The 72,089-nt window shown below is 42.4% G+C and overlaps 3 protein-coding genes across 7 annotated transcripts in view; 2 read left to right on the top strand and 1 right to left on the bottom strand.

The window, feature by feature from the left end:
- Positions 1-14,374: 14,374 nt before the first annotated feature.
- LOC139423141 (zinc finger protein 346-like) lies at positions 14,375-21,039 on the bottom strand. 4 transcript variants are annotated; one of them, XR_011635801.1, is made up of 8 exons: positions 20,943-21,039; positions 19,976-20,079; positions 19,771-19,866; positions 19,497-19,644; positions 19,047-19,280; positions 18,124-18,223; positions 17,200-17,896; positions 14,375-15,761 (listed from the first exon to the last, which is right to left on the bottom strand). XR_011635801.1 is itself a non-coding variant. In XM_071174831.1 (7 exons), the coding sequence occupies exons 1-7, from the start codon at positions 21,025-21,027 to the stop codon at positions 17,764-17,766; spliced, it is 903 nt and encodes a 300-aa protein (XP_071030932.1). In that variant the 5' UTR covers positions 21,028-21,030; the 3' UTR covers positions 14,375-17,763. The 4 variants fall into 4 exon arrangements, 2 of the variants coding, with proteins under 2 accessions (XP_071030932.1, XP_071030933.1); XR_011635800.1 differs by having other exon boundaries at positions 19,047-19,283; positions 20,943-21,034; XM_071174831.1 differs by having other exon boundaries at positions 14,375-17,896; positions 19,047-19,283; positions 20,943-21,030.
- A 5,456-nt stretch (positions 21,040-26,495) lies between these two features.
- Positions 26,496-47,478, top strand: LOC139423140 (BRCA1-A complex subunit RAP80-like). 2 transcript variants are annotated; one of them, XM_071174829.1, is made up of 17 exons: positions 26,496-26,919; positions 27,201-27,270; positions 28,117-28,241; positions 28,394-28,705; positions 29,189-29,969; positions 30,143-30,270; positions 30,382-30,816; positions 31,898-32,257; positions 32,363-32,421; positions 32,544-32,710; positions 44,999-45,054; positions 45,242-45,581; positions 45,758-45,839; positions 46,005-46,140; positions 46,324-46,372; positions 46,494-46,542; positions 47,126-47,478. In XM_071174829.1, exons 1-17 carry the CDS (start codon positions 26,809-26,811, stop codon positions 47,352-47,354), a joined length of 3,489 nt encoding a protein of 1,162 aa, XP_071030930.1. In that variant the 5' UTR covers positions 26,496-26,808; the 3' UTR covers positions 47,355-47,478. The 2 variants fall into 2 exon arrangements, with proteins under 2 accessions (XP_071030930.1, XP_071030931.1); XM_071174830.1 differs by having other exon boundaries at positions 32,544-32,698; positions 47,126-47,476.
- A 21,226-nt stretch (positions 47,479-68,704) lies between these two features.
- LOC139422018 (hexokinase-2-like) overlaps positions 68,705-72,089 on the top strand; it is an 8,550-nt gene continuing 5,165 nt past the window's right edge. Inside the window, exons 1-2 of the mRNA XM_071173160.1 lie at positions 68,705-68,861; positions 69,157-69,305. Of these exons, the coding sequence (XP_071029261.1) occupies positions 68,822-68,861; positions 69,157-69,305 (189 nt within the window). The 5' untranslated portion in view covers positions 68,705-68,821. The remainder of the gene's footprint in view (positions 68,862-69,156; positions 69,306-72,089) is intronic.

Raw genomic sequence — 72,089 nt, 5'->3', positions numbered from 1 at the left:
GATAGTGTGGCCATGCCATGTGTATCATGTGACAGGGGGTCCTAACAAGTGGCTGGCCGAGCTGCCTGTTCACATGTTGTACCACTTATTCGCATGGTGTTCTGTCACATTCAAGTACTGCTGTGCACCACAAAATGTAGGATGCTTAAATCAAGGTAGAAATCCTTCACTGACCCTCAGAGAGAGACCCACGGAGAAACCTGCTCTTCCATGTAGAGGAAGAAGCCCTTCAGACCCAGGCATGGATATAGGGACTATCCCATAGATCAGACGTCCACTGACTGACCTGCTCTGGTTCAGGGCATAAGGCAGTGACCCGTGCCTCCTAAACGCCCTCGGGACTGCCAAACAGAGGTGTTGGATTCGGAAAGCGTCTCATTTCACTGCTGCTCTGTACAAGCCTCTATACTAAGCCCGATCAACAGGCCCTGAAAGAGGTCATTGTGTTGGGCCTGAGCCCCACTCTCTCCTCTCTCCTCACGGCTATGCTGGTTACATTAGATTCCGTTTAGCCCTCCGCGGCTGCGATCTGCTTTGCTTTCAACCGATCAAAGTCAGGGGGGAGAGGCCCTGTAATGCAATAATGTGTGTCTACAGGGGGAGCAGTGCTCTGGGAAAGTGCAACAGGTTAGAATATCAATGAGATGTGCTTGTGACCATAACCGCTCACCTGTTGTCTGGTCAGGGTCCTGGGCTCAGGACAGAACTGTATCTCTGGTTCCCTGGACACGTAAAACACTCACAGTTAAACAACGACAGCCATCTGGAAGCGGGCCACGCATACTTTGGGTGGAAAACCTTTTGAAAATCATATTGTAGCTTGAATACAGATCTGTGTTTTACAGTCTTGATTGTGTTTGAGTTAACTCTACAGGATTGGATTGTTTTATTTCATTGTGTACCACCTCCCCTCTCATTGCAGAGACCTCTTGCAATGTAGCCTACGTAGTGCAGCCAAAATGAGGTGAGCACTTGCAAAAGTGCCAAATGAATCCAATTCATTATGTTTACCCAAGACATTTTCCCCTTGTAACCTTTCTAAACCATTTCTTCCTCTGAGAATAGACCTATTCTAACTCAACACCCTCAGCAATCTGTCCGAAAGGCAGGGAGGAAACAGAAAGCGGAAACATTTGGATGAGCCAGTTTTCTCTCTCCAGTCTTAAGCCAGATAGTGTGGCCATGCCATGTACATCATGTGACAGGGGGTCCTAACAGGTGGCTGTCCAAGCTGCCTGTTCACAGGTTGTACCACTTATTCACAGCCTGCCCAAGGTAGATTAAGTGTGCCCATCTGTCAGAAGAATTAGGGGTAATCCGCAGGAATTTGCAGATTGTGAAGGGATGGCAAGGGTGGAAGAGGGGAGGGAGGAACGGGAAGGGGGGTTGTCAGAGGGATAGGAGAGCTGGGGAGGAACTTTCACTGGGGTGTGTAACCTGAGCTCCCTAGACAGTTACACTGGTCTGAGAGCCCAGGAAATGGAGTCCATTGGTCCATTCCCTCAGCAACGCTCTGAGCTAGGAGGAGTGACATGCAGAATATGTGCAGCCAGCCCCCATTATGTGACGAGTGTCAAGGGAAAGTTTGACAGGGATTAGTGTGAAATCAAATGGAGCGTCTAATCACAAGCGACTTGCTCAACCCTCTGCTCACTTCTTCACCTGTGGATCAATCAATCCCTTGGCTTATAACACAACAGTGGGCCTAACTAGCCTCATAGCATACTATAAGGTTGACCAAACACTCTGGGGCAAATCAAATCCAAATATACTGCATACATGTGTACATGGGAAATATTCACAACAGAAAATAAATGTAACGCATCCAAATTTCACACAGCCTAGACCACACAATACTGACAAAAGACACAGGTGTTGGACTGGCAGGCTGACCAGTATTGCCCCTAGCTGAGTGACTGACTGACTGGACACGAGATAGGAGACAGGGGTGGCAGAGGAAAGAGGTGATGACAACTTGTCCCACCCTCCCTCTGTGATCCCTCTGGTTGGCTGAAAGCTCAGAGGACCGGTAACAAGGGAATGTGCCAACGCAGCAGTGGAATGCCAAGCTGTACAGGTGTTAACATTAGTCTCAGTCAGGATGTAAACACGATCCCAACAACTCTATCACTCCACAACAGCCTCTCCACCATCCCTACATCCGCCGGCCCATGCTACCTTGTCCAAACAACAGTGGTGTTGAAAATCATTCACAAGTGTGCTCTTGTTATTTTCTCCTCCCTTCTCATCAGTCATTCAGCTTTCTCAGGCCACAGACATTTCACGGTAAGGTAAGGTAAGCATTTCCCGGTAAAGTCTACACCGGTTGTATTCGGTGCATGTGACAAATAAAATGTTATTTGATTACCATTCAGCATTCCCAGTCCCATTCTCAGTGTTCAATCACAGGAAAGAGAGAGAAGGTAAACGGTCATTCAAGCTACAGTGAGCAGAGGATTCATAAATTAAGTTGTACTAAATTGAAATTTAATTTGATTAACCATAGCCCAAACAATACCTTCAGCTTCTAGGGCAAAACCTGCAGTGTTCTTATCAGTGCACCCAAAGGAATATTACCCCAGATTGCATATTAGTGACACACACTAAAGCCCATAGTAATGTTCAATTTTTTGTTTAGACAACACTGTCGAAAGAAAAACAACAGAGTGTTTTCAAAGAATATGCTGATGAGGAAATCCAAAATGTTTCTCATATTTTGTTTTCATTGGAAGACAAGACATAAAACAGACCGAAATTGCAAAATCCCCCAAGCTCTGGTTGCAAGACCCAAATCTGACTCACGTGGGGTGAAAAACATACGGGCAACAAAACAACTCACTTTCCCTTATCCTCCTAAGCATGGTTTCATTACCTAGTCTAAACTCTCCCTCAGTCATGTCCTTCTGTGAGCTCCAAGTTCAGCCCTCAATGCCAAACAAGGGGAGCTCATCCGTGAAATACAACCAAATTGTGTTGCACCCCCCAAGCCCAGAGCTAATTTCCATAGAGATTGCCTCCCTGACACCTGTATCTCCCACTCCAACAGCCAACTCCTGGGAGAAGAAAGACCCTTGGTTTTGTTCCTTGCTCAAACACTGCAAATAAAATAAAATAAAATAATGTAGAAGCTGTTAAGGAGCCTTTTGTTGCCAGACTTGGCGCTCTGGTACCGTTTGCCATGCGGTAGTAGAGAAAACAGTCTATGATTTGGGTGGCTGGATTCTTTGACCATTTTTAGGGCCTTCCTCTGACTCCACCTGGTATAGAGGTCCTGGATGGCAGGAAGCTTGGCCCCAGTAATGTACTGGACTGTACACACTGCCCTCTGTAGCGCCTTGCGGTTGGATGCCGAGCAGTTGCCACACCAAGCGGTGACGCAACCATTCAGGATGCTCTCGATGGTGCAGCTGTAGATCTTTTCGAGGATCTGAGGACCCATGCCAAATCATTTCAGCCTCCTGAGGGGGAATCTGTGTTGTCGTGCCCTCTTCACAACACAATGCACAGGGCCTCCAGATGTCTCCATTTTCAGAAAACGACCCCCCACAGACAAAACAGTGTGAATGAGGTCCTCACCAACACCCTCCCTCAGCCAGCCTCAACAAACACATACATGCACGCATGAGAGCATGCACACACACACGCAAACTTTCTCACTCAGGTCATGTGCATTCAAGGGAGGTTTAAGGTTAAATAAGATTTAAAAGCTCCCCCAACCCATATCCTGGACATGGACACTGCACGCACACCCACTTCTGACAGCAGTACTGGAGTGGTTCTGAGTGTTTTGACCTCCTCTTTCCTGTTTTTATTTACTGTCCTGTATGCTATATACTGAATTCCAATAGACCAGGGTGTGCCAGTTTTTGATGGAAATGTATCCAGTTCATTTTAAGTCCCTAAGCAGAGCCTAACTGAAAATAATTTACCCATTATTGGCTAATGAGTGTCATTTGAACCACAAGTCTATAAGGGTAAAATCGGATTTAATGTTATAATAGTTGAGCAACATGTGGTTTTAGTTCTACAATGAAATGACAAGAGCCTTCTTGATAGTATTCATGTTAAAATAGTAAAGGGAGCAAATTGAAAGTAAATCTGTCTCAATTCCCTTCATTGGGTATCAAATATACAGACATTCACAAACAAACTCTTGTTTAGGCTAAGTAGGCCAAGGAATTTTGTCACACCCTGATCTGCTTCACCTGTTTTTTTGCGTGTCTCCACCCCCCTCCAGGTGTCGTTCATCTTCCCCATTATCCCCTGTGTATTTATACTTGTGTTCTCTGTTTGTCTGTTGCCAGTTCGTCTTGTCTTGTCAGGTCTTACCAGCGTTCTTTCCCGCCTTCCTGTTTCACTAGTTCTGTTTCCTAGTTTTTCCTGGTTCTGACCATTCTGTCTACCCTGACCCTGTACCTGCCTGACTGACCTGATTACGAACCTCTGCCTGCCCTGTGTTTATAATAAATCATCTGAGAACTGTACTATCCTCCTCCCGTGTCTGCATCTGGGTCATATCCTGAGTCGTGATAGTACGAACTGGCCATGACTGACCCAGCAGACTCGGACCAGTTACGCAACGTCGTCTCCTCCCAGGGAGCCACCATTGGAAGACACAAGGAGTTACTTCAAGGTCTTATGGTAGGATTCAAAACCTTGGCTAAACGCCAGGACCATGCCTTCAACACATTGCTGTAGCAATTCTGCAGATGCCCGGCAGGTTTCAGGACCTCCAGCGTAGCACCCCGGAGAAGGTAAGTGGGGTTCTTGGGAAGCTGGCGTGGATTGGGGAGAAATGCTGCTGGTAGCGGGGTAATTGACAGTCTGGGAGGGTTACTGTAGTGGAGGGCTGCCTCCCAGACTGTCAATTACCCCGCTACCAGCAGCATTTCTCCCCAATCCACCCCAGCTTCCCAAGAACCTGGGCCAAAATTCACCCAACTTATTCTGGGAAGTTTGTGGAAAGCTACCCAAAACGTTTGACCCAAATAAGCAATTTAAAGGCAATGCTACCAAATACTAATTGAGTGTATGTAAACTTCTGAACCACTGGGAATGTGATGAAATAAATGAAAGCTGAAATAAATCATTCTCTCTACTATTATTCTGACATTTCACATTCTTAAAATAAAGTGGTGATCCTCACTGACCTAAGACAGGGAATTTTTACTAGGATTAAATGTCAGGAATTGTGAAGAACTGAGTTTAAATATATTTGGCTGAGGTGTATGTAAACTTCTGACTTCAACTGTATCTCTGAAATCATAGCAGAGTCAAAAGCTAATGAGAGAAAATACTAATGGTGGTTATGTTTAGGGTAGTAGCTACCTATTCTGTAACTCGTCACACCCCACCACCATCAGCCCCAGGCCATGACATCCCAGACCGCCTGGCTCCCAGTCCACAGTCCAAGAGACCCAGCCCAGGTAATGGCCTGGTTTCACAAAGTCACCTGCCTGGAAGTTGTCTGAGGTTTTAGTAGCCTAATTGCACAATTTCATCAGAGCTTCTGTATATCTGATCTGTAATTATATGGTCTCCATGCAATGAGGGTAATACAGGACAGGCTGAGAGTATGTAGGCATATGCGTCCTCTCCTTCCCCACACCCCAATCCCGACCCCCAAACAGGTGTACCGGGCCGAGTAAGGCAATCCTCTCCTTACTCAATAAACCTGGACATTTTGGGTCTCTTTTTCATTTACAAACCTTATTATCTCACTAATCTTATTATGGAGAACATTTTAAGGATCTCAAGTTGCTTCTATTAGGATTTTGAGGTTCATCCTGTTCTTTTGAGTGTTATTGCTGCATGAGTGAGTGCAAGCCATGTTAAGCAGAAACTCTCCCAATGGCCGAAAGGACTAGATTTCAAATCAGAGTCCAGATATCCTTTCTTGCACAACAAAAGCTTGTTGATCAGAAACCAGCAAATCTCTAAATGTTCTCTCTTGAATGATTAAAATGTGATAAGACTAACTTTATTCATCCTAGTGTTATGTTCACTATATAGCCTACCCTGTGAGTTTGTGTGTTCCTTTTGACTCACCGTATATCCTGAAGGGACACTGTACTTTCTCTAAACAGAGTTGTTATGCTAGCTCACGAGCATGAGGACGTAAGAGTTGTAGTTAATAAACCTGCACAGTTTTAAAGAACAAAGTTTGTATTTTCTACACAACATTGGCGACTATAATGGCTGATCCTGCACCTGTCATCCCCACCATCTTTCTGATTCCTCCAGACCATTTTTCTGCCTCACCCTCAGAATGATCCAGATTCTATAATCGTCTTTTTTGCAATCAAGGATCAGATCAGATTTATTTGGCTGTTTTTTTTTTTAAAATCAAAAAATAAACAGATAGGATCCTTTTGATCCAGATACCACACTATCAAGATCACAGAATCCAGATTTTCAGAGTTTTGGGAACAGGCCTCAGGAAAATAGAGAAGAGTAAACTACATTAATAAAAGTACTTAGATTAAAAAATGATAGAGCCTGCACATCACTTTCGAAATCCATCCTGAATCCACCCTTCCAGTGGGATTACGATAATGCTGATTTTCAGCATCAAAACTATTCTTATCACCTTTGAAAAAAAACACTAAAACAACATTTGACTGATTAAAGGTAAAATTGGATTACCAGATCCGAATCCCTATCCGGAGGATCAGAATATTTTTGTTTTGTTTTGAAAAACCCAATTCTAACATTTAATCCTATCCAATTGCCAAAATCCAATCCGATAACTTTAGAAAAACTGGGCCCTGGGAGCAATGGAAAGGCTCGTTTGAAATGTACTGGATACTGTTGTTGGCTCCAGGAAATGTGCTATCCTCCTACACTGCCTCGGAGAGGAGGGACGCCGCATTTTCAAGAAATCTCAAAATGTTCAACAGAGACAGATAGCTGCTGTTCAAACAACGACGCCAGTGAGCTGGTGAGTCAGCTAAAAAGTTTGTAGCTGATTTGAAAGCTCTAGCATAGTCACGTAATTTTGGAGCAATACAAGACAAACTAATAAGAGAACAGCTGATTGAAAAAACATCTAACCGCCGGGTACAAGAAAGACTTACTTGAAGATGCAAATTTAACCCTGGCTAATTCAATCATTTGCTTTACAAATTGAGTCAGCCACTGAATGTGCAGCTAAAATAGCCAAAACACAAGCTTACCCCACAAACAGCGAAGCTATGACATGTGTGACACCGACTCAACAAATGCAATACAGCTAGCACGGCTCCACCAAGGGTGCCAGCAGAGGATCTACCCATCTCGCTACAAGGGCTCCAGATTGCCCTGCTAAGGGCCAGACATTCAGACACTGTAAAAAGTTGAACCATTTTGTGAAGAGGTGCCGCTCCACACCCGCTGACACATCAGCCCAACCAGGTGGCTATGACAGCCGCAACACACAGGCAGTGATCCATACAGTAGGGCCCCACTCAGTGAACTTTACTATGTATCCTCTCTACTTGGAAGAGAGCTGCGTCTCCACTCTCCTTGGCACCGGTGACAAGGTGTCTTTTCTAAATGCAGCAACATGCAACCAGTTCTTCCAGAACTTACCGCTGTAACCTCTTTCCACCACGCTCTGTGGCTACGGCCAAAGCAAGACAGGCGTCGTTGGCCTCCTCCGCCTCCCAATACATTATGGTTCCAAGCCCTTGCACCTGGACCTTTTTGTCAGTTATGGATTCTCTCTACAGGACAAATGTAGGGCCAAGATACTTCATGTGTCCTCCCCTTTGCACCAACAGTATCCAGCGATGTTCAGTGTATTGGGATGCCTGACTGCATTCACACACAAACCGCTCTTGGACCCCAAAGTTCCTCCTGCAATTCAACTGCTGCATTGGATCCTCCTTGCCCTTCGCAAAGACGTCGAGGAGGATCTCAAACGCCTTGTGACCGAGGATCCAATCGAACCGTTCAGCAGAAATCAGGGGTATCAGAACCTGCATTGACATGCGAGCAGCCAATAAAGCAGTGGTTCCTGTCACAGCACGTAGCTCATCTTGCAGCCGGACACCCTGAAAAATGTACTGTCATGTTGGGGCATTGTCTGCATTGCACTGTGCCGTGATCCCTTTGACCCTCAGGGTTCGTGTGAGGGTGAAGGCGCATGAAGGTCACCTCGGCATTGTCAAATTGAAACGATGAGTGTCGTGACATGGTGTGGTGACCTTGAAGAGCTTGTCAAGTCCTGCACGCCATGCCTCATCAGTGGGAAGACTGGCCAACCTGCCCCTCCCTGTCTACAGCCCCTGGACTGGCCATTTGGGCCTTGATAGTACCACAGCTCGACACCTGTGGGGAGCTACACAACGTCACAAATCATCAAAGGTTCTTCGTTGTTCTTTATGATCTTCACTCTAAATGGCCCGAAGTTACTCCAATGAGCATAGTCATAGTGGAGGCCATAGTCAACTTTTTGGACCAGCTCTTTGCCCGTGACCTTTGCCCGTGACTACAAACAACGGACCCCAGTTCCTGTCGAACCACTTCACCTCTTACCTCGTAGCTAAAGATGTCACACACATCCATCTCGCTGTCTATCACCAGCAGGTGAATCAGTCTCTCAAAATGTTGCTCTCTGGTGACTGCACTATCAAAGACCCTTCTCTTCTACCGCGCAGCTTGTCACTCCACTACAGGAGTCTCGCCCACCTTACTTATGTTGGAACGTGAGCTTGTGCTGCCCTAGGCCAGACTCCATACACCAAGGGCACTTCCACCTCTCCCACCAGTGGGACCTTTGCACAGAAACACCAACGTGATATGAAGCAGAGATTCGACAAGAAGCACAAAGCTCAGACGCCAATCATCAAGGTGTGTGACTGGGTCAGAGCCCATCGACCCAATAACTCAGCACGTTCTGGTCCTCTCCAAATCAGTTCAGTCATTAACTGGACCGTGATATTTTAGCTGGATCTCGTTGGCACGCCAGTTGTCAACACAGGATTCCTGCTCCCGTGAACACACCGAATGTGGCCACTGCTCCAGTGGTCAGGCAGGACATTCCTGTTGCCATTCCATTTGCTTAGCCTCATCAAATCAAATCAAATTTTATTGGTCACATACACATGCTTAGCAGATGTTAATGTGAGTGTAGCGAAATGCTTGTGCTTCTAGTTCTGACAGTTCACTAATATCTAACAAGTAATCTAACAGTTCCAAAAACGACCTAATACACACAAATCTAAAGGGGTGAATGAGAATATTTACATATACATTTGTGGATGAGTGACGGCCGAGTGCCATAGTCAAGGTGCAATAGATGGTATAAAATATAGTATATATATATATGATATGAGTAATGTAAGATATGTAAACATTATCAAAGTGCCATTGTTTAAAGTGACTAGTGATCAATTTATTAAAGTGGCCAGTGACTGGGTCTCAATGTAGGCAGCAGCCTCTCCGAGTTAATAATTGCTGTTTGCAGTCTGATGGCCTTGAGATAGAAGCTGTTTTTCAGTCTTTCGGCCCAAGCTTTGATGCACCTGTACTGACCTCACCTTCTGGATGGTAGCAGTGTGAACAGGCAGTGGCTCGGGTGGTTGTTGTCCTTGATGATCTTTTTGGCCTTCCTGTGACATCGGGTGCTGTTGGTGTCATGGAGGACAGGTAATTTGCCCCCCGGTGATGTGTTGTGCAGAACGCACCACCCTCTGGAAAGCCTTGCGGTTCAGGGCGGTGCAGTTGCCGTACCAGGCTGTGATACAGCCCGACAGAATGCTCTCGATTGTGCATCTGTAAAAGTTTGTCAGGGTTTTGGGTGACAAGCCAAATTTCTTCAGCCTCCTGAGGTTGAAGAGGCGCTGTTGTGCCTTCTTCACCACACTGTCTGTGTGGGTGGACCGTTTCAGTTGTCTGTGATGTGTACGCCGAGGAACTTAAAACTTTCCACCTTCTCCACTGCTGTCCCTTCCATGTGGATAGGGGGGTGCTCCCTCTGCTGTTTCCTGAAGTCCACGATCATCTCCTTTGGTTTGTTGATTTTGAGTAAGAGGTTGCTTTCCTGACACCACAATCCAAGTGCCCTCCCCTCCTCCCTGTAGGCTGTCTCGTCGTTGTTGGTAATCAAGCACAGTACTGTTGTGTCGTCTGCAAACTTGATGATTGAGTTGGAGGCGTGCATGGCCACGCAGTCGTGGGTGAACATGGAGTACAGGAGGGGGCTGAGCAAGCACCCTTGTGGGTCCCCATTGTTGAGGGTCAGCGAAGTGGAGATGTTGTTTCCTACCTTCACCACCTGGGGGTGGCCCATCAGAAAGTCTATTACGTCGTCTGTGGACCTGTTGGGGCAGTATGCAAACTGAAGTGGGTCTAGGGTGGTCGGTAAGGTGGAGCTGATATGATCCTTGATTAGTCTTTTAAAGCACTTCATGATGACAGAAGTGAGTGCTACAGGGCTGTAGTCATTTAGTTCAGTTATCTTTGCCTTCTTGGGTACAGGAACAATGATGGCCATCTTGAAGCTTTGGGGACAGCAGACTGAGATAGGGAGCGATAGAATATATCCTTAAACACACCAGCCAGCTGGTCTGCGCATGCTCTGAGGATGAGGCTAGGGATGCCATCTGTGCCAGCAGCCTTGTGAGGGTTAACCTGTCCCAGTCCGCATGATCAAAACCATCTTGACCCAGCGTTGAATGGTTCTAGTCACTGGTACATCCTGTTTTAGTTTCTGCCTATAAGACAGTAGGAGCAAGATAGTTGGATTTGCCGAAGGGAGGGCTTTACATGCATCGAGGAAGTTAGAGTAGCAGTGATCAAGTGTATTACCCCCGCTCGTAGTGCAATCAATATGCTGATAGAATTTAGGTAGTGTCACGTTCGTTGAAATGAGCGGACCAAGGCACAGCATGCATAGAGTTCCACATGTTTATTAAAATGAAACTCACCAACAAAAACAATAAACAGCAAACGAGACATAATGACTGGAGTGCTCACAGGCACTACACAAAAACAAGATCCCACAAACTAAAGGTGGAAAAAGGCTACCTAAGTATGATCCCCAATCAGAGACAACGATAGACAGCTGCCTCTGATTGGGAACCATACCCGGCCAACAAAGAAATAGAAAAATTAGAATGCCCACCCAAATCACACTCTGACTTAACCAAATAGAGGAATAAAAAGGCTCTCTAAGGTCAGGGCGTGACAGGTAGCCTTGTTCTCAAATTTGCTTTGTTAAAATTATAGCCTTAGGATATATGGTTTCCAGTTTACATAGAGTAAAGTTCCTTGAGGGCCGTCTTGGTGTCTGCTTGAGGGGAAATGTACACAGCTGTGACGATAACTGACGAGAATTCTCTTGGGAGGTAATGTGGACGGAATTTGATTGTAATGAATTCTTGGTCGGGTGAGCAGAAGGACTTGAGTTCCTGTATGTTGTTATGATTACACCATAAGTCATTAATCATGAAGCATACACCCCCGCCCTTCTTTTTCCCAGAGAGGTGTTTATCTTTGTCGGCACGATGCATGGAGAAGCCCGGTGGCTGAACTGACTCCGACAACATATCCCGAGAGTCACGTTTCCGTGAAACAGAGAATGTTACCGTCTCTGATGTCTCTCTGGAAGGCAACCCTTGCACGAATTTCCTCTACCTTGTTGTCAAGAGACTGGACATTGGCGAGTAGTATACTTGGGAGTAGTGGGTGATGTGCACGTCTACGGAGCCTGACCAGGAAGCAGCTCCGTCTGTCCCTTCTGCGGCGCGTTGTTTTGGGTCGGCTTCTGGGATTAGATCCATTGTCCTGGGTGGTCATCCAAACAGAGGATCCGCTTCGGGAAAGTTGTATTCCTGTTCATTTTCAGGACACTATCTTTCATGCATAGACTTTGGGAGGATGGGGGTAAATGTTATGTCCGCTGTGTAGCCTACCCCATGAGTTTGTTGTGTGCTCCTTTTGACTCACTGTATTGTTATCCTGAAGGGCCACCGTACTTTGGCTAAACCTTGTTATGCAAGCTCACGAATGTGAAGATGTTAGAGTTGTGGCTAATAAACCCAAACAGTTTATAAAGAACAAAGTATTTTTCTTTCAACACAACACCTAGATCAGCAGTCCTACTCTTATGAATATTGGCCCAGAACGATATAAGGATAGCGGCACAGTTGCTCAGACTACAATATATAGTATGTGACACTGAAAAATACATTTTGGCAACCTCCAAACTTCACAATTCAGTATCTCTAAAGTATATGACAAGGTACCATGGTTTATTTGGATTATTGTTCATTTCAACGGTATATTTTGGGATGCTATTGTGTTAGTGCTGGCTTGAATCTCTCGTTCCAAACAAAGAGCAGCCCATTCATCCTAACCAAGATGAATCCTCCTGTCTGGTTGTGTTATGGCCGGTTCCCCTCCTGACAACATCAGGCAGCCTGCACAGTTACACACAATGACAGCACGAGGGTAAACACACTAGGCAGCCTGTGAATGTTTATGGAAAAAGTTTCACGATACAGCATTGCTATCCTATCTTCTGCTCCACAACAGGGTGCTGTGTGCTTGGCCTGCTCCAGACGTGAGCTGGCCTACGTGTGGCTGCAGTGTTTATAAACCTTGGCGCCTCCAACGGATGCCTAGTAGGGCCTGGCTCTATGAATGGAGGACCCAGACACCTCCCCATTCGAGTAAATAGATGCTATCAATGAAAAGACTGAACCCTCTACCTCCTACGCTCACACACACACACACACTTTATGAATGGAACTTGTACCTTTGCCAAATCAAGCTCATTGACCTCTATGGTGCAGTGGTGCAGGAGCAATGTCCTGAATAGACACAGGGAGAGAAACGTGTCAAAAGCAGCCTTTGTGTGTCAGCTAATAACTTTCCTCCCCGTTTGATCAATGTGTACTTCACTCAAATAAAATGACCCATTTTAGAATAAGCTCTACACACACACCTCAACAGTCAATCATAAGAAAACACAGATGTTCTCAAATTAAATGTGAACTAAAAAACGAAAACATCATCCAAATACAGACGTTTGTGGTTCAATCTTAGTTGAGAACCACATAAAATGAACAAACAGATGTGTATAATTATAGTGATTACAAATAAAATAGTGATAACAATACAGAACATGTTGAAAAGCTTAACTGTTCTTGAGAAATAATTTGAGTCTGTGTTCGATGGATGTTTGCTTGTCTGTATGGTGCACAACCCTGGCAAGAGGCTTCCGAGGCCGAGCAAGCCTCGGCCCACCATTGTACCTGTATCCAAGTAAGCGAAGGTAACAGAACTAAATGACTATCGCCCTGTAGCACTCACTTCATGAAGTACAACAGCGATGAGACAGCCTACAGGGAGGTGAGCCCTGGCGAAGTGGTGACAGGAAAATAACCTCACCATCAACGTCAACTAAAAACGAAGGAGTTGATCGTGGACTATAGGGGAGAGCACGCCCCCATCCACATCGACGGGGCTGAAGTGGAGTGGGTCTAAAGCTTCAAGTCCCTCTGCGTACATATCACTGACAACCTGAAAGGGTCCCTTCACACAGACAGCGTGGTGAAAGCGCAACAGCACCTTGTCAACCTCAGGAGGCTGAAGAAATGTGTCTTGGCCCTCGAGACCCTTACAAACTTATACAGATGCCCCATTTTGAGCATCCTTTCGGGCTGCATCATTGTCTGGTATGGCAATTGCACTGTCTACAACCACACGGCTCTCCAGAGGGTCAGCCCAACGCATCACCGGGGGCACACTGCCTGCTCCCCAGGACATCTACAGCACCCAATGTCACAGGAAGGCCAAGATCATCAACGGACCTCAGCCACCCGATCCACAGTCTGTTCACCCCACTACCATCTAGAAGGTGGAGACCGTACAGGTGCATCAAAGCTGGGACCGAGAGACAGCTTCTATCTCCAGGCCATCAGACTGTTAGTCACCACTAGGCGACCTCTGCCCAGAACCCTGCCCTGAACATTAATCACTGTTCTAGCCGGCTACCACCCTGTACTCTACCCTGGACCTTAGACTGTTGGCCTATGTACAGTCATTAAACTGGTCACTTTAATGTTTACATACTGTTTCACTCACTTTGTGTGTATATACTGTATTCTAGTCATGACTAGAAGGGGGGATGTATTTACTATTCCTAGGTATTACTGTGCTTTTTGAGCTAGAAACAAGCATTTCGCTGCACCTGGGAAAACCTCTGAAAATGTGTGTATGCTACCAATAAACGTTGATTTTGAGCCAGAGTATCTATTGCTCAGGCTAGAAAAGAGTAAGTGCGCCATCCAGTGACAATGTACAGTAATGGGCTTGAAGAGCGGACAAAATGTTTGGGTGTGAGGAATACATTTAGTAAAATGAATAAAAATACAGGAAATCTGACTTTAGTTAAAACATTGTTTTACTACATACACATTTCCCTAGCACTTCTTTAGGCATACATAGTTTGTATTGAAAATAAATCTGATAATTTACAACACAATAAGAATGAGGTCTGAAATAAAAGGCCATATTTTTGCTTGTTTTACAATGTATTTAGAAGCCCTCTTCTAATGAATTACATCCAAAATGAATGTAACGTTTCTTCAGCCAAAAGGCAGGGCGACACATTCAGTAATAGATATTCAACTTGTCATGTCTGATGAAAAAAAACAATCTTAGGAAATGACAAACTTTCACATAGACAAACAACTCGTCACAAAATGAAATAATGGGAATGGGATCTTAAGACCAATCAAAATCTATTTATGCTTTTAAAGATCAACATAGTATTTCACTTGAAACAATAAAAAGTACAAATCTAGGATCCTTTACTGTCGGTCAGTAACGCACCCGGGACTGCTACGACGATTCTGCACATCCAATCCCTAACTAATACAACCGATATCCAAGTAGATATTTTTTGTCCATTCAATAAATGCAGCAAAAACATAAAAAGTTTTAGCACTTACTACACCAAACATTGAGCTTTTAAAATAGCTTATTTTAGTCTCACCATCACCACTGAAACACTCTCAGATTATCTTTACATTCACAGTCAAATCCCATTCCAAAAACCACTCCCTCAGACAGAATGTTGACCAATATTCAGACAATCTTTCATGACCCTACCAGCACAGATGGACAACTATGGAGTAAAACATGATGATTTCTACAACTACGACATACCACAGCAGATGTCTAGTAAAGGCATATTTCACATTGTTAGTTGCTTCATATCATTTTTCATGTGACTAAAAACAGATATAAACTGGAATAAAAACAAAATGACATTGCTTTTTAAGCCCTGGTACTGACAGCGCATTCCTAATACAGAGTAAGGTTAGAGTATGACATTGCTTATCTGCTGCAACGTATGGTTAGTTTGTGACAGCCCCGTTTTAAATTGATACGAACGCATGTACATATAATAAAACGATTATAGGACGTACTTATCATCTGGCAGTCTTTTATTTACAATAGACATCAAACTAGAAGGTTCTCACAAACACTGAAGTTGGAGGGTGCAGAAAATTACATGTATATAATATTTTCTTTAGAAAGTCCAAGTTACTCTCCATGTTGCTATCCGCAAGCTGAAAAACCTAGAACGAGTAAAAGTTCAAGAAAAATAACTTTCCTTACAGGATATGTTATTGAGAGTTTTTCCTCTCAGCCAGTTACAGAAAAACATTATGTAAAGAGATGGATCAAAAGATTTACAGTAGGGCAAAAAAGTATTTAGTCAGCCACCAATTGTGCAAGTTCTCCCACTTAAAAAGATGAGAGGCCTGTAATTTTTATCATAGGTACACTTCAACTAGGAGAGACAAAATTAAGAAAAAAAATCCTGAAAATCACATTGTAGGATTTTTAATGAATTTATTTGCAAATTATGGTGGAAAATAAGTATTTGGTCACCTACAAACAAGCAAGATTTCTGGCTCTCACAGACCTGTAACAACTTCTTTAAGAGGCTCCTCTGTCCTCTACTCGTTACCTGTATTAATGGCACCTGTTTGAACTTGTTATCAGTATAAAAGACACCTGTCCACAACCTCAAACAGTCACACTCCAAACTCCACTATGGCCAAGATCAAAGAGCTGTCAAAGGACACCAGAAACAAAATTGTAGACCTGCACCAGGCTGGGAAGACTGAATCTGCAATAGGTAAGCAGCTTGGTTTGAAGAAATCAACTGTGGGAGCAATTATTAGGAAATGGAAGACATACAAGACCACTGATAATCTCTCTCGATCTGGGGCTCCACGTAAGATCTCACCCCACACGGGGGGACCTAGTGAATGACATGCAGAGATCTGGGACCAAAGTAACAAAGTCTACCATCAGTAACACACTATGCCGCCAGGGACTCAAATTCTGCAGTGCCAGACGTGTCCCCCTGCTTAAGCCAGTACATGTCCAGGCCCGTCTGAAGTTTGCTAGAGACCATTTGGATTATCCAGAAGAAGATTGGGAGAATGTCATATGGTCAGATGAAACCAAAATAGAAATGTTTGGTAAAAACTCAACTCGTCGTGTTTGGAGGACAAAGAATGCCGAGTTGCATCCAAAGAACACCATACCTACTGTGAAGCATGGGGGTGGAAACATCATGCTTTGGGGCTGTTTTTCTGCAAAGGGACCAGGACGACTGATCCGTGTAAAGGAAAGAATGAATGGGGCCATGTATCGTGAGATTTTGAGTGAAAACCTCCTTCCATCAGCAAGGGCATTGAAGATGAAACGTGGCTGGGTCTTTCAGCATGACAATGATCCCAAACACACCGTCCGAGCAACGAAGGAGTGGCTTCATAAGAAGCATTTCAAGGTCCTGGAGTGGCCTAGCCAGTCTCCAGATCTCAACCCCATAGAAAATCTTTGGAGGAAGTTGAAAGTCCGTGTTGCCCAGCAACAGCCCCAAAACATCACTGCTCTAGAGGAGATCTGCATGGAGGAATGGGCCAAAATACCAGCAACAGTGTGTGAAAACCTTGTGAAGACTTACAGAAAACGTTTGACCTCTGTCATTGCCAACAAAGGGTATATAACAAAGTATTGAGAAACTTTTGTTTTTGACCAAATACTTATTTTCCACCATAATCTGCAAATAAATTCATTAAAAATCCTACAATGTGATTTTCTGGATTTTTTTTCTCATTTTGTCTGTCATAGTTGAAGTGTACCTATGATAAATTACAGGCCTCTCATCTTTTTAAGTGGGAGAACTTGCACAATTGGTGGCTGACTAAATACTTTTTTGCCCCACTGTAGGTGTTGGACAAAACTCTAGAAGGGAGGGGGGGGGGGGTTCTATAAAAATAGAACCAGAACACTACTGCAAGTCCATCACACCAACGTCATATCATTGTACTGTATTATGTCAGAATTTGAAATTTGACATTTTGAACAGGAATAATAGACAACATGTCCAAGTGTCTTTATACCTCTCTGGTCTGACCGACTGAGAACACAACCAACACATGTACTGGGAGACTGACCGTCTCTGAGTACAGATAGAATGAAGTAGAACTGGAGTAGATAGATAGGATTCACCTATGAGGCAGATACGACACCACAGAGAGAAGAAGGGAGGACACACTCTCTTTCCAGGGATTTTACATGACCATGTGACATGAACAGGGAAAACTCTGGGGCCTAGTTGTAGCCTATAACAAAGAATTTTTCCTGGTCAGGTGGTGTGGTCAGGAAATCCTCCTGGCCCTAACTGAGGGACACCAGTAGCTGGTGAACTGTGGTAGTTGGAGAGAGGTGGGGGTACTGGGAGTCTCTTCACTCGTAGTCCTGGTTGAAAGCGCCCCAGTCCTCCTGGACAGGTTCGGCTTCAGGCGTATAATGGTACTCAGACTGCTGGTTTTCAGAGGGGCTGACAAATGTTGGGTTGCTCCCTTTCTTCCCTCTGACACTGGAAATATATAAAACGTGTTACAACAAAGCCATGTTATAGACTAAAATATGAAGGGAAAAAAACAGGTATTTTCTGAATACGATAACTTCTGTTTGGACTCCAAACAGAAGTTATCTGGGCGTGCGGTGTGGTATACTCCAGTTGGTGTGGGTGCATGCAGTGGTTGTTGTTTCTACTGGCTCACGGGGCATGGGAGAGTGGGAATGAGCAAGAGGGACACATACTGGTTCTTATGTTTGGAGCCGCTGATGTGAGCTTGATACTGTTCCACAGAGTTGAGTTCAATGTTGCACACAGTGCATGGATAGCCCTTTACTGTAGAAGCTGGAGACACATATAGGAGGGACTAGTTAGCAAGGAATGCCATTTTAGACATGACACTAACATGCAATGACCCAATACGGCAATGGTATACAAGGTCCTGTACTGTCTTGCTGCTACTGTATATGACCCTCCAGAGACAATTATTTACACTTGATAGAAACTCAAAAAAAAATGTACATAATCATATGCCCATATTCACAAAGTTCTAAATCAAGTGCTTTTCTTTCCACATGGGTGTCAGTGGCTGTTGGGTGTCAGTGGCTGTCTGGTCTTAGTTTTGAGGGGCCTCCTTCCAAATCTTGTCTATTAGAGGTCTGGAGAACTTCAGTATTAGATTTATTTTGCTTTTCAATGAGAGTGCTGGCTGTTAATGCTCACATTTGATTGGCTCTTATAAATTAGGTTTCCTTTAGGGTAGCATTTCCCAAACTCGGTCCTCAGGACCCCAACGGGTGCATGTTTTGGTTTTTGCCCAAACATTACACAGCGGATTCAAATGATCAAAGCATGTTGATTATTTGGATCAACTGTGTGGTGCTAGGGCAAAAACCAAACGTGTACAGAGTTTGGGAAACCCTGCCCAAGGGAGTGTGTTTCCTTGTTTTATGCGTGCCTATTATCTTACTGTGTCGGACAAAGTTTTAGTAGCTTGTTGCAAGTGAGAAATATTTTCTCAAATACCACCTCTATTTGGAGCTCTATACCCATGTGAAATATATACAAATATTTCCATCTAGACTCCAACCCTTTTGATCGTCTTCCTGATGAGAACTTCCCCAGGCTTTTGAACAGAACGTGAGAAGTTTTAGAGGCCAGGTCCTACCTGGTGCTGTGGACGGCCCATAGGTCTCCATCAGCTTCTGCTGGGTCAGCTGTTTTTTATGCTTTTTGCCTTCGTAGTGCTGCTTGGCCATGAGGGGGTTGTTGAATGAGGCGTGGCAGATGGAACAGAAGTGGTCCTGGTCGTCCTCGGCCGGGCCTGATGATGCCACGCTGCTCGCCTCTTCTAACTGAGTCTTCTTCTTCTTCACTACTGGGGCCAAAGCCTGAGGTAGTGCTACTGGAGAGGTAGAAGGCAGATATAGAAGGCAGGATATGACACATTAATCAGACAGGAAGGAGTTTACGTAATATTTTTGCACATTTGGAAAATACAGGCATGTGAGATGAAGGAATAACACAGTAGGAGAAAAAGAATGTGTGCAGATGGGGTGGAAAATTTAAAACAGGCTTATTCCATATGTCCATACAATCCATGTGGGCAACCTCTTACCTGGGGGCTGGTGGCCAAAAGTCTTCAGTCTCAGGTTCTTGGTGTGCACCTTGCCCTGGTAGTGGGACTCAGCCACCACCGGAGAGGAAAATGTCATATTACATATAAGACAGGCTTTGGAGCGGTCCGTCTCTTCATTACTGTTGGCCTGAATATGGGGGGGGGCAGCAACCGTGAAGAAGACAAAAGGTTAAGGGAGCTCTATCCATGAACACTGTCTCTACTGGGAAGAGAAGTGCTGGATAAAACATTTTCTAGCTGAGAAGTAACTTACGCTGTCTCCCGAAGGCAACTTGAACCTTTTGATGGTGGGCTCCTCTTCTTTGTGGATGCTCATGTAGCGCCTGACTTTGTTGGCATGCTTTTTGCTCTGAAAAGAGTGCGAAAACAGAACGAAATAATGAAAACATCAGCTGCTGCTCTGTATACGGGTTGAGAAAACAACCATACAAGAGTCAAAATCAAGTGGGATCACTGACCTGATAATGTGCAAGTTTCTGTGAGTCAGAATTCAGGACAGCACTGCAGACTTTGCACAGGGCATCAGAAAACAGGTCACCATTCTCCTTTATCATCCTGTTTACTGAAAAATAATGGATGTTAGTGTTAATTAAACAGAAAACACAGAATCACCAAATACTTATATAGTTCTATCCATCTGTGGTATATCATTATCTATGATGCTCTATGGCCTGTGATGAGCTCACAGCTAAGGTATAGTATTGCTTTATGCATAGTTGTAGCTAGCTAGTACACTTAGCTTTTAACACTTATGGCCGAGATTCTTTTAACTTGTAAATTCGGATAGCTTGCATCAACCTGATGTTGGTGCGAGCAAGCAGACTAGGAAGTGGAAGGTATCAACAGCCAATCCAATAGGATCTGGAAACTAATAGTGAGCTTCGATTGGTCAATAACGCGATGTCGCGGAGTATTTGCATTAAGTTCAGCTTTCCCCAACTTTGGTCCGCCCTGTTCACGTCCCTTGCCCATGCTCACATCGCCCAAAGGCCCTCCCGCCCACTTCACTGAAAATGAATGGACTTCAGATGTTTCATCTCTCCCAACGTGCTATGTGGATCTCGTGTCTGCTAGCTGCACGAGAACAACTCGGCTACTAGCTAGCTACTGATTTAGCAAATGTACTTAAAAAGACACAGAAGACGAAAGGTACACACATATAAAAGGCAGTCTTCAGAAGGCCAAGGTGGCTTTGAAAATAGCAAGCCATCTACTAACAAACATTACTCCTTCACTAATGCCTTGCATCGACCTTGGAGCTTGAATCTCAAATGGCTAAATAGCTACCGTTAGCAAGCATAGTGGTATTGTATTACTTGAAAGCTAGCGTTGATTGTTTATGCTCTGCTCACAGCAATAATAAATAAACCATACTAGACCAAAGTGGATGTCAATGATATTGAGCATAGGATAACGCGAGTTTACCCTCCACCGCCCCTGAAGGTAAATATGGAAAATCTCCATTAGGTTCCTCGAGCGCCATGTTTTCTTTCGGCAGCAGCGAGTACATGCGTAATTGTTCTTCTTCTTTGGTGAAGTTTAACGGCAGTTGGCATCCAGTGTTGCATTACCGCCCCCAACCGAACTATAGTATAAATCCATTTCGCTTTCTGATACAAAAGGGGAAACGTAAAAAATACAAACAGTGGCGATTTTTGCATTTTAAATATTGGTGGGGCAAAGAAACAAAAATATTTGGGATGCATGCCAGCGGCCCCACAACACTAAACAATACATTAATTGCACTATAACAGTGACAAACGGTGCCCACAATCTGTTAGGGCCTACATAAAGCTGTCCCAATACCAGTCCCAACACCTTACCACTGCTACATCTGTCCCAGTACCAGTCCCAACACCTTACCACTGCTACATCTTTCTATCAGCGGAGTCTTGTCTGGCAGCGAAACAGTTAATTCCGCCTCATTTACTGCCTTAAAAAAAAACATAGCTGATATTTATTTTACCTTTATTTAAGTAGGCAAGTCAGTTAAGAACAAATTCTTATTTTCAATGATGGCCTAGGAACAGTGGGTTAACTGCCTGTTCAGGGGCACGACAGATTTGTACCTTGTCAGCTCGGGGGTTTGAACTTGCAACCTTCTGGTTACTAGTCCAACGCTCTAACCACTAGGCTACCCTGCCGCCCCAATATGGCTGACTTGCTTAAACAAATGTAGTTTCTACTGACAATTGATATGTACAAACTATGGCATAAGGGGACGACAAGCGGATAAAAGGCAATCCGTAATTTCGATTAAGACATTAATGAGCGAGCTAGGACAAACGTAGTCAATATAACAATTTGTTCAGCACTTTTGAAATGTACAGCGACAGAATTCAGAACATGGGCTGTTCTTACAGTGCTCTCCCTGTACACCAAGTCAGAACCGTATGATAAATAAAGGGGGCAAATAAGCAGACAATGAAAGCTCTTACAATATTCAATGATTAAATTTCTCTAAAACAGGTTATAGGCTACATGTGCACCACCAAATCAGAACAGTAGGCAAAATTAAGAAGGGAAAATAGACCAACTTATTAGGGTGGAGCACATGGGCTACGAACAGCTTACTACACAACATACACCTAGTACACTTTATTAGCTACAGTATGCATATTCCCCTGACATATTACATAATTTATGCAGCAGCATACAATACATTTTTGGACTCACCTTCTTGTGCTGTGCTCACTTGAACAGGAAGGTGGCGTGACGGTCCTTCGTAGGCAAATTTTGTCATCAAAGTCTGGCATTCTCTGGATTTATGGTGCTTTCAAGACAACTGGGAACTCTGAAAAAAACAAGGTCGAATCATGATGACGTCAGTGATCTTCAGGTTGTAGCTCTAGAAAGAGGTCGGAGTTCCTGACCTACAATTTTGAGTTGGATCACCGTTCAAAATGTATTTTCCCAGTCGGAGCTCGTTTTTTTCCCCGAGTTCCCAGTTCAAATCAAATCCAATTTTATTGGTCACATATTGGAACGATGACTGGAACGAATTGCAAAAAATCACTGAAGCTGGAGACTCATATCTCCCTCACTAACTTTAAGCATCAGCTATCAGAGCAGCTTACTGATCATTGCACCTGTACATAGCCCATCTGTAAATAGCCCATCCAACTACCTCCTCCCCATATTTTTTATTTTATTTCAATTTTTTTGCTCCTTTTCACCCCAGTATCTTTACTTGCACATTCATCTTCTGCACATCTATCACTCCAGTGTTTATTTGCTGAATTGTAATTATTTTGCCACTATGGCCTATTTATTGCCTTACCTCCCTAATCTTACTTCATTTGCACACACTGTATATATACTTTTCTATTGTGTTATTGACTGTACGTTTGTTTATTCCATGTGTAACTCTGTTTTGTTATTTGTGTCGCACTGCTTTGCTTTATCTTGGCCAGGTCGCAGTTGTAAATGAGAACTTTTTCTCAACTGGCTAACCTGGTTAAATAAAGGTGAAATACATTTGAAAAAATACACGTGATTAGCAGATGTTATTGCGGGTGTAGCGAAATGCTTGTCTTGAACTAACTGAAATCAGATTTCCCAGTTCCAAGTTAACAGTTGTTTTGAGCGTGGAAGAAATCATGCTGGATTGACAGCATGGCCAATGTTGAATGTTTATCCTTTTAAGCTTGGAAAAGAGGCCCTTACAACCAGACTTTGGACCACACAGCCACTCCACTGAATTGCAGGCTAGTGATTGCTTTGCAATGCTTGCAGTTGGCCACTGATTCCTTCCAAACCACTCATTGTTGAATTTGCCGTTTCCAACTTGTTGTGTAAGGTTTATGTCCAATGGCCAATGAGCACCGATACGTTTTATCTATAATTTCTCTTCATTATTTCTCTTCATATGACAAGGATTTAAAAGGATTTGCCAGTATGTTGTTGACTTGATTCATGATGATGACTGCTTGCTAAGATTTTGAAAATATGATCAGTCCAATCAAAGCTACTGTTGATATAACGTGATTTGATGTAATTTTATCTGTGGCCAATGACCTTGAGTCTTATTGGATGGGCACTTCTAATGTCAATCTATAGCAGCACCCAAGTGGCTTGAAGTTTCGAGCTCTACCCTTAGACTTGCTGGTGACATAGTGTCACCATGAGTGACAGAACACTGAGCCACTGTGCAACTAGAGAACATTCCCAACCCCATATACTCCGTATTTTCCACTGGCTGCCCCACCACCACCACTACAGAAAAAGAGACCATGTTTGTATGTGACTTTATTAACTCAATGATTTATTTTAGTTATTACATTGTTTGCAAACTGATATGTGACATGTATTAATGCCAAAATAACATGCAAAACAGGCATGTTCTTTTTTCTTTGGTAAAAATGTGAGGCTCAAAACAGGTGGCTCTGCCCCACCTGCCCTGAATGACGGATCGCCACTGAAAACAAATATATATTTAATTACCCTACCAACTAACCTTACAATGATTAAAAACCCACTACCCCATTCCACTACTTTGACCCTATCTGCTCCTGCACCATGCCAACAGCCTGGGAGGAAAGGACACCACCACTCATTACACCCTGTAACTCTTCTGAAGTCAAATCTCGTACACACAAATACTTCCCTGCAACTACCACTACATCTATTTTCTGTGATTTAATTTCCATTTCTGCGGTACAGTTGATAACCATTGCTTAGAAGCCAGCTAACCTTACTGAAGCATATATCACTCATTGGCCTATCCCTCTGTGCTGGCACAGATCTACTACTCACAGGGATCCTCTCACCCTTGACCTTTCCTCCTTTACTATCTTCACTGCTTTAGCATACGACAGCTTCTGCAATAATCTGAGTCTACCCACCTCAAGCTTTCTCTCTAGCACTGGACACTTCCGAGCCCCAGCAACATGGGCACCCCTACAGTTAACACACACAATTTTATCCATTGAAACTACACAATCCTCTATCCCATGCCTTCTTGAACATTTCCCACATCTTGTAATCTCCCTCCTACAAACTTCTGTGACTTGACCATAAACTTGGCACATGAAACAGCGCAGTGGATTTGGCACAAAAGCTCTAAAAGGATAACTGATATATCCTAGCATGGCTCGGGTTCCAAGCTCTTCACCACACCTTCCACCTCATTCCTCTTCTCTTGACTTTGCTTGAGGCCCGGTGGCATCCCGACATAACTCCATCTCATAATCCTCCTGCTGACCTCAGAAACACGTCTTCTCCGGGCACCAACATCTTAACAGCATGAGCAGTGGCCACACACAGAAAAAACGTGTGCATATTCTACCTCAGCTTTCAGACCAGTGCCATGTGTAATTGTGACGACAGAGATACTTTTTAATTATGAGATTGTCTTCAGAGAATTTCAATTGCATACTCCTTGAATCCCCTCTCCTAGCCTCCTTCTCAAAACCAATTGGATGAGAAAGCCAGAGGTCTTCTCCTCTGATGGGTTTTGAGGAGGTGAGACGACGCGAGGAGGATGCAAGATTCTCCCCTTGTCTCCGCTCTAACAATGGCAGTCAATTGCCACGTTCAAGTGCTAGTCGGAACTAGGGTGTGCTTGAATTGTTTATGAACTTAGGAAAATGGGAGATGGTTTGTTGAAAAATGGTAGAAAATGTAAACAGAGTGAGCTGAACAACGGATCGAAGACAGGAGGAGAAATGGAAGTATCGGAGGTCAAATCAAATGTTATTTGTCACATGTGCCGAATACAACAGGTATTACAGTGAAACGCTTACTTACAAGCCCTTAACCAACAATGCAGTTTAGAAAAATACCTAAAAAATAACATAATTAAAGAGCAGCAGTAAAATAACCATAGCGAAGCTATATACAGAGGGTACCAGTAGAGTCAATGTATGGGGGCACCGGTTAGTCAAGGTTATATGTAGAGTAATGAAAGTGGTAGGTGTGGTGAAGTTCTCGGAGCCCGAGGCTTGCACCGAGGATCAGGATAAAGATGAATCTGACAGTAATGATGAGTTTGACATTTTGGGAAAAAGTGGACCCTTAATTTTGGCTGATCCATGGTTTCAGGGTAGTGGAAATTGAGTTAGGTGTTGTGGAATCGGTGACGGTAACCCGGAGTGGTCTTGTGAAAATGGTTTGTTTCTGTTGGTCCTCAGGATGTGTGGTTTCCAGTGTAGTTACTTGAAAAGCTGTCGTGGCTTTGGCTTGAAGGGGAATATACACAGCTTTATACAAGATTTGACGTCAGAAGAGTTACAGGGGGTGTCCTGTCATTTCAGGCTGTTGACTTGAGGTACGACTAGACCGATTTAATGGAGTAGGGTTGTGGGTTTTTAATGAGTTTAGATGGTAGTTTTTTTTTTTAAGTCCCAAGCAAAATATAGGGGAGTTATAATCCAGTCTAGTTGGTGGCAGTAATGCAACATTTATTGGATACCAACCTCCCTTAAACCTCATCGAAGAAGACAGATTGACAGGAGCCTCTCACTTCACCTCTTGCGCTCAGACTACACCAAAGACAGTTGCAGCAAAGATGGTGTGGTTGTGGTAACGTTAGCAGGGCCCATCCTCTCTGGCAGTAGGGTTTAATCCTGACTTTGTACATTTTTCTACAGATTTCTACAGTTTGTTTGAAATAACGAATATTATGTGTGTGAGCTAGAAATGTTATCTGGGTCAATGAGTATAAGAGTGTTTTGATAATATTTGGATTGGTCGAGAAAGCCACAAAGGGGGGTGTTTTGAGAGTGCCATAAAGTACTTTGCTGGCTTCTGCTCACACGTTTGGACATTATTTTCACAGGGACGTTTAATACACCTTTCTGTAGTTTCATTTGTGAACAGTTTTTAACTGGCCCCGTTAAAAAAGCATGCTCTTCCTGTTTGAAATGTGCAATTGTAGTGCTGTATTGCACCGTACATTTCAGCCAAAGACAGAACAATGAAACGTTTTAGTTACAAAAATATTAGTTTCAGTCCCCTTCAAAGTTTTACCTCCCTTTTATTGAGTCACGTGATCGAAGAAAACATGGCTTCTTGAATCGAGGTTTATCAATGTTTTGGTAAAAGTAGGAATCCTACCAACTAACACTGGATGTGATTAACAGTATTTAACTGAATGATTTGTAACTTAAATTCCATGTGTCGTTATATACATAGCTAGCTAAGTAACTGTTCTACTTTCGGTTTTTCGTAATTCTCAGGAAGATGAGTGTGCAGACATCCGCGACACAAGTCGTAAGGATAGCTAACGGTAGCTAGCTAAGCTAACTTCCCGTCTATATTTGTTATCAAGCACCAAATTCAACCAAGCAACATGCCTCCTCGAAAAAAGCGAGAGAACAGATACGCTGATGATGGTCCCAGGAAACGAAGACGAGCAGTTGATCATGAAGAGGACAGAGTCGTCATCTCAGACAGCGACGAGGTAACGTTACCCAGCTGAACTGACTCGTTAGCTAGCTAGCTGGTTACACACTGGCTAGCTAGCTACACGGATACAGAACTACCTAACTACTGGTTATCTATATGTGTAAAGTGACCTATCATTAAATGTTAACTACAAAATAATAACTCTATACTATACTTGATAATTGTCGGCCAAGTAGTATTTCTGCTTCAGATCACTTTTATGTCTCTTAAAGAAAGGCACCTGACCCAAGATATAAAATAATCTGTAATTGACAACTCATCTCTCTTCTAACCCAGGATGAAGACTTCAGACCAACATCATTAAAGGAGCATAAACGGGAGAAGGAGAGTAAAATACGATCTAACGGTATACTGTTCAATATAAGTCTCCTTATTTGTAACGTAGCGAATTAGACGTATCATTCTCATGTAGCACATTAGCCCTATAATGGACGAAAGGAGCCTAGCGTTAATTGTTTATAGTCCAAGGACCTTACATGTTCTGTTTTGGCTCTGGAAGCCAAAACGGCCAAATACTCAAACCTGAGTCAATTCTCAATTGCAGTATGGTTATAGAAACATAAATCTCTACTTTCATATCACATCAAAATAATTTCACAAATGCAAAATACACACTTATTCTACACTGTTTTAACTGGTGTTAACACAGTTGCAGTCAACAGTATTTTGTGACAACACGTTTGTCTTCCGTTTACACGCAGGTGTTAGATGCAGGTAGCTAATTAGCACAGGTCTACTGTCTGTTTTCCAATAAACATAGGCTGTAACATGGATATATGGCCGCGTGAGAACACTAACCCTATAAAGGTGTGTATCAATTGAACCTTCTTTTTATATATATATATATATATATATATAATTATTTCTAGCTGATATGAAAGATAAGGTTGTTATGCGTTTACATTTTAGGGCACATCAACAGATTTTTCACCTAATCGGCTCAGGGATTTAAACCAGCAACCTTTCGGTTACTGGCCCAACGCTCTTAACCGCTAGGCTACCTGCCGCCCAAAACCGTTAGACAAGTGATGCGTGTTAATGTTCTGACTGAGTGCCGGGGCTCCTTACACAACTCCAATGTACATATTGTAATGGAACTGAGTCATGATCAATCACCAAAATGTAACCACTGAAGCACTGCTAGTTGGAACTTTGTCATCTACTGTACTGAAGCTGTCCCCTCTCTTCTCAGAGATGACTGAGGAAGAGATGCTGGATCTGGCCATGAAGCTGAGTGAACAGGAGGCCAGCAACACTGCTCTCAGGCAACGACAGGAGGAGGAGACCATGAGGAAGGCCATCGCTGAAAGCCTCTACGTAAGTGGCGAGAATACTGACAGATATAAAAGGTTGCCTGGACATTTCCTCTAGGACAGTCACAGTCCTCGCCATTATTTCAGATAAAACCACAAATGTTTCTCCCATTGTATCTATTCCTGTGATACACGAGTGTTGATCTATCCCTCCAGGCGGACAGACACACTCATCCCAACTCAGAATCTCTGCTGGTGGACGGGAGCCCTAACCAGAAATCTCAACGTTCCCCTCCAGAGGCAGAAAGCAGCATACAGCCCCCCAGGCGGAAGCTCTCTTATGGTGTGGCTGACAGGGAGGGAGCCCACGGTGTTAGTGTAGGGGTTGCTAACCCAGAAACCAGCAGGAGGGGGAAAAAAGAGGCTAGTCCATTACTAGATATGCCTGACCTGTCTCAGACCCAGAAGGTCTACTCCCAGTCTTCTCCCCTCAGCCAAGCTTCCACCTCCATGCCTCTCTCTTCACAGGTCAGTGGTGCCTCATTATTTGTCTGTCATGGTAATCATGTAGTTCTGTCTTTCTTCAGGGGCTACTATGGGCCTAAATCTAACTATCTATGAGTCTGATTGATACTTTAACCTGAAAACATGTGTTAATAAGCATTAATGGAGGTCTAGAAGAACCAATTACTTACTTATATCTAAATGCCACATATTTCAATCATCACCAGTCTAGATTGCATTCCAAATCAATTTAGTTCTAGTGATGTTACCGGGACGGCAGGTAGCCTAGTGGTTAGAGTGTTGGACTAGTAACTGAAAGGTTGCAAGATCGAATCCCCGAGCTGACAAGGTAAAAATATGTTGTTCTGGCCCTGAACAAGGCAGTTAACCCACTGTTCTTAGGCTGTCATTGAAAATAAGAATTTGTTCTTAACTGACTTGCCTAGTTAAATAATGGTAAAATAAAAAACAAAGTTATTTTAATCACATTTTCTATGCCATTTTAAGGAGGGGTCTTCTCTAAAGAACCCTTTCGGAAACCTCTCAGCCCACGTCGAATCTCAGGAATGCAAGTCCACAGAGAATGAGTCCCAACTCAGGAAGAAGTCCTCTGTATTCCCTCTCGCCACTACAGTCCCCTCAGCCAGCAAACTCATCCTGTGCCTGCATAAGCTCAGCCAGGACCTCCTAGTAGACTGTCAGGCCTCTGGGTTCCTACTATGTTCTCAAGAGAGTCCTCCAAGCGTAACTCTTTCCACAAAGTCCCAGATGTCTCAGTCTTTTCAGCCAAAGAGCCCTACATTCTCCAAAAGCCCTGTGTTCTCCAGGACAGAGAGAACTGCAGGTGGGGAACCAGGCCAAGGGAGTCCCCCTATGTTCTCTGAGACTGATTCAGGAAAAGAAGAAAAAGAGGCAAGTCCAACTTTTCCTAAAAGTGCCATGTTCTCCAGTAGTGATACAGGAGAAGAAGAGAAAGCGGCAAGTCCCACCTTTCCCGGAAGCCCAGTCTTCCCCAGAACTGATCAGATAAGGGACCAGGGTCCACAGAACTGTATTGAAAGTGTCTCTACATCAGAAGACCATGAGGATAGAGACAGAGAGGATGTGAAGAGCAGCGAATCCTCAAAGTGCCTTCCACCACGCCTCAGAACAACCCTGTCCCTGAACAAGAGACTCATGCCTATAAGGAAGACAGCTGGAGTTGCAGACAAAGTTGTTGACCAAGAGGAACGTCGGGGTGAATCCTCACAGAGCGCTGTAAACAGGATTAGCACGCCTGCAAAGTTTGGTATGTTTTCTATTGTTTTAACAACTATCATACATACAGAATAATGTTACACCAACACTGAGTTTTAATGAGAGCAAGTAATAGCGGTAGGGCAGGTTCATATGGCCTCTTCCTGCCCTTTGGCTTTCTATGTTCTGATCCTATGTATGTATTGGCATGATTGTTCTCTTTAGCTGCAGAAGAAGACCTTAATTCAGAGGAACTTACATTGGCGTTTGAGACTCAGCCAATGCAGGAGTTAACCAGTAATATGGCGCTACGCTGGTCAGATGATGACGAAGAGGAAGACGGTCCTGCAAAGGTAATGCCAAGGAACTACAAGAGATTGTATGTTAGCAGTACTGTTATTTAGCCTTTGACTTCACCTGAAACCTAATTTACAGTGTATTGTGGGAACTTCTCTCTCTTGCAGTCGGCTCAATTGCCCAGCCCAGTCTTCCCACAAGAGAATGACCTCCCACAACCAAGCAACCAATGTCTCTCCACAAACACCAACCACCACTGTTCCCCTCCACACATACACAGCCCCTGCCTCGTCCCCAAGAAACGCACACACATCTCCGAAGACTCCGCGTGCGAGGATGGAGAGAGCCAGTCCAAGCGCATCCGGAAGAAGTTCACCTTCAAGGGCATGTATGGATCTCCCTCCCCCTTTCTCCCCAGACAGGCTGCAGGTAGAGGGAGCCATGATGAGGCACAAGCCAGATACCCCTCTTCCCACCAGCCCCAGGCCTCTTCCAGCCACCTCTCTCCCCCCACAGGCAGCCAGGGGGATGGGGGAGTGGTGTGCTACTATTGGGGGGTGCCTTTCTGTCCGCGAGGGCAGGACCCAGATGCCTACACGCAGGTTATCCTTTATCTTTCTTCTGATGTAGTCTTAATTTATTATTCTCTCTCATAGACATTCTCTGGATTAGGAGTCAATGTGGGTATCTGACATCTGGGAACACAAAAAGGGGCATATAGTGCATTTGAAAACGAGTCAGACCCCTTGACTTTTTCCACGTTTTGTTATCTTACAGCCTTATTCTAAAATTGTCAGTGACCATCAGGTTCTTGGTCGCCTCCCTGACCAAGGCCATTGTCCCCCAATTGCTCAGTTTGGCTGGGCGGCCAGCTTTAGGAAGAGTCTTGGTGGTTCCAAACTTCTTCCATTTAAGAAAGATGGAGGCCACTGTGTTCTTGGGGACTTTCAATGCTGAAGAAATGTTGTGGTACCCTTCCCCAGATCTGTTCCTCGAACACAATCCTGTCTCGGAGATCTACAGACAATTCCTTCAACTTCATTAAGAACGTTTTTTTAAAGTACCTTTTGTTTAACCAGGCATGTCAGTTAAGAACAAATTCTTATTTTCAATGACGGCCTAGGAACAGCTTGCTTCATGGCTTGCTTTTTGCTCTTACATGCACTGTCAACTGTGGGACCTTTAGATAAACAGGTATGCACCTTTCCAAATCATGTCCAATCAATTGAATTTACCACAGGTGGATGTAGAAACATCTCAAGGATGATCAATGGGAACTAGGATGAACCTAAGCTCATTTTTGAGTCTCATAGCAAAGGGTCTGAGTACTAATGTGCATAAGGTATTTTTTTTCTTAAATAAATTTGTTAACATTTTGTAAAAAACTGTTTTTTTTGCTTTGTCATTATGGGGTATTGCATGTCTATTGTGGAAAACATTTTATTTGATTAATTTTAGAATCAGGCTGTAATGTAACGGTGTAGAAAAAGTCAAGGGGTCTGAATACTTCCCGAATGCATTGTATAAATTCTGTGTGCTACTGTATTGTATACAGGGAGGCGACCAAGAACCTGATGGTCACTGACATCCATCATTTTGTAATATTTCATTGACCTGATGTCAGATGTCATGACTTTTAACTGAGTATGTAACTGATAGCAATTAACAGATTTTTCCTTACAGGTGATCATGTCCCAGCTGGAGGTGTATGAGAAGAGCCTGAAGGAAGCCCAGAGGGGTCTGCTGAGGAAGGCAGGCTGGGGGGAGCCTGTCCTTCCTGGGCCCCCAGAGAGACCTTTTTCCAGGAGGGGACGCCCCAAGAGACACAGGGCCCCAGAACTTCTGGAGGAAGAGGAGGAAGAAGTCCAGGGAGTGAGAAACCAGCAGGAAGAGGTCGTGGAGGTGGTAGAGGATGATGAAGAGGAGGGTGAGGAAAGGGAGTGGCGGCGGTCACAGGGAGGGACGGAAGAGGGAGGGAGGAGAGGAAGACTGGAGTGGAAGGACTATCAGTCACTGTTTGTGTCCACTCCTGAAGAAGACGAAGTGAGTATTGCTTAACTTTTGTCAATACTTATAGGGAGCAATACATTTATGTATTTCTAAAGGCTCTCCCCCAGAAAAGGATCTCTTTGTTTTGTCTTCCCATAGAAATCGCCCTCACCTGTATTTCATGTAGAATCCAATCAACAACAAATTCTACCTCGAAGGTAAGAAATGGAGGCATAAACTGCTACATTATACAGTATGGACCTAGCTTGTCTATAATCTCAATGATACAAGTCCTTTAAATGTGCACAGGAATGAAAACATGTTGATTTCTAATTTCCAGGAGTCTTGGCCTTAGAAATGAAGAGAGAAGACCATCGCCACTGCCTGTCCCGCTGGAGAAGGAAAAGGAAGAAGATGAAAAAGAGGGAGAGAAGAGGGAGGAGGAAGAAATAATGGGGGATGAAGTGGTGGATGTCGGTGGCTTAGAAGTTCCAGGTATAAGAAATGGTAAGACTTTACTTGACACCCAGCGTCATAACATATTGTGACACTGTCATAACCATGTAATAACAGCAGACAATTTGTCATAACCTGTCATAATATGTTCATAACACTGTCATGACACATTTTTAGACCTGTTGTGACATATATTGTGTTCTTTTATGGCTGGTTATGATACCTACAGTGCTTGCTCCACTAAAATGTGTGTGATTATGCTTCAGGACTTAGAGATAGTTTGTGGTTTAGCACGTCACCACTTCATTGCTCCAGAGCAGCGCAAGGGGGCGTTAGAGCACTGATTATGATTTTGGGTCCTACTGTGTCTCTAACTGACATTGAATGGGTGACATAAACCTAAATAGAAACTGATAATTGTGCACAACTTAAGTATTACTTACTAAAACTGTTGTTACACTAAGGTTTTATTTTATTTTATTAGGATTATTTTGCTTGTACTGTAGGCCACTCCCGACCTGTCACGTTGTGCAGCGCCTGAGTGGTGCAACGGTTTAAAACACTGCATAGCTGTGCAAGCTGTGTTGCTTCAGATGCTGGTTCAATACCTGTGCCGGCCTCGACTGGGATACCCATGAGATTACTATTTTATTTGGTTTCTCGCCCTCTAAAACTAGAAATAAATAATTCTAAATAACAAACTGGCTTTATTTACAAATTAGTAACAATGTCTCACCCCATGTTCAAGAATGGCCTCTTTCTCGCTCTATTTACGTTATTTGAAAACAAAATCATCTCCAAAATATATATTTTTAAACAAAGCGATTTATTATTAATAATTTTGAATTATATAAAAGTCCGTTGGATATTCTCATAGATATAATTAACCCTGTTATTAGCAGGACAATATACAGTGGGGAGAACAAGTATTTGATACACTGCTGATTGTGCAGGTTTTCCTACTTACAAAGCATGTAGAGGTCTGTCATTTTTTATCATAGGTACACTTCAACTATGAGAGACGGAATCTAAAACAAAAATCCAGAAAATCACATTGTATGATTTTTAAGTAATTAATTAGCATTTTATTGCATGACATAAGTATTTGATACATCAGAAAAGCAGAACTTAATATTTGGTGCAGAAACCTTTGTTACAGAGATCATACGTTTCCTGTAGTTCTTGACCAGGTTTGCACACACTGCAGCAGGGATTTTGGCCCACTCCTCCATACAGATCTTCTCCAGATCCTTCAGGATTCGGGGCTGTCGCTGGGCAATATGGACTTTCAGCTCCCTTCAAAGATTTTCTATTGGGTTCAGGTCTGGAGACTGGCTAGGCCACTCCAGGACCTTGAGATGCTTCTTACGGAGCCATTCCTTAGTTGCCCTGGCTGTGTGTTTAGGGTCGTTGTCATGCTGGAAGACCCAGCCACGACCCATCTTCAATGCTCTTGCTGAGGGAAGGAGGTTGTTGGCCAAGATCTCGCGATACATGGCCCCATCCATCCTCCCCTCAATACGGTGCAGTCGTCCTGTCCCCTTTGCAGAAAAGCATCCCCAAAGAATTATGTTTCCACCTCCATGCTTCACAGTTGGAATGGTGTTCTTGGGGTTGTACTCATCCTTCTTCCTCCAAACACGGCGAGTGGAGTTTAGACCAAAAAGCTCTATTTTTGTCTCATCAGACCACATGACCTTCTCCCATTCCTCCTCTGGATCATCCAGATGGTCATCGGCAAACTTCGGATGGGCCTGGACATGCGCTGGCTTGAGCAGGGGGACCTTGCGTGCGTTGCAGGATTTTAATCCATGACGGCGTAGTGTGTTACTAATGGTTTTCTTTGAGACTGTGGTCCCAGCTCTCTTCAGGTAATTGACCAGGTCCTGCCGTGTAGTTCTGGGCTGTTCCCTCACCTTCCTCATGATCATTGATGCCACACGAGGTGAGATCTTGCATGGAGCCCCAGACCGAGGGTGATTGACCGTCATCTTGAATTTCTTCCATTTTCTAATAATTGCACCAACAGTTGTTGCCTTCTCACTAAGCTGCTTGCCTATTGTCCTGTAGCCCATCCCAGCCTTGTGCAGGTCTACAATTCTATCCCTGATGTCCTTACACAGCTGTCTGGTCTTGACCATTGTGGAGAGGTTAGAGTCTGTTTGAGTGTGTGGACAGGTGTTTTTTATACAGGTAACGAGTTCAAACAGGTGCAGTTAATACAGGTAATGAGTGGAGAACAGGAGGGCTTCTTAAAGAAAAACTAACAGGTCTGTGAGAGCCTGCAAAATCGGCAGTGTATCAAATACTTGTTCTCCCCACTGTATATTGTCCTGCTAATAACAGGGTTAATTATATCTATGAGAATATCCAACGGACTTTTATATAATTCAAAATGATTAATAATAAATCGCTTTGTTTAAAAATATATATTTTGGAGATGATTTTGACATTACCCCCACCCTATGATATATATCAAATTGTCATTTAGATAGAACCAATTCTAAATTACAACCAATCCTGGACAAACTCACGGAGAGGATAGAATGATTCCAGACACTGCCATCCTCCTTTCCCGATGGGAAAAGTAGGGAGTGACTGGCACAGACACAGTGGAGCAAAAGATCAAAAGATATGTTTACACATGATGACCCCTTGACCTCTCCCCTCTCTGCGGCCCATGCAACTTAGTCTTGACATAGAACAGATAACTGCCAATGGCCACCACTATAGTACAACAAAATATGAGAAATAACTCATAAGCATATCATGAAAATAAAACATCTTATCTATGTTACCCAACTAATTCTGATCATTCCCTAACAATACTAAAGAAATTCTTACTAAAACTACACACATCATCAGATTATAGTTTTATGATTCTTCTAAATTTCATACAATTGTGGTTTCAGAGTGGAATTATTTAATCAGTATCTTTAAACATAAATTATTTTATCAGTTGGCCATGGCCCCCGAGTGGCGCACAATGGGATTCCCTTGCAGTTCTCCAACTATATCCATTGAAAGTGCGCAAGATTCAAGGCACAGGGGCACTGGATGGGCCGCAGTGCTGTGCACAGAATACCGACCTAGCCCATGGAGAAGGAAGGAAGGAAGGAAGGAAGGAAGGAAGGAAGGAAGGAAGGACCGCCACACTGGTAACACTTTAAGGGGCATTGCACTAATAATGGAGCTGACTAGGGAAACGTTCTCGCTGTTCTGTTCTTAGTGCCAGTCTGCACATTCAAACTAAAACAATGTAACTAATAATAATAATAACTAATAATAATAAAATGCTGATGTTTATTTAGTTATGGATCCATAGCGAATTACTATGGGAATAAATATCACTGAATTACAGAAATATTGGAACAAAGTTGTCTAATGAAGGTAACCAAATTGTTGCTTACTGGAAAATACTCTTTCAAACACACACGGTCACATTGTACAGCGCCATTATGGCTATTAGCAGGGCTATATTTTGGCTTTCATGGGTGGCGCACAATTTGCCCAGCGTTTGTCTCCCTCTAAAAACAGAAATAAATGTTTTGGCCTTTACAAATATTATTTTGGCCTCTATTCAGATTACAATCGTTCTCTTTCGTTTTTTTGAAAACAAAATAACCTAAAATATTGTTATATATTATCAAGTTGATGGCAGTCATATAGCATGGCACCTACATAAAGCACTCATTCATGGCTTTGCATCAAAATAAGTAAGTACCAACATTCTTTCTGATAGTCTTAAATAAAGAAATGGACACCATGTACTGTATTATAATAGCCCATTATGGGCTATTAGCAGGACAATATACCTTTCTGTATGTTGATACTTTGTGGATGGGGGCTCACGCTGTGCAAAATGCGTTGCTACAGATGCAGGGTCGATACCCGTGCCGGCCTCCACCGGGAGACTTATGAGGTGGCTTTTGGTTTTAATTTAGAATCCTCCAATCCTCTATGCAATTATTGGCGGAGAGTCACATCTTATTTTTCGATATACTGTAGGCCTACCGTAGGCGACATGAGTGTTGAGTAATGTGCTGTTAAAAGTGGTGTAGGCCCTATTTATTTCTAGAGCATATTGACGTTAGCAATAGGATTTGAAGCAATAGCCTACAACTATTTTAGCACCGTTTCGCGCTGCTCTGAGACAAGCATGGGGACTGGTCTTGATAAATCAATGAGATTTTTATTTTCACTGAATCTCCGTTTGGGTATTGGTTAGACTAGAATTGTAGAAATGTTATGCTCTTAGTGTAGCCTTTATTTAACTAGGCAAGTCAGTTAAGAACAAATTCTTATTTACAAGGACAGCCTACTCCTTCCTCCCCGTCAGGGAATTGAACCCCGGTCTCCCGCGTGCCCGCACGACACGGGGATTCTTCAGCTAAATAGCCCAGTACTGTACTCCCGACCGTCACTTTATACAGCGCATATTTTCTGTTCCATCCTAACGGAAACACAGAGGGTTTTTTTGGAATAGAAATACCATAATATTAATCAAATTAATTAAGGAAAATGTCTTAATCAGTCCCATATACTATGTTCAAACAAAAAAGGTTTTAAATTCTCTAGTACAGCCACTATTGAAGGCTATCAAATGTTTCTCAAAGATGCCCCCTGGTGGTCAAACTAGCACTAACTAGCATTAATGGTACCAGTGGTTCACACTTAAATAACGTGACATAGAATTCTGCGGCACCATGCAAGCTGCGCCGCAGTACGCTGCAACTTTTAAAGGACAAACCACTGTAGATAAGTGTCAAAACCTACCAGAAAATGCAAGATATTCCATTACACCATAGCATATTTGTTAGCAGTATGTTTGTTATCTTTTAGTTTTTATTGACCATATTCAATTATCATTGTAATTGTGCACACATTGATGTCAGACATGCACCAAACCCAATGTTCTGTTGCTGATGACAGCAATGAATGCAGAAGCAGATTTCAGGAGCATGACAAGACACCCTATTTTTGACTGATATAAGGGCATTGTCGTGATTGCCCTATCTTGTTTATATGATTTTGATGGTCATAATGCTTCATGACAGTGTCATAAAGTGCTTTGTATTAGTCCCAGTAAAGTGACTCAGGATGGTCATAATGTTTCATGACAGTGTCATAGTGTATTTTCTACAAGTTATTTAAAATATGATGGAAAAAAACATCTAAAGAATTCATAACAACAAAGGATTTAAGAAATAATCTTTCAAACATAAGGAAACTTCTTGGCTGGGAAAACAACCATTTGAATAAACGTGTGTTGACACTTATGTAGGTGCCATAAAATAATGCAATATGTGTCACAACAAGTGTAAATATATGGGTCATGACAGTTATGAGTGTTATGACGAATTGTCAGCTGTCATGACATTATGACATGGTTATGACTGTCATAATGTGTTATAACACTGGGTGTCAAGTAAAGTGTCACCGAAATTGATTTCACAGATTATAAATGACTGTCATTAAAGGTGCATATCCAGAAATCACTCCACCATTTCCTGGTTGCAAATATTCTAATAGTTCGCCTAATTTCAGTTTGAGAAAAAGACAGCAATGTATAGTGTAGCACGGACAACTCTCGCCAGTCTGCACAGCGCGACTCAAACCAGAGCAAATCAGACTTATTTTTCTCCATATCTCCAGATTCCTACCGCAAGCACTGAACCTTTTTTTTCTCACCTGGATCATCGCAGCTAGCTCGCTGCTATTCGAGTGGCCACTCCTGGCTAACGTCACTGTCCCGAAACAAGAACCAATTAGCCTGGAGCTAGCCTTGCTAGGCCCATCCGCTAGGCCCATCTCCTGGCTAGCCAAAGAGGTCCATCAGCCACTCCTTGGGCTACAATACCGATTTTGCCAACTGGCCTGGACCCCCGCCGACCCATCACGACTGGACCACCGACGTGATTGGCCCGACGGGGTTTTCTCAACTGGCTCCGCCGTCGCGGCATCCCCTGAATGCCCATCCGCTAACCTCGGCCCGCTAGCTGTCCAGAGCACATCGGACTTTTAGCGTAAGAGGCCCACCGGACAAATTCTTTGGCCACTATACCTATTTTACCAAATTGCCTGGTTTACCACACTGAGCCCTGCTGATCTGTCTGCCGACGTAATAGCACGAGGGGGCCACAACAGACTTTCTTCCGTCGCGACGTCCCTCCAAGGCCCTTCTGTTAACTTGCTAGCCCCAGCCCCTTAGCTGCCTGAAGCCATTCACTGGACTCCTATGATCACTCGGCTACGCATGCCTCTCGCTAACGTCAATATGCCTTGTCCATTGCTGTTTTGGTTAGTAATTATTGCCTTATTTCACTGTCGAGCCTCTAGCCCTGCTCAATACGCCTTACTTAACACTTTACATCATCTGGTTTAAATGATATTTCTAGAGACAATATCTCTTTCATCGTCACTTTATGCACAGGTTTACCCTCACTGTATTCACATCCTACCATACCTGATGTACCGTGCCCATAAATCTGCTACTTTTACTCTCTGTTCTGAATGTACTAGACGACCAGTTATTTTAGCCTTTAGCCGTACCCTTATCCTACTCATCCTCTGTTCCTCTGGTGATGTAGAGGTTAATCCAGGCCCTGCAGTGCCTAGCTCCACTCCCATTCCCCAGGCGCTCTCATTTGTTGACTTCTGTAACTGTAAAAGCCTTGGTTTCATGCATGTTATCATTAGAAGCCTCCTCCCTAAGTTTGTATTATTCACTGCCCTAGCACACTCTGCCAACCCGGATGTCCTAGCCGTGTCTCAATCCTGGCTCAGGAAGACCACCAAAAACCCTGATTTACGATTATAAAATATATATATATATATATATATATATGTGTGTGCACAGTTAACTAGTCCAACGGTCTAACCATTGCACTCCACGAGTAGCCTGCCTGTTACGCGAACGCAGTAGAAGCCAAGGTAAATTGCTAGCTAGCATTAAACATATCTTATAAAAAACAATAAATCATAATCACTAGTTATAACTACTAATCCAGTTTAGCAGGCAATATTAACCAGGTGAAATTGTGTCATTTCTCTTGCGTTCATTGCACGCAGAGTCAGGGTATATGCAAGAGTTTGGGCTGCCTGGCTCAGAATTTTGTGACATACATTGAAGGTTGTGCAATGTAATAAGAATATTTAGACTTAGGGATGCCACCCGTTAGATAAAATACAGAACGGTTCCGTATTTCACTGAAATAATAAACGTTTTGTTTTCGAAATGATAATTTCCGGATTCGATCATATTAATGACCAAAGGCTCGTATTTCTGTGTGTTATTATTAAGTCTGATTTGATAGAGCAGTCTGAGCAGCAGCAGGCCCGTAATCATTCGTTCAAACAGCACTTTCGTGCGTTTTGCCAGCAGCTCTTCGCAAGCACAGCGCTGTATATGACTTCAAGCCTATCAGCCTAATGGCTGGTGTAACCAATGTGAAATGGCTAGCTAGTTAGCTGGGTGTGCGCTAATACTGTTTCAAACGTCACTCTCTTTTAGATTTGGAGTAGTTATTCCCTGTGCGCTGCAAGGGCCGCGGCTTTTGTGGAGCGATGGGTAACGATGATTCGAGTGTGGCTGTTGTCGATGTGTTCCTGGTTCGAGCCCAGGTAGGGGAGATGAGGGGGATGGAAGCTATACTGTTACACTGGCAATACTATAGTGCCTATAAGAACATCCAATAGTCAAAGATATATGAAAAACAAATGGTATAGAGAGAAATAGTCCTATAAATGCTATATTAACTACAACCTAAAACCTTTTACCTTGGAATGTTGAAGTCTCATGTTAAAAGGAACCAATAACTTTCATATGTTCTCATGTTCTGAGCAAGGAACTGAAACGTTAGCTTTTTTACATGGCACACATTTTTACATGGCACATATTACTTTCTTCTCCAATACTTTGTTTTTGCATTATTTATACCAAATTGAACATGTTTCATTATTTATTTGAGGCTAAATTGATTTTATTCATGTTTTAAATTAAGTTAAAATAAGTGTTTAATTCAGTATTGTTGTAATTGTCATTATTATAAATGAAAAAATCTGCAGATTAATCGGTATCGGCTTTTTTGGTACTCCAAATATTGGCATCTGCGTTGAAAAATCATAATCGGTCGACCTCTACTCCATACATACCTCTGCTGTTTTCAAGCAAGATCTCAGCAATCACTGCCTCATTGCCTGCATCCGTAACCACCCCTCATCACTGTCAAACGCTCCCTAAAACACTTCAGTGAGAAGGTCTTTCTAATCGACCTGGCCCGGGTATCCTGGAAGGATATTGACCTCATCCCGTCAGTAGAGGATGGTCATTCTTTAAAAGTGCCTTCCTCACCATCTTAAATAAGCATGCCCGTTTAAAAAAAATGTAGAACCAGGAACAGATATAGCCCTTGGTTCTCTCCAGATCTGATTGTCCTTGACCAGCACAAAAACATCCTGTGGCGTTCTGCATTAGCATCAAAAAGCCCCCGTGATATGCAACTTTTAAGGGAAGTTAGGAACCAATATACACAGGCAGTTAGGAAAGCTAAGGCTAGCTTTTTCAAGTAGAAATTTGCATCCTGTAGCACAAACTCAAAAAAGTAAAGTCCATGGAGAATAAGAGCACCTCCTCCCAGCTACCCACTGCACTGAGGCTAGGAAACACGGTCACCACCTATAAATCCACTATAATTGAGAATTTCATTAAGCATTTTTCTATGTCTGGCCATGCTTTCCACCTGGCTACTCCTACCCCTGTCAACAGCCCTGCACTCCCCACAGCAACTCGCCCAAGCTCCCCCCAATCCTCCTTCACCCAAATCAAGATAGCTGATGTTCTTAAAGAGCTGCAAAATCTGGACCCCTACAAATCAGCTGGGCTAGACAATCTGGGCCCTCTCTTTTTGAAATGATCTGCCGAAATTGTTGCAACCCCTATTACTAGCCTGTTTAACATATTGTATTGTATTGTCTAAGATTCCCAAAGATTGGAAAGCTGCCACAGTCATCCCCCTCTTCAAAAGTGAAGACACTCTAGACCCAAACTGCTACAGACCTATATCTATCCTACCCTGCCTTTCGGAGGTCTTTGAAAGCCAAGTTAACAGATTTCTGACCATTTCGAATCCCACCGTACCTTCTCCGCTTTGCAATCTGGTTTCAGAGCTGGTCATGGGTACACCTCAGCCACGCTCAAGGTCCTAAACGATATCATAACCGCCATCGATAAGAGACATTACTGTGCAGACGTATTCATCGACCAGGCCAAGGCTTTTGACTCTGTCAATCACCACATTCTTATCTTCTCTGTATACATCAATGATGTCGCTCTTGCTGCTGGTGATTCTCTGATCCACCTCTATGCAGACGACACCATTCTGTATACTTCTGGCCCCTCTTTGAATACTGTTAACTAACCTCCAGACGAGCTTCAATGCCATGCAACTCTCCTTCCGTGGCCTCCAACTGCTCTTAAATGCAAGTAAAACTAAATGCAAGCTCTTCAACCAATCACTGCCCACACCTGCCCGCCCTTCCAGCATCACTACTCTGGACGGTTCTGACTTAGAATATGTGGACAACTACAAATACCTAGGTGTCTGGCTAGACTGTAAACTCTCCTTCCAGACTTACAGTGGAGCAAAAAAGTATTTAGTCAGCCACCAATTGTGCAAGTTCTCCCACTTAAAAATATGAGAGAGGCCTGTAATTTTCATCATAGGTACACTTCAACTATGACAGACAAAATGAGAGAAATAAATCCAGAAAACACATTGTAGGATTTTTTTATGAATTTATTTGCAAATTATGGTGGAAAATAAGTATTTGGTCAATAACAAAAGTTTATCTCAATACTTTGTTATATACCCTTTGTTGGCAATGACAGAGGTCAAACGTTTTCTGTAAGTCTTCACAAGGTTTTCACACACTGTTGCTGGTATTTTGGCCCATTCCTCCATGCAGATCTCCTCTAGAGCAGTGATGTTTTGGGGCTGTTGCTGGGCAACACAGACTTTCAACTCCCTCCAAAGATTTTCTATGGGGTTGAGATCTGGAGACTGGCTAGGCCACTACAGGACCTTGAAATGCTTCTTACGAAGCCACTCCTTCGTTGCCCGGGCGGTGTGTTTGGTATCATTGTCATGCTGAAAGACCCAGCCACGTTTCATCTTCAATGCCCTTGCTGATGGTAGGCTTTGTTACGTTGGTCCCAGCTCTCTGCAGGTCATTCACTAGGTCCCCCTGTAAGAGACATTACTGTGCAGACGTATTCATCGACCAGGCCAAGGCTTTTGACTCTGTCAATCACCACATTCTTATCTTCTCTGTATACATCAATGAATGAATCAATGAATCAATGAATGAATGAAATGCTTCTTACGAAGCCACTCCTTCGTTGCCCGGGCGGTGTGTTTGGTATCATTGTCATGCTGAAAGACCCAGCCACGTTTCATCTTCAATGCCCTTGCTGATGGTAGGCTTTGTTACGTTGGTCCCAGCTCTCTGCAGGTCATTCACTAGGTCCCCCTGTAAGAGACATTACTGTGCAGACGTATTCATCGACCAGGCCAAGGCTTTTGACTCTGTCAATCACCACATTCTTATCTTCTCTGTATACATCAATGATGTCGTTCTTGCTGCTGGTGATTCTCTGATCCACCTCTGTGTGGTTCTGGGATTTTTGCTTACCGTTCTTGTGATCATTTTGACCCCACGGGGTGAGATCTTGCATGGAGCCCCAGACCGAGGGAGATTATCAGTGGTTTTGTATGTCTTCCATTTCCTAATAATTGCTCCCACAGTTAATAATAATTGCTCCCACAGGTCTACAATTTTGTTTCTGGTGTCCTTTGACAGCTCTTTGGTCTTGGCCATAATAGTGGAGTTTGGAATGTGACTGTTTGAGGTTGTGGACAGGTGTCTTTTATACTGATAACAAGTTCAAACAGGTGCCATTAATACAGGTAACGACTGGAGGACAGAGGAGCCTCTTAAAGAAGAAGTTACAGGTCTGTGAGAGCCAGAAATCTTGCTTGTTTGTAGGTGACCAAATACATATTTTCCTCCATAATTTGCAAATAAATTCATTAAAAATCCTACAATGTGATTTTCTGGATTTTGTCATAGTTGAAGTGTACCTATGATGAAAATTACAGGCCTCATCTTTTTAAGTGGGAGAACTTGCACAATTGGTGGCTGACTAAATACTTTTTTGCCCCACTGTACATTAATCTCCCATCCAAAATTAAATCTAGAATCGACTTCCTATTTCGCAACAAACCATCCTTCACTCATGCTGCCAAACCAACATTCGTAAAACTGACCATCCTACCGATCCTCAACTTTGGCGATGTCATTTATAAACTAGCCTCCAACACTCTACTCAACAAATTGGATGCAGTCTATCTGTTTTGTCACCAAAGCCCCATATATTACCCACCACTGCGACCTGTACGCTCTCGTTGGCTGGCCATCGCTTCATACTTGTTGCCAAACCCACTGGCTCCAGGTCATCTACAAGTCTAGGTAAAGCCCCACCTTTTCTCAGCTCACTGGTCACCATAGCAGCACCCACCCGTAACACGCTCTCCAGCAGGTATATCTCACTGGTCACCCCCAAAGCCAATTCCTGCTTTGGCCGCCTTTCCTTCCAGTTCTCTGCTGCCAATGACTGGAACGAACTGCAAAAATCCCTGAAGCTGGAGACTCAAATCTCCCTCACTAGCTTTGAGCACCAGCTGTCAGAGCAGCTCACAGATCACTGCACCTGTACATAGCCCATCTGTAAATAGCCCATCTGTAAATAGCCCATCTGTAAATAGCCCATCCAACTACCTCATCCCCATACTGTATTTATTTATCTTGCTCCGTTGCACCCCAGTATCTCTACTTGCACATTCATCTTCTGAACATCTACCATTTCAGTGTTTAATTGCTATATTGTAATTACTTCGCCACCATGGCCTATTTATTGCCTTACCTCCCTTATCTTACGTCATTTGCACTCACTATATATAGACTTTTTAATTTTTTTCTACTGTATTATTGACTATGTTTGTTTATTCCATGTGTAACTCTGTGTTGTTGTATGTGTTGAACTGCTGTGCTTTATCTTGGCCAGCTCGCAGTTGTAAATGAGAACTTGTTCTCAACTAGCCTACCTGGTTAAATAATGGTGAAAAAATATTAGGAAGGTGTGCCTAATGTCTATTGTTTGCTTTACTTTGTGTATATGGTTACATTTAGAAGTAAATACTAAATGTTGTGAGCTTCACTTCATAATATGTAGCTTTTAATTGGCATGCCTCTATTTTGTCTTGTTGATTCTGATGGCAGAGACCCAACTCAGTGACGATGGCACCCAAGATCTGATGGTCACCAATCCTGCACGGGTCAGTAACTTCTGCACTACAAATGACACACCGAAACAGAGCATTCTGATTACAGTTCTGACTGATTCTCCTTCTTTCATCCAACACCTAGAAATTTTGGCTGTGTTCATCGAATTGTGAGGTTGTGTTGTAGATGTCTATCATAGTTGTTTTTTTTATGTCTGTGGTTTGATTTGGTTACCCCTAGCCCCAACCAGAGAGGCAGTCCCTGCCTCAGATCCAGACTTTTCTCTCATTACCCCATCCTCTGGAGCAGCGTGTAGAGAGGATGGAGGTGAAAGAGGAAAGGAGGAGTGGCCCTGTTAGGAGTCCTGCTAGAGGAGAGGATGTGAGGGTGGAAATGGAGGAGACTGGGGAGGTACAGGGTGGGGTCTCAGAACCTGCACCCCCTCAGAGCCCCAGCATGGACTGTCCCATGTGCATGCGCCCCTTCCCCCTGACGGAGATTGAGCTGCACGCTGCCTACTGTGACGGTAGTACCGCTAACATGGAGGAAGAGGAGATGATGGCTCTGAGCCAATCGCAAGGTGAGAACACGCAGCAAGACACGCATACAACAGACACTCGTTTCTTCAGCTCAATCTAAAGTAATCTCTGTTGTTTATGCAAGGATGTTGACAAAGGAACAATGCAAGTCAAGGATGTGTAGTGAAATATTATGTTTGACCCCAGAGCGTAAAACAGTCCCTTGCTTAATATGTAGTTACAGTGAAGTCTCATAGGAAGAGGACCAGAAGGGGAGAAAGAATTGGAGAGGAGCAGCCCTGTTCTTCTGGCTCTGGCAAGTAAGTAGGTATGAGTGGATTGACCTTGGTCTAACAGCCAGTCTCCTATACCTAGTTTACATTCACAGGGAACGTCACTTTAGGCTAAATTATTTTGACATACCTACTATAGAGTAACCTGATCATACCTTTTAACCTGTCTGTGTTGTGTTGTCTTCTGAGCAGGGCAGTGCAGGGAGAGAAGTGCTTCCTGTGTCAGCAGCTATTTCATCTCCGGGACTATGAGAAGCACGTAGAGGACTGCATCAAAAACCAAGAAGTGTCCAAGGCTGCATCCAGGGCTGTATCCAGGGCCGGAAAGGTACTCCTAGTTGCACTATTGCACAGCATTATACACTGTATATGTAGTTGTTATCAAAACCAAGCCAGCTGTTGTAGACCATTGGTAGTTAATTGCAGACAGTGTGGTTTCCCTAGCTGTCGTGAAGCACTCACCGTTGGTCTTCTGCTCTTTCTTCCCTCTGTGTGATGGATGATCTTCCAGAGTGGAGACTTGCTGAGTGCTTTGGACCAGACAGAGCAAAGAGATTTAGGTACACTCACTCTCTCAAACTGTGATGATGTTGTTTTACATGTTCAAAATGCCTCGTTCCACCTTGTTTGAATGGGTGAAAAAGAGAGCCAATGTTTTCACTCTGCTCTGTCTCCTTTTAGGGACTGCTGAGGCCGGACCATGTGATGCTGCCTTCAGGAGCCAACACAGGTAAGCAAAACAGGAAATGCACTAATGGATTGTTTTTGGAAACTCCATTTGACTAATGCTACTGTTGTACCCACCTCTGGTGACACAGGCTGTTCCATGTGTGTGATAGGTAGGGAAGTCTGATAAGCAGACCCTGGTTGGGTATGTCTGTCAAGGATACACCCTGATGAATAACTCTCTAAAGCATCATATCAACTCCATTATATGCTTATGCCTTCATATTTGTCCATTGTTGACTAAGACTATTGACTTATTCATTTGAAGTGGTGTATTTTCTTCTGGTTTAATAGTTTATGAATGCATATTAACATATTTTGTGAAAATGAGATGGTAAGCAGACTGTGAAGTTTAGTGCTTGCCTGATTGTTTGGTGACTATCGACAGTGTCACTGTAACAATATCAGTGTACTACCTCTAGCTCACCTGGATCATGTTCAGTAGGCACAACATGGACTGAAAGAGGGAGGAACTACCTGGAAATGTCCAATAAACACTTTTCCTTTTTCATTGCATAAAGTTTTACTACGGTGTTCTCTAATGAACATGACACTGCCATTTATAACCATGTGATTACTGCTTTCAGTGGCCTTATTGAGGATCTGGGAGAGTCTGGGGGAAGTGGAGACATCGCCGTCTCAGGTTTCAGAGTGAGCACCTCGCCCATCCGATCCTTCACCTCTATCTCAGAAGCCACAGACTGCCTTATTGACTTCAAGCGCCAGTACTCTTCCTGTACTTCCTCCTCTTCCTCCTCTAGGCCCAGACAAAGAGGGAGGAAATTCAATAGGAAATTCAAATTTACTAAAAAATAGAAAATACTGCCAACTGCTTTTTTTTAATACCACCCCATATCTTTTCTTTGTATTGTTTGTTACACTGAATCAAGTGATACAAATGTGTGTTAATGTGTGATTAAATAATACATCTAAATGTTTATTTTGTGTACTTTCTTACAAATCTGTTAGATTCGATTCACCTTTACACACTAGAAAAATGCACACAGTGACCCAAACTATGGGCTCACATTATATTCTTATTTAAATAAGTGACTCCAAAATGACATGATACATTGCAGATGTTTGCTACAGCAGGATAATAATAATGCGAGTTATCATTTTTGTATGAGTTAATACACTTTTTTGTAAGGTAAAATCAAGTTTGACATTTCTAAGTGGAAATTGCAAACTTCAGAAGCATTTTTAAACCTTAAATACACAAGTAATACATTTCCTGTAGTACCTACTGGGCACAACATAATCTGAAACGCAACCAAAACAAACTGCAAATGCATCCAAAAGTTTCCCACCAGCTTGATGTAGTCATTGCGTGCTAGGGATATGGGACTCGATAGTACATTTTTGACTAAATACACAAGTGAATTTTTCAAATACTTATGACCCCTTCAAATGGGGCGACTAGATCCATAAAGTGCTTTAATTTCTAAACAGTAAAACCGATATTCATGAAAATACCCTTAAATAAAAGGTTTTATTCTCTACTGTGAAAATATTTATCAAATCCCAAATTTTAGCCTCACTGTCCAAGTATATACATAGTGTATGTACGAAAGGTAGCCTAAAATAGAAGGTGACATTCTGGACTGTGGACTGTTCTAGTGTTGGAAGCCAATGTGAACGGCAGAGACTCAATGTTGTAAAAGCGGAAATAAACTCAGTTGAGATGAATCTTGTTAAACTATTACGGTCGGTTTCTGCCTGACTTGGCCTCTTTTCTGGACCCCACGCCATCTTCTGAAATCTGAAGTGAAATGGGTGTGTGGCTCCCCCAAAGAACAGCTTTCAGAAAGTCTACTGACGACACAACAGTCGATCACCGAAAACGATGAGACAGCCTATAGGGAGGTCAGAGACAGCAACTTCTCCCTCAAGACAAAGGAGATGATCGTGGACTACAGGGAAATAAGTGCTGAACAGGCCCCCATTGAAGAGACTAGTGGAGTGGAACGAGAGTTTCAAGTTCCTTGGTGTCCACATCACCATCAAATTATCATGGTCCAAACACACCAAGACAGTTGTGAAGTGGACGCGACAACACCTTTTCCCCCCAGGAGACTGAAAAGATATGGCAATGGTCCCCAGATCCTCAAAAAGTTCTTCAGCTGCACCATCGAGAGCATCCTGGTTGCATCGCCGCCTGGTATGGCAACTGCTCGGCATCCGACCATAAGGTGTTACAGAGGGTAGTGCGTACGGCCCAATACATCACTGGGGGGAAGCTTCCTGCCTTCCAGGACCTATATACTAGGCGGTGTCAGAGGAAGGCCCAAAAAATTGTCAAAGACTCCAGTCACCCAAGTCATAGACTGTTACCTCAACTAACCTGTACCCCCGCTCATTGACTCAGTACCGGTACCCCTTGTATAAAGCCTCGTTATTGTTATGTAATTTTATTGTGTTACTTTTTTATTAATTTTTTACTTAAGAAAATATTTACTAAATTAACTTAATTATATTTCTTGAACTGCATTGTTGGTTAGGGGATTGTAAGAATTTCACAGGAAGGTCTACACCTGTTTTATTCGGCGCATTTGACAAATAACATTTGATTCGATATGTATATGTACATGTAGATAGAAGTAAAGTGACTATGCATAGATAATAAACAGAGAGCAGCAGCAGCGTAAAAATGGGGGGGGGGGGGGTCAATGCAAATAGTCCGGGTAGCCATTTGATGCCATATTAGAAAGGAAATATGCATAGCAATTTTACTAATCTCAACAATATTACAAGCATTAATTTAGGTCTGCTTCAATGGCTTTTATAGGTTGGAAAGCATTGTTAAATGAGGACTGACGTCAAATTTGAACAAATTATGGTACAAATTATGATATGTCCTAACACAAGTATTTAATTACATTGAAATTAATGCATTTTAAGGTGATGTATAATGTAATGTACGTTTTGTATTACTATTATATGCATTCTTTTATAGGCAACCTGTAGTCTGAATATTGATGAATTGTGGTTTACCAATGTACAGTTGAAGTCGGAAGTTTACATACACTTAGGTTGGAGTCATTAAAACTCGTTTTTCAACCACTCCACAAATGTCTTGCTATCAAACTATAGTTTTGGCAAGTCAGTTAGGACATCTACTTTGTGCATGACACAAATATTTTTCCAACAATTGTTTACAGACAGATTGTTTCACTTATAACTCATTGTATCACAAATCCAGTGGGTCAGAAGTTAACATACACTAAGTTGACTGTGCCTTTAAACATCTTGGAAAATTCCAGAAAATTATGTCATGGCTTTAGAAGCTTCTGATAGGCTAATTTACATAATCTGAGTCAATTGGAGGTGTACCTATGGATGTATGTCAAGGCCTACCTTCAAACACAGTGCCTCTGCTTGACATCATGTGAAAATCAAAAGACCTCGGGAAAAAAATGTGTAGACCTCCACAATTCTGGTTCATCCTTGGGAGCAATTTCCAAACACCTAAAGGTACCATGTTCATCTGTACAAACAATAGTACGCAAGTATAAACACCATGGGACCACGCAGTCATCACATCTGTCTCCTAGAGATGAACGTACTTTGGTGCGAAAAGTGCAAATCAATCCCAGAACAACAGCAAAGGACCTTGTGAAGATGCTGGAGGAAACAGGTACAAAAGTATCTATATCCACAGTAAAAAGAGTCCTATATCGACATAACCTGAAAGGCCGCTCAGCAAGGAAGAAGCCACTGCTCTAAAACCGCCATAAAAAAGCCAGACTAGGGTTTGCAACAGCACATGGGAACAAAGATCGTACTTGTCCACTGGCCTGATGAAACAAAAATAAAACTGTTTGGTCATAATGACCATCGATATGTTTGGAGGAAAAAGGGGGATGCTTGCAAGCCGAAGAACACCATCCCAACCGTGAAGCACAGGGGTGGCAGCATTATGTTGTGGGGGTGCTTTGCTGCGGGAGGGACTGGTGCACTTCACAACATAGATGGCATCATGAGGAAGGAAAATTATGTGGATATATTGAAGCAACATCTCAAGACATCAGTCAAAGTTAAAGCTTGGTCGCAAATGGGTCTTCCAAATGGACAATGACCCCAAGCATACTTCCAAAGTTGTGTAAAAATGGCTTAAGGACAACAAAGTCAAGGTATTGGAGTGGCCATCACAAGCCCTGACCTCAATCATATAGAACATTTGTAGGCAGAAGTGAAAAAGCGTGTGCGAGCAAGGAGGCCTACAAACCTGACTCAGTTACACCAGCTCTGTCAGGAGGAATGGACCAAAATTCACCCAACTTGTTCTGGGAAGCTTGTGGAAGGCTACCCCGAAATGTTGAACCCAAATAAACAATTTAAAGGCAATGCTACCAAATACTAATTGAGTGTATGTAAACTTCTGACCCACTGAGAATGTGATGAAAGAAATGAAAGCTGAAATAAATAATTCTCTCTACTATTATTCTGAAATTGTACATTCTTAAAACAAAGTGGTGATACTAACTGACCTAAAACTATAATTTTTACTAGGTTTAAATGGCAGGAATTGTGAAAAGCTGAGTTTAAATGTTTTTGGCTATGCTAATGTAAACTTCCGACTTCAACTGTATTTTGTCTAATATAATGGGTTGTCAACAATTCGATCATGTACTTTTTAACCAAAATAAGTATTTTTAATAAAAAAATTATTCTTAGTCCACAGTTCTTTTTACTGACATATCAACCAACTGGTTGAGTACATTTTTTACAAAGTTCTTGCTTTTGAGCTTTTTTACATTTTTAACTATCTATTTTCATAATCTTCAAGGTCTCTACTAACAGGAGTGGTGAGATATTCATCCCAAACCAACTGAATTCCTGCCTTTTATCCCATATCTTTGGTGACTGATTTGAAGTTTTCTGAGATAGATTTTTGGTTTTCTGACAGCCATCTGAGTAGGCAAAGTTAGAGTGCCACAACCCTGAACTGCCGCAACCCAAAGTTGACCAATTATGTAAATTGATGCAGGAAAGCAGGGGGATTTGACCAATCAAGTTCAAGTGAAGATTTTTTTTTCATATCCACTTCTAAATCCATTGTCAAAACATGCTCTTCTAGACGGCTGAGAATAGGGTTAAAGGGTTAACGTATCTGATATAGAAGTTGTATTAATGGACTAAAAACGTCACTTACTTTATATAGACAGGTTGTCACGCCCTGACCTTAGAGAGCCTTGTTTATTCTCTATTTGGTTAGGTCAGGGTGTGACTTGGGTGGGCAAATCTATGTTTCTATTTCTTTGTTGGCCTAGTATGGTTCACAATCAGAGGCAGCTGTTTTAGTTTATTTATTTGATTTAACCTTTATTTAACCAGGAAGGGCTCATTGAGATTTAAAATCTCTTTTTCAAGAGGGTCCAAGATAGGCAGCACCAAGTCATTACAAAAATGACAGACAAACAACATGAAAAATACAAGTAATCTAGTAAAAACCATAGAATTCACAAGAGTATAACAAAATTAAAAACAGCAAATTAAAAACATTGACAGGTCAGAGAATCAGTCTCAATATCATTCATCAGTGATTTAAAAATACCAATCGGGACAAGTTCTTCCAGTTTAAAAGTATTTTGTAAAACATTCCAAGAGGATGGCGCAGAGTACATAAAAGCCCTTTTACCAAATTCAGTTCGGACATTTGGAACAGTTAGCAGGATAAAGTCCAGTGAATGAAGAGAGTACCCACCACATTTCTGAACAATAAAAATGCCCAAATAAAAAGGTAGTAAACCCAAAATGGCTTTGTAAATAAAAGTATACCAGTGCCTGAGCCTACGAGTGACTAGAGAAGGCCAGCCAACCCTGGTATACAAAGTGCAGTGGGTCATAAGGGTTTTGCAGTTTAAAATAAATCTCAAAGTGCCATGGTAAAGCATGTCAATTGATCTCAAACACTGAGCGGAAGCATTCATGTATATAATAAAATATATAAAATGTTTATCATTGTCTCTGATTGGGGATCATACTTAGGCAGCCCTTTTTCCACCTTAGTTTGTGGGATCTTGTTTTTGGTTAGTTGCTGTGTTAGCGCTACAAAACTTTACGTGTCGTTTATTATTTCTTGTTTTTGGTGTTCATTTAAGAAATGTATGATGTACGCCTACCACGCTGCACCTTGGTCCAATCCATCTTTAAATTAACGTAACACAGGTATTATTTTTTTATATGATTCTCAATTCCAATTTGTGTTGAAAAAATGGACCAAGCGGTTTGAGGGTAAGGACACAGAGGGCACCCCGGGGGGGGGCACACGGAGGTAGAGAGGTGGTCGGTCGACCCAGGGAGAGTGCCAGAGCCCGCCTGGGATTCAATAGAACAGTGCGAGGAGGGATACCGGAGAATGGAGTTGGCGAGGAGTATGTGGCAACGTAGACGTTTGGAGGAGCGTGTCACCAGTCCGGTGCAATCTGTGCCGGTCCCACGCATCAGGCCTCCAGTGCGCCTCCCCAGTCCAGTACGTCCTGTGCCTGCTCCCCACACTCGCCCTGATGTACACCTCCACAGTCCAGTACGTCCTGTGCCTCCTCCCCGCACTCGCCCTGATGTGCGTGTCACCAGCCCGGTGCCACCTGTACCGGCCCCACGCATCAGGCCTCCAGTGCGCCTCCCCAGTCCAGTACGTCCTGTGCCTGCTCCTCATGCTCGTACTGAGGTGCGTGTCACCAGCCCGGTACCACCAGTGCCGGCCCCACGCACCAAGCTTCTGGCGACAGTTCCCAGTCCAGAGCTTCCGGCGACAGTTCTCAGTCCAGAGCTTCCGGCGATGGTCCACAGTCCGGAACTTCCAACGACGGTCCACAGTCCGGAACCTCCTGAGACGGTCCACAGTCCAGAACCTCCTGAGATGGTTCACAGTCCGGAACCTCCTGAGACAGTCCACAATCCCGGAGCCTCCAGTGATGATCCACGGCCCGGAGCCTCCAGTGAAGATCCACGGCCCGAAGCCTCCAGTGACGATCCAAGGCCCGAAGCCTCCAGCAATGGTCTAAAGTCAGGAGCCTCCAGCAACGGTCGGCGGTCCGGAGCCTGCAGCGATGGTCGGCGGTCCGGAGCCTGCAGTGACGGTTCCCGGTCCGGAGTCCGCAACGACGATCTACGGTCCGGAGTCCCCGGCGACGATCCCCGCACCAGAGGCGCCACCAAAGTGGGGGGAGCCTCAAGCTGAGCGGGGTCTGCGTCCCACACCGGAGCCTCCACCGAGATGAGATGCCCACCCGGACCCTCCCCTATAGGTTCAGGTTTCCAAACCTTTGGAAAGGGGGGTGGGGTACTGTCACGTCCTGACCTTAGAGAGCCTTGTTTATTCTCTATTTGGTTAGGTCAGGGTGTGACTTTGGTGGGCAAATCTATGTTTCTATTTCTTTGTTGGCCTAGTATGGTTCCCAATCAGAGGCAGCTGTTTATCATTGTCTCTGATTGGGGATCATACTTAGGCAGCCCTTTTTCCACCTTAGTTTGTGGGATCTTGTTTTTAGTTAGTTACTGTGTTAGCGCTACAAAACTTTACTTGTCGTTTATTCTTTCTTGTTTTTGGTGTTCATTTAATAAATGTATGATGTTCACCTAACACACTGCCCCTTGGTCCAATCCATCTTTAAACGAACGTAACACAGATGTTATTTTTTTATACGATTCTCAATTCCAGTTTGTGTTGAAAAATGGACCAAGCGGTTTGAGGGTAAGGACAAAGAGGGCAAAAAATGTAATCTGTCTGCTACAGAATATCATCAACAGTAAGGAGTTGGTGAGTTCTTATGTAACGAACTTACAGTGGGGTCTGGAATTATTTGATCCCTTGATAAAGATTGTATCAAATAAATAATACAAATACTGAGCTGTATTGTGTGCTCAAATTATTTTATACAATTGCTCAGAGAAATAGATTTGTTTAAAAAATATATATTTGGATCCCCTGTTTTCAATATACCAGCACCTTCCCCTTGTGAGGATAATGACATTGAGCCTTTTTCTAAAATGTTTAATGAGATTGGAGAACACATTGGGAGGGATCTTAGACCATTCCTCCATATAGAATCTTTCCAAATCCTTGATATCCTTCTTTTGTACCTCTTAAATTCAAACCACAGGTTCAAGTCCGGACTCTGAGATAGCCATTGCAAAATGTAGATTTAACCATTTCTTTGTGGATTTTGATACGTGCTTGGGGTTATTGTCTTGCTAGAAGATTTACTTGCGGTTTCAGGCTCCTGGCAGAGGCAACCAGGTTTTTGGCAAAAATGTTCTGGTACTTGGTAAAGTTCATGATGCCGTTGACCTTAACAAGAGCCCCAGGATCAGTGGAAGCAAAATAGCCCCATGACATCAAAGATCCACCAACACATTTTACGGTAGGGATGAAAGTGTTCCTAATGTTTGGTATATGTTTTGCCAAATGAGCTCCTAGCCTTACTCCTCTTGCCTTTGCTGGGAGGATTAGAGTCTTTTTCTAGTGGCCATTCTGAACAACACAGTGGCAACTATGATTACCTGTGGGTACATGTGTTGAGCTGCCGTGTGAGATTGGCTTCATCATCGGTAGGTATAGTACCACAGTACCATAGAAACACCACTGGCTAAATCATTATTCAAGTCTCAGTGGGCAAATAATACAATAGTGATTGTGTGATCAATAGTGATAGTTTGTTCTCTATCACTATTTGTGTGCCAGGAAATTTTTGACAAAAACCTGGTTGCCTCTGCCAGGAGTCTGAAACTTGGCCTCGAGTAAATCTTCCAGCGAGACAATAACCACAAGCACACATCAAATTCCACAAAGAAATGTTTAAATCTACATTTTGCAATGGTCATCTCAGTCTCTGGACTTGAACCCGATTGAAAACCTGTGGTTTGAATTTAAGAGGGCAGTCCATAAGCGCATAAGAAGAATATCAAGGCTCTGGAAATATTCTATATGGAGGAATGGTCGCTGTTGGGCTGGCAGCCATTGGATATGGGACCTAGGAAGTCCGCTTCAAAGTGATTCTCCTAAGGTTCTACCTAGGTACCGGGGCCAACCTGTGCTACATGGAGGAGATGAGGATTATTGAGAGAGTGCAGGGGGAGGACAGATGCATGTGCATCAACACATAATGTGGGGGATTTGGAGACGACGGATCCTTAGAGTTCATCCGGACTGAGTTTGATAAGACTCTGAATAGTGAAGCTCAGAAAACGTCTCTATTCAAAATTAATATTCATTAATAACAGCCCTGTCCCTTATGAACATTGGATGAATCTGTGACACTGCATATGTGTGACTTTACACAGGTTTGAGAAGATGATCGGTGGAAAATACCTGGGAGAGATAGCCAGACTGGTCTTGATGAAACTGAACCAGCTAAAGCTTTATGAGAGGCTGTCTGTGGACAAAGGATTTGTATTTGAAACCAAATACCTCTCAGACATAGAAAAGTAAGTGATGCTTTTTAAATTATTTTCTCCTTGAGACTCAGTTTACTATAATTGATGTTGATACGAGAGGGTATATTGATATTGATATGAGATGTCACACATTAGACATTGTCAACAGCCTTTGTTATTTGTTTGCATCCTTTTAGAGCCCGTCTCTATGAGTAACTGAAGAATATGTCTTTTTTTGTGCCGTGACAGGGCCTGGGATGAGTCATTGACACAGATCAATGCTAGTGCCAGTTTTAAGGCCCAGAGACAGAGGAAACAGAGGTGAGCTCTGCACAGACGTGCTGTACTCAATGTGTTCCATAATTGCCTGCTGCCAGCTAAATAGCTGACTACTAACTCTCATGTGGCTGGCTACTTAATTGACTGGCTACTTAAATGGCTGGCTACTTAAATGATGTTGGTTACTTCAGATTTTCAGGGACAGACTGTGCACCACTATTCTGGTACCAGTCTGTTTTCATCTATCGTTCTACTCCTGTCCATACTAAACAATCTAATCTGCTAATCTTGGGTAATCTTGGGTACAAGGAGTGGAATGTTCGCTAAACAGACGGGTACCCTGGCTAGTGTACTACATCATGGTCTTGGAAAAAGCTACCATACTCACATTTCAGTCAGGGAGTGGCTACCCAACTATAGTACAGCTCCAGTTATCATAAACAAACTGCTTGGTCTATAGAATATTTATTTATAGCGTTATGTTTTTTGAACCACTGATTCCCTCTGTCTGGTGCCTTCTGTGTCTAGGAAAGTCCAGGGGATTCTGACTGGTCTGAAGCTGCCATTCAGTCTTGAGGATTGTGAGATAGTGTATTTGGTGTGCAAAGCGGTGTCTAAACATGCTGCCAAGTTGTGCGCTGCTTGCCTGGTAACCATTGGCAACTGTATCCGTGGCAGCCGTGGACTGGACAAAACTGTTAATCATTTCTGCCTCTATTGCTTTTCATATCTAAACGCCATTCCTGTGTCCCAATAATATACTACATCTTCTCTCGGCTATCTTTGACTCTCTCCCTTCTGTCTCATCCAGGTTTAGTGAGCGGCTGAAGGAGACTGTGGCCATCCTGGCCCCAAAATGTAAACTCACTTTCCATGTTTCTGAGGATGGCAGCAGGAGAGGGGCAGCCATATTGGCAGCCATGACTCAGGGGCGGGCCGATAAACCTAAGCAAGCCCTCATGTGATGGAGAGGAGGAGGATGAAGGGAACGCACAGGGGAAAATTAATCTATGTATTGCAACATTTGATTGTTATAATGAAAAATATGTTAACCCTTTATATGCACTTTATGTAACACTACACTATAATACAGCATATACTATTTTTAACACGTCATATCCACTTTATATGCATACATTAACAATGCATTATTATGTGGTCATAATGCATACAGACTTGTCATAATTATGTATGAACTGCTTTTAATGTAAAACAATCAAAACGGGAAAATAATGAAGGGAAATATTTTTAAAATATATGTATTTATATATACATTACCAGTGAAAAGTTTGGACACACCTACTCATTCAAGCGTTTTTCTTTCTTTTTACTATTTTCTACATTGTAGAATAATAGTGAAGACATCAAAACTATGAAATAACACATGTAGTAACCAAAAAAGTATTAAACAAATCAAAATATATTTTATATTTGAGATTCTTCAAAGTAGCCATCCTTTGCACATGTTTGGCATTCTCTCAACCAGCTTCACCTGGAATGATTTTCCAACAGTCTTGAAGGAGTTCCCAGCACTTGTTGGCTGCTTTTCCTATGGAGGATTGGAAATGATTGGAAATGATGCGGACAATTACGTTGATGGAATCCACAATCTATCTGCAATGTTAAAACTGATCTAAAAAAAACAGTCAAAACTATCAAGCATCCCAGAAAAGTGCTAAAAATAGCCCACATTAACATATGTATCCTAAGAAACAAGGTTCATGAAATAGATATCAGATAACATTCATATACTGACTATTTCTGAAACTCACTTAGATAATACCTTAGATGATAAAGTGGCAGCAATACATTGTTCTAACATCTACAGAAAAAAATCTGCCTCACCTAAAGCCCATTCTTGTAAGAAGTTGCTATAGACCACCAAGTGCTAACAAACAGTATCTGGATATTATGTGTGAAATCAAATCAAACTTTATTTGTCACATGTGCTGAATACAAAATGTGTAGACCTTACTGTGAAATGCTTACCTACAAGCCCTTAACAAACAATGCTGTTCAAGAAAGAGTTAAGAAAATATTTACCAAATAAAATCAATTTTTAAAAAAATAAAAATTAACGCAATGAAATAACAATAACGAGGCTATATACAGGGGGTACCGGTACCGAGTCAATGTGCGGTACCGAGTCAATTTGTACTTGACTAGAGTCTTTGACAATTTTGGGGGGCTTTTTGAGGTTTTGGAGACCCATGCCAAATATTTTCAGTCTCCTGAGGGGACTGTCATGGTGTGTTTGAACCATAATAGTTTGTTGGTGATCTGGACACGGAACGTTAAAATCTCGACCCACCCCTACAGCCACGTCGATGTTAATGGGAGCCTGTTCGGCCCACCTTTTCCTGTAGTCTACAATCAGCTCCTTTGTCTTGCTCACATGGAGGGAGAGGTTGTTGTCCTGGCACCACACTTCCAGGTCTCTGACCTCCTCCCTATAGGCTGTCTCATCGTTGTCGGTAATCAGGACTACCACAGTTGCATCGTCAGCAAACTTAATGATGGTGTTGGAGTCGTGTTTGGCCACGCAGTCGTGGGTGGAGTACAGGAGGGGACTAAGCACGCACCCCTGAGGGGCCCCAGTGTTGAGGATCTGCGTGGCAGACGTGTTGTTGCCTACACTTACCATCTAGGGGTATCCCATCAGGAAGTCCAGGATCCAGTTGCATAGGGAGGTGTTGTCCCAGGGTCCTTAGCTTAGTGATGAGCTTTGTGTGTAATATCAACAGAGAGGTATATTTTCTGGGTGACCTAAATATTGACTGACTTTCATCAAGCTGCCCACTCAAGAAAAAGCTTCGAACTGTAACCAGTGCTTGCAACCTGGTTCAGATTATCAATCAACCTACTGGGGTATTTACAAACAGCACAGGAATTAAATCATCCATATGTATTGCTCACATCTTTACTAACGCTGCAGAAATCTGCTGTAAAACAATATCCAAATCCATCGGCTGTAGTGATAACAATATGGTAGCCATATCTAGGAAAACCAAAGTTCCAAGGCTGGACCTAATATTTGTGTATAAGATGTCCTACAAGAGGATTTGTAGTGATTCCTATATTGATGACGTAAATAATATTAGCTGGTCTGTGGGGTGTAATGAGGAGCAACCACACACATTTATAAAATTGCTTACTCCAGTTACTAATAAGCATGCACCCATTAGTGTGTACGGCCCAGTACATCCCTGGAGCCAAGCTTCCTGCAATCCAGGACCTATATATTAGGCGGTGTCAGAAGAAAGCCCATACAATTGTCAGAGACTCCAGTCACCCAAGTCATAGACTGTTTTCTCTGCTACCGAGCGGCAAGCAGTACCAGAGCGCCAAGTCTGTGACCAAAAGGCTCCTCAACAGCTTCTACCCCCAAGCCATAAGACTGTTGACAATTAATCAAATGGCCACCGGACTATTACTTTCACGCCCTGGTCTTAGTATTTTGTGTTTTCTTTATTATTTTGGTCAGGCCAGGGTGTGACATGGGTTATTTATGTGGTGTGTTTTGTCTAGGGTTTTTTTGTAGGTTATGGGATTGTGGTTAGTGGGGTTGTCTAGAAAAGTCTATGGTTGCCTGGAGTGGTTCTCAATCAGAGGCAGGTGTTTATCGTTGTCTCTGATTGGGAACCATATTTAGGCAGCCATATTCTTTGAGTGTTTCGTGGGTGATTGTTCCTGTCTCTGTGTTTGTTTGCACCAGATAGGGCTGGTTAGGTTTTTCATTGTATTGTATTGTATTGTATTGTATTGTATTGTATTGTATTGTATTGTATTGTATTGTATTGTATTGTATTGTATTGTATTGTATTGTATTGTATTGTCATTATCTTTATTAAAGATGTATGAAGATAACCACGCTGCATTTTGGTCCGATCCCTGCTACACCTCCTCTTCAGAGGAAGAAGAAAACCTTAACAATTACATTGCCCCCCCCCCATTTGTTTTATATGCTGCTCCTACTTGTTTATTTTCTATGGACATTCACTTTACCCCTACCTACATGTACAAATTACCTCAACTAGCTTGTACCCCTGTACACTGACTCAGTACTGGTACCCCCTGTATATAGCCTCGTTATTGTTTTGTTATGGTGTTACTTTGTATTATTTTTAATTTTTTACTTTATTTGGAAATATTTTCTTAACTCTTCTTTAACTGCACTGTTGGGCTTGTAAGTAAGCATTTCCTGCTAATGTCTACACTTGTTGTATTCGGCGGATGTGACAAAATTTGATTTGACTGTAAAATGACTGTAAAAACTGTTGAATTCCTGTGGATTGATGAGGAAATGAAAAATGTTATGGTTGAGAGGGATGAGGCAAAAGGAATTGCAAATAAGTCTTGTTGCATAACCAATTGGCAAACCTACTGCAAATTGAGAAATCATGTGACTAAACAGACAAAAAGAAGAAACTATAGGGTTAGGGTTACACAAAGATAATTGCCAATTTTTTATAGCCAAGATTAGAAAAATTTGGCATGACATGCCAGCAACAAATGCTGAACCTACACATCCAAGTATAACTGATTAAATTATGAAATACAAGCATTGTAATTTTGAATTCCGTAAAGTGAGTGTGGAAGAGGTGAGAAAATGGTTGTCTATCAACAATGACAAGCCACCTGGGACTACCAACTTGGATGGAACATTTCTGAGGATGACAGCGGATGATATTGCTACCCCCATTTGCCATGTTTTCAATCTAAACGTACCAAAACGTGTGTGCCCTCTGGCTGTCACGGATCCCTCCGGAACTTTCATTAAGCAACACCTGGGCCCCTATTCCCACTGGCAAAAAAGTATTTAGTCAGCCATCAATTGTGCAAGTTCTCCCACTTAAAAAGATGAGAGAGGCCTGTAATTTTCATCATAGGTACACTTCAACTATGACAGACAAAATGAGAAAAAAAATCCAGAAAATCACATTGTAGGATTTTTAATGAATTTATTTGCAAATTATGGTGGAAAATAAGCATTTGGTCACCTACAAACAAGCAAGATTTCTGGCTCTCACAGACTTGTAACTTCTTCTTTAAGAGGCTCCTCTGTCCTCCACTCGTTACCTGTATTAATGGCACCTGTTTGAACTTGTTATCAGTATAAAAGACACCTGTCCACACACTCCAAACTCCACTCTGGCCAAAACCAAAAAGCTGTCAAAGGACACCAGAAACAAAATTGTAGACCTGCACCAGGCTGGGAAGACTGAATCTGCAATAGGTAAGCAGCTTGGTTTGAAGAAATCAACTGTGGGAGCAATTATTAGGAAATGGAAGACATACAAGACCACTGATAATCTCCCTCGATCTGGGGCTCCACGCAAGATCTCACCCCATGGGGTCAAAATGATCACAAGAACGATGAGCAAAAATCCCAAAACCACACGGGGGGACCTAGTGAATGACCTGCAGAGAGCTGGAGCCAAAGTAACAAAGCCTACCATCAGTAACACACTACGCCGCCAGGGACTCAAATCCTGCAGTGCCAGACGTGTCCCCCTGCTTAAGCCAGTACATGTCCAGGCCCGTCTGAAGTTTGCTAGAGAGCATTTGGATTATCCAGAAGAAGATTGGGAGAATGTCATATGAAGATGAAGATGAAACCAAAATATAACTTTTTGATAAAAACTCAACTCATCGTGTTTGGAGGACAAAGAAGGGCATTGAAGATGAAACGTGGTTAAGGGCGCTGTACTGCAGCGCCAGCTGTGCCATCAGAGTCCCTGGGTTCGCGCTCAGTCTTCTGTTTAATAAATGTATTATAGTGTGTGTGTGTGGCAGGCTTACAATGATGGCAAAAAACATTTGAGAGTGTGCTGACCCTGGTGCTAGAGGGGGTTCGCAGCTGTAGGTTAAATGTTTGAAGGGGTACGAGACTATAAAAAGTGTGGGAACCACTGCTCTAAAGGAAACAGATCTGAGATAGGCTTACATAGGATTCTGGTGGTCAATTGGTTGTGTAGTTAAACAGTGTAGCAATCTCTCCAACAGCCGCTGAGGTGACCACAAGATTGGTACCCTTTTGAGGTTTCCTCTTCCTGTGATTTGAAGCAACTGGATGCAATGTGAACTGGATGCAATGCTTTTTAAACGTTTGTGCATGTTGTTATTTTGTACGTTTCTGCCCAAGACTGGGTCTGTTGAGTGAGGCATTGCTAGTGGATGTTAGATAAATATCTGGTAATGATCTCATATTCACAATGCATATTAGAAGGACAAGATGAATGTGGTACAATAACAGTCATCTTATAGAGTGTTATAATGCTTTATGTATATTTATATACAGTATATTATACAGTGCCTTCAGAAAGTATTTGACCACTTTACTTTTTACACATTTTGTCGTGTTTTGTCTGAATTTAACATTGATTCCATTGAGATTTTTGTCACTGGCCTACACACAATACCCAATAATGTCCAAGTGGAATTCTGTTTTTATACATTTTTACAACTGTATTAAAAATGAAAGCTGAAATGTCTTGAGTAAATAAGTACTCAACCCCTTTGTTATGGCAAGCCTAAATAAGTTCAGGAGTAAACATTAGAAATAACAAGTCACATAATAAGTTGCATGGACTCACTCTGTGTGCACTAATAGAGTTTAACATGATTTTTGAATGACTACCTCATCTCTGTACCCCACATATAATTATCTGTAAGGTCCCTCAGTCGAGCAGGGAATTTCAAGCACAATTTCAACCACAAAGACCAAGGAGGTTTACCAATGCCTCACAAAGAAGGGCACCTATTGGTAGATGGGTAAAAAAAATAAAAATATTGAATATCCCTTTAAGCATAGTGTATTTATTCATTACACTTTGCATGGTGTGTTAATAAACCTAGTAACTGCAAAGATACAGACGTCCTTTCTAACAGTTGCCGGAGAGGAAGGAAACCGCTCAGATGCTTCACAAAACAAAAAGTCACAATGGTGACTTTAAAACAGTTACAGAGTTTAATGGCTGTGATAGGAGAAAACTAAGGATTGATCAACATTGTGGTTACTCCACAATACTAACCTAATTGACAGAGTGAAAAGAAGGAAGCCTGTACAGAATAAAAACATGCATCCTGTTTGCAACAAGGCACTAAAGTAATACTGCAAGAAATGTGGCAGAGCAATTCAATTTTTGTCTTGAATACAAAGTGTAATGTTTGCGGTAAATCCAATACAACACATTACTGAGAACCACTCTCCATATTTTCAAGCATAGTGGTGGCTGTATCATGTTATGGGTATGCTTGTAATCATGAGCATAAGGGCTGGGGAGTTTTTCAGGATAAAAAAGAAACTGAATGAAGCTAAGCACAGTTGAAATCCTAGAGAAAAATCTGGATCAGTCTGCTTTCCACCAGACACTGACAGATGAATTCACCTTTCAGCAAAATGTGGAATAAATGAAGTATGAACAGGCTTCTTTCTGAAGGCAGCATAAACAGTGCATTCGGAAAGTATTCAGACCCCTTGACTTTTTCCACATTTTATTACGTTACAGCCTTATTCTAAAATGTATTAAATTAATGTTTTTTTATCATCAATCTACACACAATACTTCGTAATGGCAAAGTGAAAACAGGTTTTGCGAAATCTGAGCAAATGTATAAAAAAAGGAAAAACAAAAATACCTTATTTACATAAATATTCAGACCCTTTGCTATAAGACTCTAAATTTATCTCAGGTGCATCCTGTTTCATCCTTGAGAAACATCTACAACTTGATTGGAGTCCACCTATGGTAAATTCAATTGATTGGATAGGTACATAGAGTTGAAGTCGGAAGTTTACATACACTTAAGGTTGGAGTCATTAAAACTCGTTTTTCAACCACTCAACAAATGCCTTGTTAACTAACTATAGTTTTGGCAAGTCGGTTAGGACATCTACTTTGTGCATGACACAAATATTTTTCCAACAATTGTTTACAGACAGATTATTTCACTTATAATTCACTGTATCACAATTCCAGTGGGTCAGAAGTTTACATACACTAAGTTGAGTGTGCCTTTAAACAGCTTGGAAAATTCCAGAAAATTATGTCAAGGCTTTAGATGATTCTGATAGGCTAATTGACATCATTTGAGTGAATTGGAGGTGTACCTGTGGATGTATTTCAAGGCCTACCATCAAAATCAGTGCATCTTTGCTTGACATCATGAGAAAATCAAAAGAAATCAGCCAAGACCTCAGAAAAAAACTGTAGACCTCCACAAGTCTGGTTCATCCTTAGGAGCAATTTCCAAATGCCTGAAGGTACCACGTTCATCTGTACAAACAATAATACGCAAGTATAAACACTATGGGACCACGCAGCCGTCATACCACTCAGGAAGGAGATGCATTCTGTCTCCTAGAGATGAACGTACTTTGGTGCGAAAAGTGCAAATCAATCCCAGAACAACAGCAAAGGACCTTGTGAAGATGCTGGAGGAAACAGGTACAAAAGTATCTATATCCACAGTAAATCGAGTCCTATATCGACATAACCTGAAAGACCGCTCAGCAAGGAAGAAGCCACTGCTTCAAAATTGCAATAAAAAAGCCAGACTAGGGTTTGCAACTGCACATGGGGACAAATATCATACCTTTTTGGAGAAATGTTCTCTGGTCTGATGAAACAAAAATTGAACTGTTTGGACATGATGACCATCATTATGTTTGGAGGAAAAGGGGGAGGTTTGCAATCCGAAGAAAACCATCCTAACCGTGAAGCACGGGGTTGACAGCATCATGCTGTGTCTATGTTTTTCAGTGGCAGGGACCTGACAGAGCTTGAGAGGATCTGCAGAGAATGGGAGAAACTCCCCAAATACAGGTGTGCCAAGACTCAAGGCTGCAATCGCTGCCAAACGTGCTTCAACAAAATACTGAGTAAAGGGTCTGAATAAATAAAACAAGGCTGTAATGTAACAAAATATGGAAAACGTCACGGGGTCTGAATACATTCCGAATGCACTGTATATGGACCAAATATATATGCTTTATGTACAGTTGAAGTCGGAAGTTTACATACACCTTAGCCAAATACATTTAAACTCAGTTTTTCACAATTCCTGACATTTAATCCTAGTATAAATTCTCCGTCTTCGGTCAGTTAGGATCACCACTTTATTTTAAGAATGTGAAATGTCAGAATAATAGTAGAGAATTATTTATTTCAGCTTTTATTTCTTTCATCACATTCCCAGTGGGTCAGAAGTTTACACACACTCAATTAGTATCTGGTAGCATTGCCTTTAAATTGTTTAACTTGGGTCAAACGTTTCGGGTAGCCTTCCACAAGCTTCCCACAATAAGTTGAATTTTGTCCCATTCCTCCTGACAGAGCTGGTGTAACTGAGTCAGGTTTTTAGGCCTCCTTGCTCACACACGCTTTTTCCTTTCTGTCCACAAATGTTCTATATGATTGAGGACAGGGCTTTGTGATGGCCACTCCAATACCTTGACTTTGTTGTCCTTAAGCCATTTTGCCACAACTTTGGAAGTATGCTTGGGGTCAATGTCCATTTGGAATATTATATATTCACATAATTGTCTTGCCTCATGATGCCATCTATTTTGTGAAGTGCACCAGTCCCTCCTGCAGAAAAGAACCCCCATAACATGATGCTGGCTTATCTAGAGAGACATGCCAGTTGCGTCATTTTATGGATTGTATTCATTATGCTCTCTAGCCTTTATGTCATTTTTTGTGTTTATACTGTATGTGTAATACATGCACTAAGATTAATTTATGAATAAGTTTGGCTACATGAGGAAGTTAATGGAAATCATTACCAAAATATCCTTTTGAATGAAATACAATGTGTGTAATGAATGCGCAAATCACAAAGTGCAACTATCCCCACCTCAATGAATTGACTAATTGTAGCCTACAAGATTATATATAGTAATCACGTGAAGGCATTTTGGGTAATCTACATACCCGTTCTAGAGGTGGGTGTATCATCACCATTCCAAGGCGAACTCATGTGCAACTGTTTTGCAGGAAGTTGATGCAAGTCTGAACATTGCTGTCAAGACACGAATTTGTCCATTTAATCCACCAAAGGTTAGTCTAATTCTTTAAACCAATTGTCGTTATTATTGGTCTTTTGTACAATTTTCTGTCACATTTCCTAAAATAGTTGAAAAGGCTACAGAAGTTAGAAGGCTACAGAAGTGAAGACTACTGATTTGACACACAGAGCACATTATTGGGTCTTGAGATAGAAATTGAATAGTCAATATGGTACTGTACTGTAATTGCAAAAGTGACACATTGAAAATTGTTTTCTCTGCTAAGAATTACTAACATGTCCCCTATGTGTGTGTCCAGATGAGTTCCACAGATACCAATGCCGAGAGCGACGACCCTGTCCCCAAGGCGGCCAGACTGAGCCGGGCCGTCGCAAACCTGGACACCATCCCCCCAGACACCCTCAGTGAGGTACACCTGCTGCCTCCACGGGACGTCCCATAGAGACACACATAACCTCTGACCTTTCTCCTCTTATACTAGACCTGGGTTCAGATATATGTATTTGATTATTTGTTATTTAAATACTCATTTTCTGTGTATTTGAGTATTTTCTAATAATGTGGCCCGAATCAACTACTTCTATTGGAATAGATTCGTTTCTTATAAATGAAGGTATTTTCAAATACCTGGGAGTGTTATTTGAGTCAGTGTATTTGAGTATTTTCAAATACTTTCCATTTGTATTTCCAGATACTTTCCAATATTAAACTATGTTTTTTCAAATACAAATATCTAAAATGCTTACTTTCAAATGTTTTTCTAAGTAATTGAAATACCCTAAACGGTATTTGAACCCAGGTCTTATACACAGTAGAGGGGACTTATTTGAGTGTACTCTGTCTAATGTCTCAAGGCACTTGTATTGATATCTCATAGTTTGAACATAATCACATTCCTCTTTGTCTGTCTGGTTCTAATAGCTAGTCCCCTCATGGCGTAACCCATAATAATGCCTCATCGCTTTTGTCCACATTTTGAAAAGGTGTGTGGGAACACTGGTTAAGTACAAGAGGATCATTTATGTGACGTGTGACGTGTGTCTGTTCTGGTTTGGCGTCTCTCTCCTGGCTTTGTTTATGTGTTTTATCCAGTCAATGGCATCTTTCTTGATGTTATGATTCCACTGTACAGTAGGTGTTTGTGAAAAATGCAATCATATTTCTTAAAGCGGTTGCAAATATAGTGCTATCAAGTCTAAACACATCAAATAATCAAAATGAACCACATTGTCATAGTCATGGAGGTACTGAGGCTGCTGTTATCATGCAGAGACGGGAAACACTGATCTACCTGCATGATCTCTACCTCTGCCTTGCTGTCCCCTGCCAGGGCATATTTCACAACAGCCTTAAACTGAGCCTGAGTGAGAGAGAGGGGCGGGGGGAGAGAAAGAGAGGAAGGCCCCAAACATTTAAGGAAGAGGAAAAGAGAAGCATGTAGAGGTGCAATTGTGTGTAATATCTTCAGAGGTCTGTAATGTGTTGATGACAGACTACGTTCGACCAAACAATACCAGCTTTCTTCCTGTGGAATGGAACGTTTCCTATTTTGCCTGTTTTCTGGTTCAGGTTATACCCCCGTTGACTGATAAAGTCAGACATTAGTCAGTGCTGAAAGTTGTCAATGACATTACAATTATCATTTTTATTTTACCAGGTTAGTCTCATTGAGATGAAATCTCTTTTGCTAGGGGGCCCTGAATTAACATGGGTAAATAAAATGGCCCACCTGGATGAATTAAGATGTACATGTATTGTAAATATAGTGCACTTTTCCCCAGTAATTATGTTTTATTGTCACATACACTGGATAGGTGCAGTGAAATGTGTTGTTTTACATGGTCAGCCATAGTAGCACGGCATTCCTGGAAAAAATTGGGTTTAAGTGTCTTGCTCACGGGCACATCGACCGATTTTTTTGTTCACCTTGTCAGCTCCCAATGCTCTAACCGCTAGGCTACCTGCCGTACCCTGGTTTCTCCAGACAATATATCTGTGTCATCATAATCGGCTTTACAACATTTATTTAAGATTACAGTAGAACATTTCATGAAGGGAACATAAAAGGAGGATTAAATCATCTTGCGAATCATCCAGTAACATTAGCATGATATATTTCTTCAACTGGAGATGTAATATTACAGACAGAGAATTGCTATGTTGTGGACAGCTGATGGACATTGCCACCTTGTGGGGAAACCTGCCTTTCTTCGTGCTTGCTATATTGGTCATCTTGATTTACACGTCATAATGTCGCTGGTTATGGGGAGTATCTTTCCCATAGATGACATTGACAATGCTATCCTTCCCCTGAAATTGAAATATCAATTTGGGTTGGGGTAAATTCCATTTCAATTTAGTCAATTCAGAAAGTAAAATGAAATTCGAATTCCTATTGAAAAGCAATTTTAGTTGAAACTTTCTGAATTGAAATGGAATTGACTCCTGATATCAATCCCTGTCATAGATAGAAGAGTGTCTGCAGCCTTTCCGTCTCTCTTTGGAGAAGCTGCAGGACGTGTCATCTCGCCTGAGGAAGGACCTGATCAGAGGGCTGGGCAAACACACACACTGCCGGGCACCCGTCAAGATGCTGCCCACCTTTGTGAGGGCAACACCTGATGGGAGAGGTACAGTACTGTAATCTGTATTCCTTAAAGACTCTCCATAGTATGCACCGGTGAGAGTATGGCCCTTTGTTGAGACCTGTACTTTAGTAACCTAATTCATTAAACTGTAGGTATACCATTCACCAGACAGCCTCTCACCCAGACTGAGGTGCCCAGTCTGAAATTAATCTATAGACCCCAACACACTTCTTCATGTCCTCTTGCACTGTAGATATGATGGATTATTGATCATTGATTTTGGGCTGAGCAAATTGGCCAACAGTAACATTTTCCTTGAATTGATTGGTCCACACAGAGAAGGGGGACTTCCTGGCTCTAGACCTGGGCGGGACTAACTTCCGGGTGCTGCATGTCCGTGTGGTGGAGGAGATGCAGAAGCTCCTGAAGATGGACAGTAAGATCTGTGCCATCCCCCAGGAGATCATGCTGGGGACGGGAGAACAGGTGTGTGTGTTTGGGATTTACATGTTTGTACAGCTGATCTCATCCCACCCCTCCCATGGGGCGGTCATTCTCTAACCCCAGGTGGGAACAGTGCATGTAAATCCCTCTGATGTTACAATTTCTTACTTTGTAAACATAGACTTTCAATGGTTCATTAAATCTAACTTCAGCTACAAATATTGAACATTAGCTGGGAAACCGGCTGTCTGTCAGCCACAAAATCCCACTTAAACTGAGAATTTAACATGAACATACTCATGTGAGAATAAACCACATTATATTTTACTGTACTTTATGATGATTTAAAGAGTAACCTTGTTTGATAAAATGCAATAACAGAAACCAGAATTATTCTGGATTAGTGATGAACTGGAACGCTATTCAGCTAATAAGGGTTCCTGGTTGCAAGTTTTATTTCCAAATCTTGGAAGATGTGTTAAGAGAAGTTGTATAATTGAGAGATTTTTTGTTTTGTGTTTCAATTGTTTTTTTTACAGTGCCTTGCGAAAGTATTCGGCCCCCTTGAACTTTGCGACCTTTTGCCACATTTCAGGCTTCAAACATAAAGATATAAAACTGTATTTTTTTGTGAAGAATCAACAACAAGTGGGACACAATCATGAAGTGGAACGACATTTATTGGATATTTCAAACTTTTTTAACAAATCAAAAACTGAAAAATTGGGCGTGCAAAATTATTCAGCCCCTTTACTTTCAGTGCAGCAAACTCTCTCCAGAAGTTCAGTGAGGATCTCTGAATGATCCAATGTTGACCTAAATGACTAATGATGATAAATACAATCCACCTGTGTGTAATCAAGTCTCCGTATAAATGCACCTGCACTGTGATAGTCTCAGAGGTCTGTTAAAAGCGCAGAGAGCATCATGAAGAACAAGGAACACACCAGGCAGGTCCGAGATACTGTTGTGAAGAAGTTTAAAGCCGGATTTGGATACAAAAAGATTTCCCAAGCTTTAAACATCCCAAGGAGCACTGTGCAAGCGATAATATTGAAATGGAAGGAGTATCAGACCACTGCAAATCTACCAAGACCTGGCCGTCCCTCTAAACTTTCAGCTCATACAAGGAGAAGACTGATCAGAGATGCAGCCAAGAGGCCCATGATCACTCTGGATGAACTGCAGAGATCTACAGCTGAGGTGGGAGACTCTGTCCATAGACCAACAATCAGTCGTATATTGCACAAATCTGGCCTTTATGGAAGAGTGGCAAGAAGAAAGCCATTTCTTAAAGATATCCATAAAAAGTGTTGTTTAAAGTTTGCCACAAGCCACCTGGGAGACACACCAAACATGTGGAAGAAGGTGCTCTGGTCAGATGAAACCAAAATTGAACTTTTTGGCAACAATGCAAAACGTTATGTTTGGCGTAAAAGCAACACAGCTGAACACACCATCCCCACTGTCAAACATGGTGGTGGCAGCATCATGGTTTGGGCCTGCTTTTCTTCAGCAGGGACAGGGAAGATGGTTAAAATTGATGGGAAGATGGATGGAGCCAAATACAGGACCATTCTGGAAGAAAACCTGATGGAGTCTGCAAAAGACCTGAGACTGGGACGGAGATTTGTCTTCCAACAAGACAATGATCCAAAACATAAAGCAAAATCTACAATGGAATGGTTCAAAAATAAACATATCCAGGTGTTAGAATGGCCAAGTCAAAGTCCAGACCTGAACCCAATCGACAATCTGTGGAAAGAACTGAAAACTGCTGTTCACAAATGCTCTCCATCCAACCTCACTGAGCTCGAGCTGTTTTGCAAGGAGAAATGGGAAAAAATGTCAGTCTCTCGATGTGCAAAACTGATAGAGACATACCCCAAGCGACTTACAGCTGTAATCGCAGCAAAAGGTGGCGCTACAAAGTATTAACTTAAGGGGGCTGAATAATTTTGCACGCCCAATTTTTCAGTTTTTGATTTGTTAAAAAAGTTTGAAATATCCAATAAATGTTGTTCCACTTCATGATTGTGTCCCACTTGTTGTTGATTCTTCACAAAAAAATACAGTTTTATATCTTTATGTTTGAAGCCTGAAATGTGGCAAAAGGTCGCAAAGTTCAAGGGGGCCGAATACTTTCGCAAGGCACTGTATATCACTAGGAATGCAAATGTACGTATGTACAGTACCAGTCAAGAGTTTGGACACACCTACTCATTCTAGGGTTTTTCTTTATTTTGACTATTTTCTACATTGTAGAATAATAGTGGAGACATCTAAACTATGAAATAACACATAAGGAATCATGTAGTAAACAAAAAAGTGTTAAACAAATTCAAATATATATTATATTTGAGATTCTTCAAAGTAGCCACCCTTTGCCTTGATGACAGCTTTGCACACTCTTGGAATTCTATCAACATCACCTGAATTGCTTTTCCAACAGTCTTGAAGGAGTTCCCACATATACTGAGCACTTGTTGGCTGCTTGTCCTTCATTCTGCAGTCCAACTCATCCCAAACCATCTCAATTGGGTTGAGGTCGGGTGATTGTGGAGGCCAGGTCAGCTGATGTAGCACCCCATCACTCTCCTTCTTGGTCAAATAGCCCATACACAGCCTGGAGGTGTGTTGGGTCATTGCACTGTTGAAAAACAAATGATTGTCCCACTAAGCGCAAACCAGATGGGATGGCATATCGCTGCAGAATGCGGTGGTAGCCATGCTGGTTAAGTGTGCCTTGAATTCTAAATAAATCACAGACAGTGTCACCAGCAAGGCACCATCACACCTCCTCCATGCTTCACGGTGGGAACCACA

The sequence above is a fragment of the Oncorhynchus clarkii genome, chromosome 12 (assembly GCF_045791955.1).
Source record: "Oncorhynchus clarkii lewisi isolate Uvic-CL-2024 chromosome 12, UVic_Ocla_1.0, whole genome shotgun sequence".
NCBI classification, from domain to species: domain Eukaryota; kingdom Metazoa; phylum Chordata; class Actinopteri; order Salmoniformes; family Salmonidae; genus Oncorhynchus; species Oncorhynchus clarkii.
Note: the sequence above shows the minus strand (reverse complement) of the source record. Positions and strands in the feature narration are given on the sequence as shown.

Coding starts and splice junctions, on each gene's coding strand:
- LOC139423141 (XM_071174831.1), bottom strand. CDS start 21,027: ATGTACTCGCTGCTGCCGAAAGAAAACATGGCGCTCGAGGAACCTAAT. Junction 19,867..19,975: donor AGAAACTTGCACATTATCAG/GTCAGTGATCCC, acceptor CACTCTTTTCAG/AGCAAAAAGCATGCCAACAA. Junction 18,224..19,046: donor TGGGCCGTCCACAGCACCAG/GTAGGACCTGGC, acceptor ATGTGTCTCCAG/CTTCTACAGTAAAGGGCTAT.
- LOC139423140 (XM_071174829.1), top strand. CDS start 26,809: ATGCCTCCTCGAAAAAAGCGAGAGAACAGATACGCTGATGATGGTCCC. Junction 32,711..44,998: donor AGTTCCAGGTATAAGAAATG/GTAAGACTTTAC, acceptor TTCTGATGGCAG/AGACCCAACTCAGTGACGAT. Junction 46,373..46,493: donor GACAGAGCAAAGAGATTTAG/GTACACTCACTC, acceptor GTCTCCTTTTAG/GGACTGCTGAGGCCGGACCA.